A 68920-nucleotide genomic window follows, 5' to 3' on the forward strand; every position below is an offset into this window, starting at 1 on the left:
AGCTGGGTTTGTACCTCTTAACCACCTTCCTCGAGTTCCCCTCTCCCCTCCTTCCGCCTCTTTTCTAAGACTTCAGTGTTTTGTTTTCTTTTGTTTTAGATCCCACACATAAATGAGCTTATACAGCATTTGTCTTTCTCTGACTGATTCACTTACATGATATCCTCAAGGTCCATCCATGTTGTTGGAAACGACAGGCGTGCCTCGCTTTTATGGCTGAGTAATACTCCACTGGATATCTGTACTACATTTCCCTTATTCATTTATCTATCAACAGATACTTCAGTTGTTTCTCTATCTTAGCTATTGAAAATAATGCTTCAATGAACATATATCTTTTCAAAGTAGCATTTCCATTCTCTTAGGATAAATACTTAGGTGTAGGCTGTTGGCTCATGCAACCGTTCTAGTTTTCCTTTTTTGAGGAGCCGTCACTGTTTCCACGGTGGTTGTACCAGTTTACATCCCACCAACACTTGTTAGCTGTCTTGTTGGTAACAGCCCACTCTGACGGTGTGAGGTAACAGCTCACTGTCATTTTGATGTGCACTTCCCTGATGATTCGTGATGCTGAGCACCTTTTCATATACCTGTTGGTCGTTCATATACCTTCTTTGGGACAATCTCTACTCAGGTCCCTTGGCCATTTTTTAAATTGCATTATTTGTTTTTTTGCTATTGAGTTGTATGAGCTCTTTCTATATTTTGGATATTAACTCCCTATCAAATACATGGTTTACAAGTATTTTCTCCCAATTCCATACATTTTCTTTCCACTTTGGTAATAGTTTTCTTTTTAAATTAAACCAAATTATTAACATAAATTTGCTAACATCTAGAATTAACTTGACTTTTACATTTTACATCCCCAAAGAGTAGTTTTCATTACTTAATCAGTCTGTAACATTTGCAAAATAGGCCCCTAGGGATGAAACCAGCCAGCACCACCTCGCCCACACAGCACAGGGAGCCTTTGGGCAAAGAATCTGACGTGCTCTCCCTACAAGGGCCAGGACAGCCTTTTCTCCCCTCTGATGCAAGGACAATACCCAGAGAATCTACTCACTAGACAACATCAACTATTAACAATGAGGGCTTACTTCTCTGAACTACAGGCTAGGTTTCCAAGTCAAAATGGAAATTCATTTAATCCAAGGGGGAAAAGTCTCGTGAGCAAAGTCTCATCTGTGTGACTCAGCTCTAAATCTTATAGGTGACTAGCTGTATTTTCAGCAGTAAAGCTACAGTTTAGGGAATGTAGCCACTAACGACAGTCATCTACATGAGAAGTTTAGAAGGTACCTTAGCTTTCGGTAAGGACATGGGTCCTAGCCAGCTCACAGGTCACTGCCCTGTAAACACCCAGACGCCAGGCAGGAAATAAACTCGTCAACATTAATCTGTTTGCTACAAATCTCTTCGCCTCCTTTAGAGCCCCACAACCCACTTCCAGCCTCCACCGAGAAGACAGAAGCTGCCATTTCCAAGCTCGCGAAGCTTGGCCCCTTAGTACAGACACCTGGCACCCCTGCAGCTGGTATCTGCTGCTAGGAGGACTTCAGCCTGCAAGTAGCTCAGTAAGAACAGAGTCTATGGACGGGGCTGGGGGGAGCACAGACTGCTTCCTTAGCTTAAAACCAACAACCCAAACATGGACTTCAGCCCCACTTGCAAACACTTGGAAACCAAGTAGCCTTTGCCTGTTTAGGAGCTTTTATAAATGAGGTTTAACAAATACCAACTTACAGGTGTCAGTAGAGCAAGTCACTAGCATGGTGTGCAGCTGCAGTGACACCAAGGCTGCAGTAGCTTCTGTGGCCTCGAGTCTCCAAGGACATTTACATCTTAAAATCACAGAATATTCCTTTCCTGTCTGCATTTTTGTTTTTTTTCAAGTTATTTTTACAGAACCCTCTTCGCTGAAAGCCCAACCCTCAAAAGCAGCCCTGGATAAACAAAGAAATAGTGCCAAGCCTGCCTCAGGGAGGGCGAGAAAAGGCCAGAGGGCACCAGCCGCCTGAGCCCCTGCCCACCCCGGCCCCACTTCTGTGCTGCTGCGCAGCCATCATCACTGCAGTTAGTTCGGAAGCAATGATGAAGACAAGCTCTCTCCCTCCAGGGAGCAGCAGCTGTCAGCCGGCAGAGGTGAGATGTTCTACTGTCATGGAGGGGTGGTGACATGGGGACCTGGCAGAGCAGGGAGAGCGTGAGTGAGAATGAACACAAAGCCAAGCACCTCGCAGCTGAGCAGCCCCAAACGTCCACTTCTGCATCTATGATGAGACTGTGAGCAATTCAGGGCCCTGCCAGAAACAGTACAGCCTACAGAGACCATCCCCCGCTGAAGGCCAGCAGCCAGACGCCCTGAGTGTCACTGCTGCCCCGCCCACGGTCAGACCAAAGGACGAAGTCCTTGTGACACGGCACATGACCAGTGTGCTGTGACAGAGCAGGACAGAAGCTCTGTTCTGATGGCGTGAAGCCAACCAACCGCGCCTACTCTCACGCAAGCAGGCCCCCACGCAGCCTCAAAGCACACGAGCTCCAAGCAGAACACTGAGGCTCTCCTGCCAGGTGCCACTCCTTTCGCAGCCGAGAGCCTTTTAACATTGATCTTCTGGGCAAACACTGGCTAAGCATCTAATCCTATGTGCATAACATATGCGCAGAACTATGAGAGACACAAAGCAGACAGCATCCAAGAGAAGCCTAAGATAGGGCGGTCTTTCTCCTCTGGATACATCCACCACCTCCACCGCAGGCTGCTTCTCCAGCTCCTACTACTCAGAGCTACTCTGAGGACCCAGAGCTACTCTGCTGGGCCTGCAGTTGAATGTATGGGACAAAAGAGGTGTTTGAGCCAATCGCAGGCTCCTGGGGAGTGGCCCACTCCTCCCTGCAGTGGGGCAAGCACCAGAGACGGGGCACCTGGGTCTGTCACAGCTCCACAGGCAGGGCACCTTCCATAAAACTGGTCATCCCTCTCAATCGACCCTCAAGTATGTACAACAACACTTGTCAGGAAACACCATCCTGCCCACACAGCCCACTTTCAAGATTCCCTGGACGCTCTGAGGACCGCTTTATGATGGGAGGCCCTCCCTGTCCCCTGAGTGGCCTCTGGCCAGGATCCAGCAAACATATTTCATTCCTCGGTCACTTTCCCAGGACAGCATCTCTGCCATGTATGTGAACTCAGGCATCATTCCTACAGCAAAATCTCAACCCTGTCATCTATCTCTTTCTGGTCGTCATCATATACTTTTCCCCATAAAATGGTGTTCCCACTTTCCCTAACAGTGTCTCTTCCACTGAGACCTTTTTAAACCTGATATTCATCCCAAAGCAAAGGACAACAGGGGGACAAGAACAGCCAGAACATGAGGCAGGGCCTCTCATGAGCAGTGGCCACCTGGCCACTCTCCCTCCGCCCGAGCCCTAGATGCTGCCTTCTCCCGGCCCCAGATCCAGGCGCCGGGCGCTCGCTGCCAAGCCTTCCTGCCCACCATGCACTGGCGTTCCTCTAGCCTCTCTGACACCACCCACTCCATGTGTGGTCTCCGCCTCCCCATCCCCATCAGCAGGGCCCTCATCCCCAGAACACACACTCAGACCGCGCTCTGCTTTCCTGGCTTCGGCTGCTACCGGCTCCTGCATGGGCTCCAGGCCGTCCTCACGTTACCACCCGTCCTGCCTGCCTTTGTCCAGAGGCTTCTGACTCTGCTGCTGCCCCTGCTCTGCGCACCAGAGCGCCTCCTCCAGCACACCTCCCAGAGCTCGCAGTGCCCTGGCCCCCACGGGCAGCTCCGGCCCCACATCCTCCTTCCTCTCCCTGCATCCACCATGCAGTCCTGCACACAGTGAGCAGCCAATGAACATCTGACTACATCAGTGGAACGTGGGGAAAGCTGTCTATCCAGTCTCAGAGGCCCCTCCCTAAGACGTGTACTCACCCCAGTTCCCAACTATCCTCCCAATACACAGCAGGCCACATTCAGAAAAACCAGAAGTCAGCTACACAACTGCCGATACACAGTGGCTTTACACAGTGCCAAACGGGTGAATGGTCACAACGACAGAAAAAACAAAGACGGTGCTCTTCACAACTGCCGAGGTCATGAAAAACAGGGAAAGCCTGGGAAACTGTTACAGACGGGAGGAGACTAAGAAGACAGGCAACTAAATGCCATGTGGGATCCTGGAGAAGGAAAAGGACATGAGTGGGAAGTGAGTGAAATCTAAATGCATCAGGGGTTGAACTAACAGCATAACGTATCAATGCTAATTTCTCAGCTTTGCCAACCTTAACATTGCTATGTAAGATATTAATAATAGAGGACCTGAATAAAGAATATAATGCAACTGTCTATTATTTTTGCAACTTTTCTGTATATCTAAAATTATTCCAAAAAAGAAAGTTTATTTAAAACAAAACCTTGAGACTTCCCAACAGTCCAGTGGTTAAGACCACGCTTTCACTGCAAGGGGGCACACATTCCCTGGTCAGGAAACTAAAATACTGCATGCCAAGTGATGCAGCCAAAAAAATAAGACGACATTTAATTTTTTAAATGAAATTAAAATTTTTAAATAAAATTTTAAAATAAAACAGTGTGCACATACAAAATGTGCATTTCACCATACCCTGTCAATGCCAAACTACACTAGCTGATGGATGATACTGCGTCCTCCAGGAATCAAGAGAGCTCTGACGAACCGAGGCCGAGTGCCAGCGCCTACTGCACACTGACCTGACCCAACTTCACCTGTAAGGACAGCATCTAAGGACGCCGAGCCTAGTGCGGTCAGCAGAGTAACTCCCCCAGAGAGGTCCACATCCTGATCCCTGGCACCTCTAGACATCTCAGGCTAGTAATCAGCAGACAGGGGACTGACTACCATGGATGATTCTGGTGAGCCCAACATAATCACAGGGGTCTTTAAAAGTCGAAGACGGAGGCAGAAGAGAGACAAAGGAGGACGTGACTTTGGAATAAGGTCAGAGAGATGCAAGGTTGCCAGCTTTAAAGACGGAGGAAGGGTCCATGTGAAGAGCCTCCAAAAGATGAAGAGGCAAGGAAATTAAGTCTCCCTGGAACTGGCAGAAGGAACCAGCCCTGGTCATTTGTTACACAGTCACAGAAAATAAGCAGTGACAGCATTGAAACGGAAAACTCACAAGCCCTTCTCCAAACCCTTAGACCATGTTTCCCCACCCTGCACAGCCGCCTGAGTCAGCCCCCACCCCTCCACCTCCCTTCCGGGTCCCACCTCCCTCCACCCAACAGACTTGGAGGCTTAGAAGAAAAACATCAAGGAAAAGGAGGTGTGATGGGTTAAATTCTAAGAGATTTTTCTCCCCAACTTTTTAAAATTTCACTATGCCATTAAATAACTTTTTTTTAAAGATTAGTTACTGCTTAAACATAATCTTTAAAAAGTCAGTCATCTGATGAGAACCCAGATTCAGCAGAATCAGATCTAATCACTTTACCAAAGAAAAACAAAGTTCACATGTACCTCATTAAGGTCACAGCTGCTGAAATCACTCAGGATATGAGTGAAAGCACATGTTACTTTTCTAAGTTTCATACTAAATGATAAGACACTTCAAAGATCACCTTTCCCAAGTATTAGGGAAAAAATCTCCCCATAAGAAAACATTCTGAGTTTAAGCATATTTCATATATTAACCTCTAAACTCAAAAACTTCAAATTCTAGATGGACTCTTTTAAAGATAATGGAAATATCTATGTAGGCAAGCTAAAGTTAAATATATTAGGAGCCAATCATACAACTCTGGCAAAGAAAGAATTCACAAAGTCTAGAAATTCCTTGAAAACATAATCACCTTGAGGGCTACAATTTCCAACCCCTAAGGCTGGCCGTTCTCCTCTGTAAGCATCCAAAAGGATAGGATTTCTTTTAAAATGTTCTGCACATCCTTTAATTAGTCAGGCGTTTTAGTAATTTTTTTTTTTTAGTTAATTCCTTCAAGAGCGGTGTCTTGGGGTTTTGTTGAGTTTTTATTTTTACTTCCTGTTTTACAGGATGTAAAACCACATTTAGAAACACACTAGCAAGGCTTAATTTCTTAAGAGTAATAAGGTTCTCCACTGCATTTCTCATGCTCTCTGTTTTAGGTAAGTTTACACAATATAGCCATAATATCTTCAAGTCTACTTTTTCACCCTGAATTAAATGAAAGTTTTACTTTGCTGGATATGAATGAAGTAAAAAAGAAAAAACAAAAACACTGTAACTTTAGCCCAAACCTTATGAACCAAGCACCTTCCCGCAATGTCCTCATTATTTAGAAATGTTCATTATTCCAGCACATTCACATTCTGGGTCTGAAGACGACCACTGGAAGGGGAAGAGGACGGGACACTCTCTACTGACGAGCTGAGGACAATCTACTTGCTGCATTTTAGATGAAAAATAATCTCTGATATCAGAAAGTTATTAGGCATTTACAAATTAAATTTCAATCCCAGCCCTTCTTAAAGGTCACCTTTTTTAGTTGAACAAGTGGCTGGAGAAGGAAGGATTTTATGAATTTTAGTTAACCTTGACCAAAAAAACACTTCTTTTTCAATCTAAGTGATCAAAAATGTTTTTAGTTAAGAAAAGGCCAATGTTATGTCATGATGAGGTGCACACTGGTTTTTTTACAAGTGGAAAAAGAACACCTACAGATTTTCAGGATAATAACTAATTCACTGCACAGATGCCAAGGGCAGGACTGGACATGCGGGTCTCGCCCAGCCAGCAGGCACTCTGTAACTCAGACAGCACTGCTCACCTCGATCCTGGCTGGGGTGGGCTTCCCGGAAGCCGTACCCCTGCAACAGGACTTTCAGTCATTTCAGCCCTTGAAATATCTGAGCTATATTAATAAGCCAGACTTCTTGTATTTTTACACCGAAAACCCCCTTAACTGTTTATTCAAAGGATCATAGTTGGAACGGATCGTTTTCTCAAGTTCTAGAATGATGTCTTTAGTTTCAAAAACAACCAATCCCCCTCACCTAAAATGTTAAAACCACACAAACCTAAACCTACTGTTATCTAAACCAAGAACTCAAGTCTTTATCACCCAAATTATGTCCACAATTCGGGTTTTCAATAACAACCTTTTCCCAAGAACATAACAGGTTCATTTTTTAAACTTTAGAAAACATAAACCACACACAACCCTATTTTCGTGAATTTCTCCCCAAAGAGATTTTTTTTTTCCATTAAAATACCAAAACTGAGCAGGGGGATAAGGGATAACATAAAGGGGGCTGCCTCCATTCTGGAGAATGTATATTGCTTTGGCCTTTTTTATTACAACTGCTCGGGAAGTTAAAAACTAAATCAAAGAACGCTAAACCTTTCAAGGGACTCCACTATGACACTAACCCACTGTTGACACGACACACGACCAGCACCAGCAGCAAAGTACACCTGGCCAGCCTGACTGTGGCCCCAACACAGCAGTCCTACCAAAACTCCTTTCACAGAGAACATTCTTCTTCTTCCACAAAGAGAACCCGCCTTCAATTACGGACATTTTCTTTTGTCTCTTGTTTTGTGCCAACTGTAAAAGCCATGCTCCAACCATCCTCTAAACTGTAAAGGTAAACTTGTAATGATAACAAATGGGAAAACAGCTAAAATGTACATAGCATAATTTTTAGTCAGTCAAATAAATGTTCATAATCCTAAGTTTATCCTTTCAAAATTACTCAAATACTTCCATACACAGTCTTTGAACAGTTCAACAAATACTTCTTGAGGCAATTCTATGACCATGGTCCTTCCTAGCCTGCAACTCTGATAACAAAGAGACCATGCCTACCTTTATTAAGCTTACAGCCCTGCTATCACGGGGCACATACAAACCAATCACATCTGATCAACTGTCAAGTTCTACATGGCTATTACAAGGTGGGGTTATAAGAAGACTCTATGAGGAAGCATATTTAACTGAGACCCAAAGGCTGAGCAGGAGTTATCTTAGAGGTTTTGGGGTGGGGGCAAGTAGGGAAGACTTGCAAAGGAGACAATAATGGATACTCAGCAAGACCCTAGTCCAGGCAGAGGGTCATCTAGGAAATGAAAGGCCAATGGAGCCAAAGCATCAGGAGTTGAAAAGACCTGAGTGAAGGGGGGGGGGGGGGGGTGGGCGGTCACACAATCAGGGTTAGACTGATTAATAACCATCTGGGACACTTTTCTTAAAAATGCTTGTAGTTCTAGCATATACATAAAACACTAAATAAATAACACACTATTGTGGTAAAAAATCAGCCTGCCAATGCAGGAGACATGTCACCCCTGGTCCAGAGAGATCCCAAGAGCCAAGGAGCAACAAAGCCCCTGCACCACAACTACTGAGCCCACACGCCGCAACTACTGAAGCCTGGGCACCTAAAGTCAGGGCCCCACAACAAGAGAAGCCAATGCAATGGAAAGTGCTTGACCTGCAACTGGAGAAAAAGTCCACATAGCAATGAAGACCCAGCACAGTCATATATTAAAAAAAAAAAACCTATTTGGTCCAAAGGTGAATTTGAAGAAAATTTTAAATGTGGAGAGGGAAGAATGGGAGTTAAGAAAAGCACAGAAGAATGCTAACAAAAACATGTATTTATGTACACAGCTGAGCCTGACTCTGGCTTAAAAGATATCAAGAATTACATCCACCAAACAACAACAACAAAACCACTTGGAATAGAAACATCTCTATCAGAATTAACAAAGTAGATGTTAAAGTGGATCCTTCCCTAAGCCTTTTTAAAAAGGCTTTCTAACTGCCTGCATTCCAGGTGCCGGGGATTGACCTCTTTTTTTTTCTGTATAGCTTTAAGATAAAACTGGAAAAGTTGAACTGCAAAGAAATTCCATTTGAAATTCAAATTAAGAGAACACATATGAAAACATTTCAAGACAGTTTAACTTTCAGTTATTTGTGTTCACTTATTTTTTGCGTTAGGTTTACCAACTGGCCGAGCTCGATCCCCACAGAGCACTGACTGAATAACAATAGTGAACTGACCTGGTGCGCGGTCAGACGAGCAGTGCAGCTTCAGTCTCACCTATTAACTCGCGAGTATCTTGCTATTAAAGGAAGTTCATCCATTACACTTTCATTTGAGACATGAAGGGACTTACACAGGATAATGGACAGATCAAAACACTTATTTTGGCAACAAATGACGATTATGCCCTGAACCGGCATTTACTGACACTCTCTAATTATGTTATTTAATTGATGATGGGCTCAGTGCCACCCTATGCAAAGTAACTCCTCTCTCATACTGGATGAAATGGAACCTTACTATGTCAAATGTACTTAAAAACTCAAGGATCACAAAGCATCTTGACAAATACTCTTCAATACAAATACCATAGTTTCTTTAAGTCTATGTGTAGAAAGTTCTACTTGCCACTGTATCAACACTGTAATTAGAGCTGAGATGACAGCCACTGGTCCCAAGCAGCCCATCTGGTTTGGAGAGATGAAAGGCCTGCTGTGCGGTGTGATTATCACGGCCAGGCCCGCAGCACACCCAGAGAAAAACATCCAAGAGTGGCAACCCAGCAGCACAACTGCAAAGGAGGAATTCACGATTACGTGACACCTTTAAAAACAAACTTCTGGTAAATCCTGTTATGCACATTTTCCCACAATTAAAAAAAAAAAAAAACAACTTAGAAGAAAAAGACCTTTTCCAAGTTCCAAATCTGGGGCAAATTTGGCACTATCTTTGGGCAGCTTTTTAACTAACTCAGGAGGCACGCACAAAGAACAGAGGAATATGTCACAGCAACTTGGTCTTTGTTTCCTCTGTCCAGAGAGCCAGCCTATCAAAGGCGAGCCTGCTCCTGAGCGTGACACCACAGAGGGCGGACAACAGCTGAATGGAGGGCGGGGGACCAAGGGTCACAATCTAGGTTGAGCAAGATGTGTTCCGTTTTTCTTCTCCAACGACAGTTTCAAAGTAATACCAGAGTACTTGTGCAATCATCCTCAAAAGACACAAACAGAACTCAGGTCCTCCAGGATGGCAACACTGAGGAAGAGCAATCAAGGTCCTCCAGAGAGCAAATGCAGTCTCAGGGTCTCTGATTTAGAACTATCCAAGTTATGCCATTGACTGGGTCTGCAGGAACCAAAAATAGTAACTGTTTCAATGGCACTTTTTCCACAAGCAGAATCATCTTACATCTTTTGGCTAAGAGCATTTCATCACCACCCCCCACCACCACCAAAGGATCAGAAGTCTTAAGTTTTGCAATTCAACAACTGCATACACTCTCACTCCTCAGTGGAGAAGGAATGTGAAGGATATTGCGCAAGTCACTTCAGAAGACCCTCTCACCATAAGAAAGTCTGAAATTTGACTATGGAGAAATTCTTGCAAAGGAATATAAAGCTTCTCAAAGCCTACAGAAACCATGAAACCTAAGCCTGTTGCATCTGAACTGCTAGAAAGAAAATGGTTCTGAGAGCACGGAGCCCTCTTAGGCCAGCTTAATCTTCCAAAAGCCTCTTCCAAAACTCTTCGGAAGTTGGGATAGGAAACACAACAGAAGCAGAAAAGCTTGACAGGACACCAGGAAAAGAGCAGCCCCCAAGAAAAATTAAGACTCCCCGCAAAACGCCAGCGATACAAGACTCAACACAATCCCTCTTTGAGAGGGGACTGAAACCATGTGGCAGGGCCAACCTTACATACACACTCACACATACACACTCACACATACACATACACACACACACACTCACAGCTACCGCCCTGCCAGGGGATGATGAAATGAGGAACGGAAATTAACATTTCAGGCAACGTCTCACATTGTTCCTTGAGGCCAAGGGCTGCTGCTGGTGCAGCCGCCGCCGCCGCTTCCCTCCCACCCGCCCCCAGTCCCGCCTACCCTCCCCCCGAAACACCCCCGCGCCGCTGCCCCGCATTCCTGCCCCTCCGCGGGCCCACGCGCCTCCCGCGGCCCCAGCGCCCCCTCTCCCTCCAGGGCCCCGGCTCTCCCGCCCCCTCCGGCTTGGAGCCCGAAGCCGCCTGCTCCCATTTCAAAACAGCGATAATAATAGGGACGCTGGGAATAACAACTACAGCCCACACCGCAAATGCGCCCCTCCCGCGGGTCAGAGGTCGGCGCCCCGCTCTCCAGGTGCCCAGGGCCCTCCGCAGCTCTGGGCCGGCCTTTCAAGGTTGCCTGGTCCCCCAGGCCCGCCTGGAACGCCCAACGGCCCCCCATCTGCCCCTCGCGCTGCCCCGAGACCCCCAGGTCCCCAGGCCCAGCCGAAGCGCCCCGTCGGTCCCTCGGGCTTCGCAAGCTCACCCAGAGCCCACCCTCAGCCGCCTACGGCCCCCCCTCAGGCCTGCCCCGAACCCCTGTCTGCTCCTCAGAACCCCTGAAGACCCCCGTCGGCCCCTGCCCGCCCACAGTCCATCCTCTACCCCTCAAGGCTGCCCAGGACTCCTGTAGCCGCCCCCCACCAAGGCTCCAGGCCCGCCAAGAGCCCCTCGTCGGCCCTCTGGGCCCTCCAGGCCCACCCCGAGACCACCCTAGCCCTCGCCTGCCCCTCAGGTCAGCATGGAGCGCCTCGTCGGCCCCCGACCCCCAAGTCCGCCCGAAGACCACCGTCGACCCGCCGGCTGCCCCCCACAGGCCCACCTGAATCCCCGCACAAGTCCGCCCGGAGACCCAGAGCGCCGTCACCACTGCCCCGGACACCCTGGACCCCAGGCCCGCAGGAGCCCGCCGCTCTGCTCCGCCCGGCGCGCAAGGCCTGCAGGCCGCGAGGCCGCCCCACGCCCGTCCCGATCCCTGCGCGGCCGCGGCTCTCACCGGCTCCGGCTCCGACTCCGGCTCTGGCCCGCGGCTCAGCGGCGGCGCGCGGGCGAGGCCATGCAGCCCCGGCCCGTCACCGGCCCGCGGCCCGAGCGGGAAGGCGGCGCGGGCTCCGAGCGCCGGAGAGGCGGGCGCAGACGAGCCCGCCCTCGGGCGGCGCCGCGGCAGTCTGGCTCTCACTGAGGGGGCGTCGGGCCGCGCGCTCGGCGGCGCCTCCCCGCTTGGGGCCCTCGCTCCATCGCGCTCCGGCTCGGGCGGCCTCTGGCTCCGGGACCCGGCGGCGGCTGCGGCGGCGCCGGCAGCATGAGACGTTACCTCCCATTGGCCCGCCGTATCCGCCACCACCATTGGTCCGCCGAGTTCGGGCACAGGGCTGCTTACGTCACGGCGTCGGAGAGGAAGTGCGCATGGGACCAAGGGAGACGGCGAGATTGACAGTTTGTAGGACGGGCTGGGGCGGGACCAGAAGGACGTCCGGGGTTGGATTGGACAAGGTCGTGCGTCCAGGCGCAAGAGTCTCCGAGGTAGCGAGAAGCTGGATTGGCTACGTGTTTCGCAAAGGGGGCGGGTCTTTTGGCCTCGAACATGACGATTGGCCTTTCCAAGTGCCGGAAGCGGCGAAGGGAACGGTCGGGAGCGGATCTGGGCGGAAGGCGGTAGAAGGCGCGGTGTCGCGGAACGCACACTGGTAGGGAGGCGAGCCCGCGAGTTCAGGGCCGGGTAGGGGCAGTTGGTGCTCTGTCAGCTCACATCCAGACCATTCTGCTCTGGTTGCACCTGCCGCTCGCACAGGGACGCTTGACCACCGTCCACCGACCGAGTCGCCTCTCACATCTGCTTTTTTAAAGGGAACGGAGATCCTTCCAGCCGCGCGGCGGGGCCGAAGAGAAAAACACTGACTTCAACCAAATACGGAATTAAAATTAGGAAATATGAATAAGGAGGCAGTTTGCCTAGAAGTAATCTGAGAACATACTAAAGCAAAAACAAAGTGAAGTTCCACAGAAGCAGAAGCTATGGATAAAAATATACAGTAGCGAAAAGAAGTGCAGAGAAAAGCAAAGAATGAAACCTTTGAACATATTAATTCACAAATGTTTACTGAGTGTCTTTTACCAGCCAGGCACTAAATCAGGCACTGGAAACGAACTGGAACAGCAACTCTATCTACCAGCATGTGGTTTCTCACCATGGAGGGAAGACACACCTTCGTTGAATACAAGTACCTAATTACAGGCTGTGATAAGTGCTTTGGAAGAAAAGTATAGGGAGTTATGAAGGAATACTGAGTGAAAATCAGGTCTAGTCTGAGCAGTGGCTTGACACTTAAGGTGCTGCCAGAAGGCTGAAGAGGAAGTAGGAGTAAGACGTGGTGGAGAATATCCAGTAAGGTGGCTTCTAGCCACATGTGACAAGCACTAGAAATGTGGCAAGTCCAGGTTGACATGTGCTGTGAATATAAAATATCGGGTTTCGAAGGTGTGGTGTGAAGAAAAGAATGTAAAATGTAAAAAAGTAAATCTTTGTATTTTTTACATGTGTGTGTGCTTAGTCACTCCCCCTTTGCAACCCTATGGACTGTAGCCCACCAGGCTCCTCAATCCATGGGATTCTGCAGGCAAGAATACTGCGATGAGTTGCCATGCCATGCGCTGCTCCAAAGGATCTTCCCAACCTAGGGATAGAACCCACATCTCCTGCATTCCAGGCAGATTCTTTGAACAACCAGGGAAGTCCTACTACATGTGAAAATGATAGTGTTTGGGACAATTGCATTAAAATATAGTGTTAAAATTAATGAAATCTTCTTTTTTCTTTTTAATTGTAGCCACTTAGGAATTTTAAATGACATCTCCTGGCTGCATTCCGCTTCTGTTGGACCGCCCTGGGCAAAGGGGCGGCCTAACCCATCTCCTTTAGATAGAGAGAGGCCTGGTGGCTCAAGGGACAGCACTCATTTATTCAAAGCACACTGAGGGCTTTTGAGTGCCTACTATGTGCCTGGAACAATTCTAAAAGTGAAAAAATGAATGTTAGTCCCTCAGTTGTGTCCAACTCTTTGTGACCCCATGGACTATATAGCCCACCAGGGTCCTCTGTCCATGGGATTCTCCAGGCAAGAATAATGGAGTGGGTTGCCTTACCCTTCTCCAAGAGATCTTCCCGACACAGGGATTAAACCTGTGTTTGCCTTCATTGCAGATAGGTTCTTTACCTTATGAGCCACGAGGGAAGACCAGCACAATTCTAAGGCCTGTATTAAATATGGGGTAGTGAGGGGCTCAGATTAGATCACCTTTGAGCTGAATCACAAAGGAAGCAAGGCATGTGGATTGGGGAAGAGCACCCCAGGACTCACAGGAAGGAGCCTCAGCAACCACAGAGCAAAGATGGAGCAAATGAGATGAGGCAAGTGGCTGGTAAGAGTCTCGATTCAGAGTTGAAATTTCACTCTGAATGAACACTAAACCACAGAGAGTCTCAGGAAGGTGAGAGGCCCCACTGTTGAAAGGGTCACTCTGGAGATGATGGAAGCATGGAGGAGGTGGCAGTGATGTCCAGACTGGTGAGACAGTGGCATCTGGAGTGTGTTTTGAAGATAGAGTAGGCATGATTTTGTGAGCTGTGAGAGAAAGAGGCAGGTCTGGGATGCAGTCAACATTGGCTGGAAAGAAGGGGAGGAATAGGTCTGGGTCACAAAACTGGGAATTTAATTTTATACAGTTAAGTCTGAGATGCTTGGGCCTCCTCATGGAATACTAGGGGGACAGCAGCAGACCCCTGGAGGCCTCCAGGCACAGGGCTGGATCTCAGCCTGCAAGTAGCACCTGCAGTGAAGGGTCAGAGGCAGCAACTGCCAAAACAGTGCGAACTTGACAGAGGGCTAGCAGGAAAGCTGTCGCAATAGTTCCAGAGAAAAGACATGGGAGGAGTGATGGGGACCTAGAGAAGGTGGACAGTGGCAGGGTGGTGGGACAGGGGTCAGGAGCCAACCGCCTGCTGGGCTAGGGGGTTGGAAGGGGCCTGCCAGAGCCAGCATTGCCACATCTTCTAGTTTTTTATTGGAAAATAAATTTTGATTGGACGTTTCAAGAAGAGGGCATTTCAATAAGAGTTCAACAATTTGTCAAACATTGTGCAGCCAAGCAAACAGATCTACAAATTCCTGACCTTGATCCCTAAAGGGCAGTTCTCCAGCCCTTGCCTGTGAAGTCTGCTTTCCTTCAGCAGTTGCCTGGGCTCACCTCAAGGTTCTGGCCCAGAAGCTCTGGGAGAAGCCCAGAGCATCCCCAAGCCCATTCAGGAAGGCCTGGCCCCAGCAGCATCTGTGGTTGGCCATCTGGCATACTGCCGTCTGAGTATATGCACCAGAGCCCATACCTCCCTGTCCACCCCCCAACCCAAAGCTTCTAGGTTCACCTTGCAAACACTTATTCAGGCCTTTGTTTGCCAGGAACTGACCTGGGAACTGTGTACTGAGCCACGAACAAAACCAGGTTCCTGCCAAAGGCACTCATGTTCCAGTGTGTCTGTGTCTCTGGAACCCAGTGGAGCTCATAGTTGACCAGACACAAGCTAGTCCATGGCTCCCCCAGTGATGCCGGGTGCCCTCCCAGAGAAGAAATGATGCGTCCTACCTGGCTCTTCCCTGAGTGAAGGCACCAATCACCTTTCCACACTCACCAGCCACCCACACCCCGTGCCATGTGTGGCCTGGGAGACTGGCGGGCTGCTGTGCCCAGTGGAACTCCTCCCTCCATTGCAGAGTGGTCAGAGCAGGCCCACAGCCTGGCCCGTCTCTTCTTCTTTTTCCCTGGGGCCCTGTGTTAAGAACTGGCATCTGGGTTTGGGCCCAACTGGCCCAGCCTCAGCCCTGTGCTCGACCCCAGCTTGCTAGCATTCTCAGCATTAGAATCTGGAACCCAGGTTCATTTCACAGTAAATTATTACACGTTTCACTTTCCAGTTACCATAGCTCTGTGTTGCTCAGTTGTGTCCAACCATGGGATTTTCCAGGCAAGTGTACTGGAGTGGGTTGCCATTTCGTTCTCCGAGCTTTGTGTTGTATTGTCCCCCAGACCTCAAGAGGAGGGAGGAACTGTGGCAGAAAGCAGGATTCAGATATTCCTGTGGCCCCTGAACTTGGGGCCATCAGAACACCCCCCAATTTTTAAAACTCTCCACCCAATACTTTTCCTGTAGTCCTACAACTTTTGATGTCAAGAGTCAAAATATGATGATGTAATTTTTTCTTTAGTCAATTCATCACAAATGCAATTATAAGCCTGAGAGTAAAAATAAGTCTTCCTAAGACATTCCCTAATCACACCGTCCTACACTTGCACAATGAATTTCCGCCTGCAGAAGGCGAGGGCCTTGTTCAGTTGGGAGACGGACACATGCTCATTCAGCAAATGATTGGATGCTGGATATGTGTGCTGGACAACATTACAGCCTCAAAAACACACACACACACACACACAAAAATGTGTTGACACTTTCACAGTCAGATAGTCAGGACTTGACACACCATCTTGTGATAATGTAACTGGAGAAGGGTGTGCCAGAAGCTTTCTCAGGCAGCCACATTCAGTCAGTGGCATGATACCCACCTGCAGCCCCCTCCTTGGACTTCTGAGAAAGCCACAGACATCTCTGTGCTCCTCGCCATCCATAGAAAGCTGCCCCTGGGGACACAACTGAGCTCTGCTGCTGACAGTGGTTGGGACAGCAGTCCTCTGGCTGGTGCCAGTTATTCAACTAACTACGATGCTTTTTTTCCAGAGTGGTAAATTCAGACCGTTTTACTAATGCTGAATTCAGTAAAGACTTTATACGAAAAACAAATTCCCCAAATTGTCCCTTGGTACTTAGCTGGAGAGGGGTCCAAAGGAGCAATGTTTTTTAATGGTCTTTTTTTTTTTTCAATTGAAGTATAATTTATAATGTTTTGTTAGTTTCAAATGTACAGCAAAGTTATTCAAATATACATATATATGCATGTTCTTTTTCAGATTCTTTTCCATTATAAGTTATTACAAGGTATTTTATACAGTAGTGTGTATATGTTAATCCCAAACTCCTAATTTGTCTCACCCTCCCCCCAAACCCTTTGGTAACCATAAGTCTGTTTCTCTATGTCTGTGAGTCTATTTCTGTTTTATAAATAAGTTCATTTCTGTCATATTTTACATTCCACATGTAAGTGGTATCATATATTTTTCTGTCTCTGACTTCACTTCATGAGATAGTCTCTACGTCCATCCAAAGAATAATCTCGAATCCAAGTTCCCTTCTTAAATGTATGATGCTCATAGATGTGTTTGGTGGAAAATAATTCTAGTTACATCAGAATTGCCATGTTTGGCTTAGACCACTAGCTTGCAAGTGAGGTTCCAGAGAGTCCTGGGGGAGGTGCACAAGACCCTCTGTGGGTGTTGGCAAAGTTCAGCTCTCTTCCTGATGGTACCATAGGTTGTGTCTCTGTTTCGCTCTCCTCCTGAGCGCACGTCCATGACGCAGGACAACCATGTTCCTCTGACACTGACTAGTGTACTTTCTTGGATTTCTCAGTTCTGATAAGAATATGGTAAATATCTGTAGACACAACCCATGTAAACAAAAACTCTTCGGATGTGCTTCCCCAGTGGTCCAGTGGTTAAGAATCCACCTGCCAATGCCGGGGACGCAGGTTCGATCCCTGGTCTGGGGAGACTCCACATGCCTCACAGCAACTAAGCCTGTGTGCCACAACTACTGAAGCCCTCTTGCCTAGAGTGTGTGCTCTGCAACAAGAGGAGCCACTGCAATGAGAAGCCCATGCAACTCAACTAGAGATTAGACTCTACTCAACACAACTAGAGAAAGCCCTTGCACAGCCACAAAGACCCAGCATGGTGAAAAATAAAAATAAAGTATTGAGCTATTCCATAGAATCTACAAGGGCTTCCTAGGTGGCTCAGTGGGTAAAGAATCCTCCTGCCAATGCAGGAGACTTGGGTTTGATCCCTGGGTTGGGAAGATCCCTGGAGAAGGAAATGGCAACCCACTCCAGTATTCTTGCCTGGGAAATCCTACGGGCAGAGGAACCTGACGGGCTGCAGTTCAGGGGGTTGCAAGAGTTGGACATGACTAAGTGATAAACAGCAACATAGAATCTACATATTTAAGGGCTTGCTGCTGCTGCTGCTAAGTCGCTTCAGTCGTGTCTGACTCTGTGCGACCCCATAGACGGCAGCCCACCAGGCTCCCCCGTCCCTGGGATTCTCCAGGCAAGAACACTGGAGTGGGTTGCCATTTCCTTCTCCAATGCATGAAAGTGAAAGGTGAAAGTGAAGTCACTCAGTCGTGTCCGACTCTTAGCGACCCCATGGACTGCAGCCTACCAGGCTCCTCCATCCATGGGATTTTCCAGGCAAGAGTACTGGAGTGGGGTGCCATTGCCTTCTCCATTTAAGGGCTTAGCTGGAGACAAAGGTGATGCAGCTGTGAGCATACCAGACCTTCACCGACCAAGCACTAATCATGCCAAGGTCAAGTCCCAAAGGACACAGAGACATTTTAAAATAGTGCCTGTGAAAGTTGCTCGGTCGTGTCCAACTCTGCGACAGTCCATGGACTTCTCTAGGCCAGAATACTGGAGTGGGAGGCCTTTCCCTTCTCTAGGGGATCTTGTCAACCCAGGGATTAAACCGGGTGTTTCCTGCATTGCAGGCAGATTCCTTACCAGCTGAGCCATCAGGGAAGCCCAAAGTAGTGCATGATGTGCATACAATACGTAAACAGTAAGATTGTGACTGCGGACCCTAGAGTGGGCTTGTGCTCAGTGTTTTGCAGACCAGTCTCCACACATCCTCTCCCACAGCAGTCATCAGGAAGGGCACGGGTTCTGGGACCAGTCTGCGTGGGTTCAGACCCCAAAACCGCCCCTACTAACTGTGATCCAGAGCAGCGGATTCACTCAGGGTCTTGGTTCCCCACCTACAGTGGGGGATGTGAGCACCTACCCAGTGTGCCCAACACAGCAGAAACCTGTTGACTGTGACTGCAAACCTAAGGGAATGCCCACATTAGACCTGTGGGTGTCCTTCTGTATCTGATTTCCGGAGGTCCCCTGCCATCTTGCTCCAGTTCTGAATGCCCGTGGGAGCAAGCCCGGGGCACGCACAGGCCTCTGTGACAACAGATGTTCCGTAGCCTGGGGACTGAGGCTGGGCTGCAAGGGTGGGTGTTCTGGAAGAAGGAGCTGAGGGGTCACCGGACAGGGTGGGTGCACAGCGAGGAAGGAGAGAGAGCCAGCCCTGGGGGTTGCGGAAGATGCTGGGGGCAGTGTGTAAAGGTGGGGCTGGGCTGGTCCTCAGCATCTCCTGAGCTTGCACATGGCTCCGGGGCTGCCCCTTCTCACTCACACACCTGCTGACAGATTTGCTGTGGGGGACGTGACCTGACCAGGCCAGCTCTTGCCCTGAGAACTGGCCCTGCACCTGCTTCCACGAAGTCCTGGGTGGGGTTCCAAGCCTGCACCTACTCCCATGCCACAGTCATCTGATGCCAGCAACAGAGTAGGCGCTCAGTGTTGTAGGACTTAGTAGTTTGTCATTGCAACCCAGCTTTACTGTACAACTTTCAAACGTATCCAGAAACTAAAAGGACAGGTGTCACAGGAGTTAATGTAGAAACACTCTGGCTGGCCTGCACTTCAGTGTCCAGGGCTGTGATCCGTTTTGTGCCCTCAGGGTCCAGCCAGGCCAGGTGCTCCCCATCCACCCTCACAAGGGCTTCAGTTTTTCCCTCTGCCATAGACAGATTATAAACACAGTCTATGGGATTTGCTTTATTTTGTTTATTATGTTTACAAAGCTGTAATCTCGTATAGGATCACCTTAAGACCCAAGTTCCAAATAAACTGTCAAAGGAAATAAAACATAAAGCAGCAGGGTGGCGATGGCAAAGCCTAAACTGCATACTGCGATCTGAGAGTCTATGAAACCCAAGCACCCTCTGGTCTCCAAGTAATCTCCAAATTAACCTGATCAACTTTCCACTACCCCCAACCAGGGCTGGCTGTGAATTCCAAAGACACAGGACCCCGTGGCAGAAGCTGCTGGGAGATGCTGGCGCCCACCGCCTGTGCCCTGTGTTTTTTCCCCAACAATCCAGGGGGAGGGGGACTTAAGTGAGCATGGTTCAAATTCTCTGTGGAAGCAGCCACCTCTTCCTCTGTCAAACCAATGACAGAGAAAAGGAGACAGTGTCCCATTCCCCTTAGACCTGGGCCTCTGCCGCCGCAGCCTGTTCTGGAGGGAGGCCTGCCTGGGACTTACTGAGACTTCCCTGGGGCTGCGGGGCAAGCCCAGTGGCCCGCCACTGGGGTAAAGTGGAAGCTCCCCAGGTTTCCACTGCCCCCAGGAGACCAGCCCCTCTCACCCCACCTCCCCTTCCCCCATACAGGGTCTTCCTGTCCTCCCGTTCCCCACGGCATTCTGTCTAGAGTCTGTTCTCCAGGAAACAGTCCAAGTCATGCTTCTAAAACACACCAACTGGTCCTAGGCTCAGAATCCTTCAGTCCCTCCAACATAGAGGCAGGGTCCTGAGTAAGGCACATTCTACCACAATTTTTAAAATGTTCCCTTCTGTGTGCCCTTCTCTGTGTTTTGTCTGTCTCCAGGGAAAGCACTTTCCATGTGCTTTGTGGGCTCAGTTTACTGTTGTTTCTCCCTGGTCAGAAGAGGGGGAGCCACAGAGGCCAGGCATCACTTTGTTCGTGGCTGTGTCCTCCACACCCAGAACACAGCCATGCAGTGGACATCTGTCAAAGGCAATTCCAGTTTGTCCCACAAAAATCTCCTTTGCCCCCCAGTTCCTTCCTTCCCTGTTTCAAGGGCCTCTCACCAATCCCTCCGAAACTCGTCACAGAAGCGCCAGCCTCCTTCCCCATCTCCCCATCAGCTATGCTCTGGGTGCCTTCTCCATGCCCTGCCTTGTTTGTCCTTTCTCCTTCTATTCTGCATTACAGCACATCGAGAATGGGCCAGCCATCTCTGAGTTTGAGGGAATAGGGCAGGAGGCTGGAGGAAGGCAGGCTGTCCTTAGTGGACTGGAGGAAAGCACTTGCCTGTCACTGTCTTTCCCCATTATGCCTGGGGCTGTCTGCCTTGGGTACAATCTCAAAAATGACAGGATGATCTCTGTTCATTTACATGGCAAACCATTCTATATCACAGTAATCCAAGTCTATGCCCCAACCACTAATGCCAAAGAAGCTGAAGTTGAACGGTTCTATAAAGACCTAAAAGACCTTCTAGAACTAACACCCAGAAAAGATGTCCTTTTCATCACAGGGGGCTGGAATGCAAAAGTAGGAAGTCAAGAGATACATGGAGTAGCAGGAAAATTTGGCCTTGGAGTACAAAATCAAGTAGGGCAAAGGCTAACAGAGTTTTGCCAAGAGAACGCACTGGTCATAGCAAACACCCTCTTCCAACAACACAAGAGAAGACTCTACACATGGACATCACCAGATTGTCAACACTGAAATCAGATTTATCATATTCTTTGCAGCCAAAGATGGAGAAGTTCTATACAGTCAGCAAAAAAAAAGACTGGGAGCTGACTGTGGCTCAGATCATGAACTCATCATTATTATTCAGACTTAACTTGAAGTACAAAGGGAAAACCACTGGACCATTCAGATATGACCTAAATCAAATCCCTTATGATTATACAGTGGAAGTGACGGATAGATCTAAGGGATTGGATCTGATAGAGTGCTGGAAGAACCGTGGACAGAGGTTTGTAACATTGTACAGGAGGCGATAATTAAAACCATTCTCAAGAAGAAGAAATGTAAAAAGGCAAAATGGTTGTCTGAGGAGGCCTTACAAATAGCTGAAAAAAGAAGAGAAGCGAAAGGCAAAGGAGAAAAGGAAAGATATATCCATGTGAATGCAGAGTTCCAAAGAATAGCAAGGAGAGATAAGAAAGCCTTCCTCAGTGATCAATGCAAAGAAATAGAGAAAAACAATAGAATGGGAAAGACTAGAGATCCCTTCAAGAAAATTAGAGATACCAAGGGAACATTTCATGCAAAGATGGGCTCAATAAAGGACAGAAACGGTATGGACCTAACAGAAGTATAAAATATCAAGAAGAGGTGGCAAGACTACACTGCAGAACTATATAAAAAAGACCTCAATGACCCAGATAACCATGATGCTGTGATTACTTATATAGATCCAGATATCCTGGAGTGCAAAGTCAAGTGGACTTTAGGAGGCATCACTGCAAACAAAGCTAATGGAGGTGATGGAATTCCAGTTGAGCTATTTTAAATCCTAAAAGATGATGCTGTGAAAGTGCTGCACTCAATATACCAGCATATTTGGAAAACTCAGCAATGGCCACAGGACTGGAAAAGGTCAGTTTTCATTGCAATCGCAAAGAAAGGCAATGCCAAATAATGTTCAAACTACCACATAATTGCACTCATCTCACACGCTAGCAAAGTAATGCTCAAAATTCTCCAAGCTAGGCTTCAACAGTTCGTGAACCGAGAACTCCCACATGTTCAAGCTGGATTTAGAAAAGGCAGAGGAACCAGAGATTAAATTGCCAACATCCGTTGGATCATAGAAAAAGCAAGAGAATTTCAGAAAAACGTCTGCTTCATTGATTACACTAAAGCCTTTGACTGTGTGGATCACAACAAACTGGAAAATTCTTCAAGAGACGGGAACATCAGACCTCCTTACCTGTCTCCTAAGAAATCTGTATGCAAGTCAAGAAGCAACAATTAGAGCTGGACATGGAACAATGGACTAGTTCCAAATTGGGAAAGAAGTATGTCAAGGCTGTATATTGTCACCCTGCTTATTTAACTTATGTTCAGAGTACATCGTGTGAAATGCTGGGCGGGGATGAAGCACAAGTTGGAATCAAGATTGCCGGGAGAAATATCAATAACCTCAGATATGCAGATGACACCACCCTTATAGCAGAAAGTGAAGAAGAACTGAAGAGCCTCTTATGAAAGTGAAAGAGGAGGGTGAAAAAGTTGGTTTAAAACTCAACATTCAAAAAACCAAGATCATGGAATCCAGTCCCATCACTTCATGGCAAAGAGATGGGGAAACAATGGAAACGGTGACAGACTTTATTTTCTTGGGCTCCAAAATCACTGCAGATGGTGACTGCAGCTATGAAATTAAAAGACACTTGCTCCTTGGAAGAAAAACTATGATCAACCTAGACAGCATTTTAAAAAGCAAAGAGATTACTTTGCCAACAAAGGTCCATTGAGTCAAAGCTATGGTTTTTCCAGTAGTCATGAATGGATGTGAGAGTTAGACTATAAAGAAAGTTAAGTGCTGAAGAATTGATACTTTTGAACTGTGGTGTTGGAGAAGACTCTTGAGAGTCCCTTGGACTGCAAGGAGATCCAACCAGTCATTCCTAAAGGAAATCAGTCCTGAATATTCACTGGAAGGACTGAAGCTGAAGCTCCAATACTTGGGCCACCTAATGCAAAGAACTGACTCATTGGAAAAGACCCTGATGCTGGGCAAGACTGAAGGCAGGAGAAGAAGGGAATGACAGAGGATGAGATGGTTAGATGGTACCACTGACTCGATGGACATGAGTTGGAGCAAGTTCTGATGGTGTGGCAAAGAGTTGGACGCAGCTGAGTGACTGAACTGAACTGTCCACCTTCAGCATGGTTTGTGGAACACCTACAGAGGCAAGCCCACTACTGATGTGTTGAAAAGTCATAATGGCCACAGACCTCTGGGATCCAGAACCAGGCAAGGAACACTCTGTCTTAGTACAGAAGGGCTAGAGGCCTAGGACCATCCTCCTTCAGGGTGATAGTGTGCTCTGTGCAGGGGATGAATCAGAGGGGTGAAATGGAACTGCTGCTGCTGCTGCTAAGTCACTTCAGTCGTGTCCAACTCTGTGTGACCCCATAGACGGCAGCCCACCAGGCTCCCCCGTCCCTGGGATTCTCCAGGCAAGAACACTGGAGTGAGTTGCCATTTCCTTCTCCAATGCATGGAAGTGAAAAGTGAAAGTGAAGTTGCTCAGTCATGTCTGACTCTTAGCGACCCCATGGACTGCAGCCTACCAGGCTCCTCCATCCATGGGATTTTCCAGGCAAGAGTACTGGAGTGGGGTGCCACTGCCTTCTCTTAGCTGGGTGTTATGAGCACACAATCTGATCAGTGGCTATAGGATCCTAGAGCAATCTGTTGGCTACAGGGCATGTCCAACAGGAGCTCCTGGGAGACCAAACCCAGAGCAGCAAAGCCTTCTGTCTTCCCTTGTCTTATCATCTCCTTAACAAGTAACCCATGGGACCAGAGGGATATCAAGCCAGTGACTTTCAAGATACAGGCTATAAACTGCACTTCTAAACAAGGTCCCTCTCTCCTGGTAACTGGACACAGACAGTGCTTTGCAATGGCGCCGGGGCACAGAGGTGAACCTCACTTGTCGGGCTATGTCTCCCCAGTGGCTAAAGGACTGGACAGACAAACTCCAACTTGGACAGATGGAAAATCCACTGCAAACTCACACTGTAGAAAAAGGGTTGGCTTGTAACAAGGGAATGCCCACTCCAACCACAGCTGGGAGAGTGCTGGCAGCCCTGTCAACATACACGTCTCCTCCATGACCCAAAGGCAAGGGCTGCTCCTCATCTTCACATACAAGTCCTGGGACTTGCCCGTGGTTAGAACTCAGCACTCTCACTGCTAGGGCACCGGTTCAGTCCCTGATCAGGGAACTAAGATCCCACAAGCCATGTGTCTCAGCCAAAAAAAAGGTTACAAGTCCTAAGGAAGGACGTGGGGAATGTCCATGAACTAACCAGTGTGGTGACTAGTGTGACAAAGGGCTAGGGCCACCAATGGGGGCAGTGAGGAACCCAGCGGTCAGGCTTTGCAAGCAGGTATGAACAGCAGGCATCTCCAGTCATTACTGCGGGCAGCAGCCTCCAAGCTGGCCCTCAGTGACCGTTGCCCCCTGGACTTCACACCCTTGGGTTGACCAGGCCACATGGCACCATGTCACCTGAGAAGCCCGTGGAGAGTCACATGGTGAGCAGCTTCCACCGGCCGGCCAGGAGCCAGGCAAGGGCATCCCCTTGGCAGCTTGGCAAGTTTCAAATGACTGCTTCTCTGGGTGTGATGTACACTGCGTCTTGGTGAGACACCTGAGCCAGAGCCAGCCAAACACTCAGGAGTGGTGAGGCCTTGAATACTGGTTGCTCTAACTTGCTGAGTTTAGAGTAACCTGTTACATAGCAATAGGTAGCTAATACAATCAACAGAGCAAGTGGTTACTTTAATGAATTTGGCATGTGCTGTTGACCTCTGAGAGGTAACGCAGACCTGCCCTTTCCAGGCCCTCCTACATACACATACTGAGAACCACTGAGGGACACATAGCTACCTAGTCATGTGCAAACTCCTGGACAGGTTTTCTGCTGGTAATAATGGAGTCTTCCCCTTTCTTGCAATAAATATTTATTTGGCTGCTCCAGGTCTTACTTGCAGTGGCACGCAGATTGTTTGATCTTTGTTGTGACATGTGGAATCCTTTTTTTTTTTTGTAGGTGCATCATGCAGAATCTTTAGTTGCAGATGCCAACTTCTAGTTTCATCAGGATCTAGGATCTTGGATTGAACCCAGGCCCTCTGCATGGGAAGAATGGAGTCTTAGCCACTGGACCACCAGGGAAGTCCCAAGGACTTTTCCCCTTTCAAGAACAAATCGAACATTACAAAATCTTGTTGTACATGTGATATATAAAACCCAATAATGAGCCTTATGAAAAAGAATTGTTTCCTAAGAAAGATGTTCAGAACCAAAATTTACCAAAATTCAGAGAGATGACAATTTTATTCAAACATTCCACAGGGAAGTCTATTTTGTAAATGACACCCTAACATTGGCCAAAAACTCAGGTGTAGGCCAGGTCATTCAAAGCAGCAAGACAGCCTCAGCCAGAAGCTTGCCACTGTGGGCACAGGTACAGCCATGAGCTTGTGTGACAACCTACGGGCTCCAAGGTCAGGCCAAGTGTGGAGTCACTAGGCCTTTTTCTAAACATTTTGATTGAAATGTAATTGATTTATAATGTATTAGTTGCAAGTGTAGAGCAAACTGATTCAGCTATACATACATAGATATATGCATTCTTTTTCAGATTCTTTTCCACTGTAAGTTATTATAAGATACTGAGCAGAGTTCCCTGTGCTGTACAGTAGATCCCTGTCAGACCTGTGATTTTTTTAAAAAAAGTTTAGCACTTTGCTTCAGTTGCTGCCAAGCTGCCTAAATTGGGAAGAAGCAAATAATTATTTGCTCTGATATTAATAACGAAGTTAGATATTAATGCCAAAAAATGGCCCCAAAGATCAACTTCTGTCCCCAGACTGCAAAACTATTATCTCTATTTTACAGACAAGGCAACAGAGTGACACCCTGAGAGCTTGCCTGAAGCCCCCAGGAATCCAGCAAGCACGGAGAGGTGGAGTGCCCTGCCTGCTCCCTTGCCCTTCCTGCCACCACCACTCCCCAACCCCCCACCTCCCACCCCCAGCCAGGCCCTGCTTTGTGTGAGGTGTCTGGGAGGTGATACAGCAACCTCAACATGCCCTGGTCAGAACCAGCTCACCATGAGATCACCTCTCACACAATTAAGGGGAGCAGAGCCCAAAGGTCCTGATGTGTACAGGGTTCAGAGGGCTGAGGAAGTCGAAATGAGTAAACAGAAGTCACAAGGTACAGAAAGAACAGAGAGCAGGTGAAGAACAGGAAGGGCTCAGGAAAATGATCAGGAGTTGGGCCTGTGAGGAGCCAGATCAGCTGAGGCCACCCCCACCCCCACCTCTTCCGGAGTCCAGGCCACAGGGCATCTGAGTCCTCTAACTAAACATCCGTCCCCAAGGCCACTGCAGAGGTGGGACTGAGCAGGACAGGGTTCAGAGTCAAGGTCCACCTCCTACCTGAGGCTGGGTCACAGCCAGCTCTCAAAGCACAGTTGTTCAGTAAATGTGTTTAGACGAGTGAATTAATATTTCCCAGCAACTCATTTCCCATGACAACCTGGATGCTTTCACTTCTGTTGCATTTTATCTTTACAACAAACTTGAGGGACACCCAATATCAGCCTGGCTCTGCAGATAATTTTACCTCCATTTTACTAATGAGAAAATTGAGGCGCAGAAGGGCAAAAGCCAGCACGCTTTCTCCAGAGCTCAACTCCTGCAGTCACCCTGCACTGCTTTCAGATGAATCTCCTGAAAAGAGCTTAGATTCCAATAACGCTTTTTATTTCAAGCAATGTTAATGAGACTGCATCTTACACTATCCCCAAACACGTTCAAATTTGTTAGAGGCTCTGAGTCACACATTCTCTGGTCGGGGCGAGGAGGGAACCGGGGGAGGGTGGGGCTGGGTCACTTCCTGTCAGGGCGGCATTGCATAAGCTTCAATAGGGTGCAAGGGTGCAAGAAACCACTCTCGGAAGCCTGGTCATGATCATGGTCACGCGACTGGTCTAGGGGGAGTGGACGGCAGAATGTGGGCGGGACAATTTAACCAGAGAAAGAAAAACAATGAAGGAGAAAACCAGGGAGGATGGATGGACTGTGAAAAGAGAAAGTGAGAAAGGCAAGCAGTCCAGATGTGCGGGTCAGGGGCAGTCCCTCTCCACACACAAGAACCTGGCTGCTGGAGCCGAGGACCAATAATCAAGACTCTGCATTTAAAACAATGTTCCTAAATCTTCTGAGCTTCAGGACTTTTACATTATACATGTTACTGCTGTAACATACAAAGCCATAGGGCGGAGAGCACAGGCCTTGAAACGAGTCAGACCAGCTCTGAAACTCTGTGCATCAGTTCTTAGCTGTGACCTCGGAGAAATTACTTTAAAGTGTCCTGAGTCTGTTTCCTTATCTGTAAAACAGATGTAAAACTATCTACGTCTCACATTTGTGAGGATTAAAAGTATGCCTGCTACAGAGCCAAGCCCTAGCTAGCACTCAGTAAGAATGGTTATTGCCTAATGACCTTAGGAATTTGGGGAATACAGAAAAACACAGAAACAAACTTAAAGTCACCATACAGTCAGCAGTCTCAGGGCTAAGCACTCCAGCACCAGACCGCAGGGAGCCTGGGGTCCAAAATCCCAGGGATAAAACCACAGACTCTCCCCCTTCTCCCAGAGATGGAGTGGACTACAGTCTCCTAGGCCATGATCCAGAGCTAGGCATGACTTCTAGAGGGAGTCGGCCTGTCTTCAGGAGAAAAGAATAGTGGAGGAGACGGTTACCTCTTCAAAATTAAGCATCTGTAGGACAAGACTGCCGGCTGCTCGCGCCCGGGAGCTGGCTCAGCTACCCTGAAGTCCCTGCTCTTACCCTAAGCCCTTTCCTTTTCCTCTCCGTACACAGGGCCTTTGGGGCACCAGCCGGGCAGGCTCTGCGGCCAGAGCCCGGAAGAGCGAAACTTTCCCCTCCGCAGCATCCTCCTCGCGCCAAGACTGCGGCGGGGTAGGAGTCAGGGGCCCGGGTCTAGGTGGGAGTCGGACTCAGAGTCTGGATCCGAGGCGGGAGTCGGGGGTCAGGGTTTGGGCCCGAAGTCGGGATCAGGGCCTCAGGCGGGCCCCGCCATCTGCGCACGTCCGCTCCCTTCCGGCTCCCGGGCTCACTCCGCAGCCCCTGGACCCACTGAGCCAAGTCCTCCGGGGATCCGCGACCTGGAGCGGCGTCTGATGCCCTCACTCGGGGCGCGCCAGGCTGCAGTTCTACGCGCAGCGCTTGTACTCGCAGTACAAAGTGGCAGTTCAAACCCGCTAAAGAATCCCAGTTGGATTAGAGTTGCAACGGATCGCTCGGTCACGGAACCCGATCGCGGGGTACCGAGGATTGACCAACAGGCCTGACTTGAAGAGGCCCGACCGCGCAGGCGCCGGGAGGACGCCCGACCGCGCAGGCGCCCCGCGGAGACACCACCTCTCCCCCACCCCCCGCCCACCGCACCCCCAATAGCGCAGGCGCAGCTTTCGGGTCAACATGGCGGCCGCGTGGCTGCTGCTGCGCGCTTTCCGCCCGGGTCCGGGACCGGGTCCGGGGAGGCTGCGGTGCCCCTACTCGGGCTGGAGCCCAGGCTGCACTTCCGGAGCCAAGTGGAGGTGGCCGAATGACGTCCACAGGCCTCCAATGGGCCCCATCGGGCCTGGAGGCCGAGCCCTGCAGGTAACGTACGGGCCTCCGGCAGCGACGTTTGAGATGGTAATTTGGAATATGCTCTCCGCCGCTTCGGCTTCGTCTTCCGAGAGGCATCTCCTGCCTGCAACTGGAGGAGAGGCGGGAGGCGAGGCCGGCGGGCAGCCCAAGGGAGAAATCAGGGGCGAAGCCGCACAGTTGGACTTTTCAAGCCCTTGTTCGGGCTTCCCTGGTGACTCAGTGGTAAAGAACCAGCCTGCCAATGCAGGATGGTACCCTGCGTGGGTAAAATCTCTGGAGAAGGAACTGGCAAACCACTGTAGTATTCTTGCCTGGGAAATCCCATGGACGGAAGAGCCTAACGGGCTACAGTCCATGGGGTCGCAAAGAGTCACACAGGATTTAGCGACTAAACAACAGGGCTTGTTTCGTATATTGATATTTTTTGCGCATCTTCCTGGCGTTTTGAAATCGAATCGAGTAAGAGTTTCACGAATATCTAGCAGAGGATTATTTGCATTCATATAGATCAGATCACTCCAGGATGAATTCTAGCGCCTTCCAATTGCTCTGAGCTGTTTTTCGTGTGAGCATTGTAAGTGTATTTTACTCTTATCGTGTAGCTTGCCATGTTATGGACACACATTCATTGACCCTCTGTGTCAAGGCTGTGTTCCAGGCCCTGTTAATGTTAACATTTCACTCTGGAAACAGACCCTAAGTGCTTTTTTCACTGATTTTTTTAGCCCTCTCTTAGGACCCCAACCCTCACATTTTAGGTTGTAATGTATTATTGTATTTTACCATAAGTTGAGGACCAATTTCATACAATAATCCTATTCTACACCCTTTCTGAGTCTGTGAACAACTATAGATCATGGCATCCGGTCCCACCACTTCATGGCAGTAGATGGGGAAACAGTGGCAGACTTCACTTTTGGGGGGCTTCAAAATCACTGCAGATGATGACTGCAGCCATGAAATTAAAAGACACTTACTCCTTGGAAGAAAAGTTATGACCAACCTAGACAGCATATTAAAAAGCAGAGACATTACTTTGCCAACAAAGGTCTGTCTCATCAAGGCTATGGTTTTTCCAGTAGTGATGTTTGGATGTGAGATTTGGACTATAAAGAAAGCTGAGTGTGGAAGAATTGATGCTTTTGAACTGTGGTGTTGGAGAAAACTCTTGAGAGTCTCTTGGACTGCAAGAAGATCCAACCAGTCCATCCTAAAATAAATCAGTCCTGAATATTCATTGGAAGGACTGATGCTGAAGCTGAAACTCCAATACTCTGGCCACCTGATACAAAGAACTGACTCATTGGAAAAGACCCTGATGCTGGGCAAGACTGAAGACAGGAGGAGAAGGGGACGACAAAGGATGAAATGGTTGGATAGCATCACTGACTCAGTGGACATGAGTTTGAGTAAACTTTGGGAGTTGGTGATGGACAGGGAGGCCTGGCGTGCTGCAGTCCATGGTGTGGCAAAGAGTCGGACACGACTGAGTGACTGAACTGAACTGAACTGAATGGATATATTACACTTGTTTTTGTTTTTGATTCTATTGAGAAGGAAAATCATAATTCATTAATTTTAGTCAGACTTGATTATTCTGTGAAAATAAGCAAGGACTGAAGTAGGCAATTCACACGTACTTGTGGATACTTAACAGATTACCTCACTAACAACTAGAACAGTAATAACATAATCTGGTTTAAACAAACAGCGTTTAGGGTTGACTTTGAAGAATGACTTTTGTGTGTGCTGTGCCTGACACACTGTTCCTCGTTTATGGTGCCCAGTCCACCTCTCTGTGGTTCTCCCTTACATGCCTCCTGGCCATCACTGAACCAAGTATAGTAGTATTAATTAAACTGGATAATAATTGTATGTACTAGGAATTTTTAACCTGTTGCTAACAGGAAATTATATGTAGCATTCTCCTTTGGTAAGGAGTTACTTTTCTTCATAATAGCAGCCGACCAGGGATGAACTAAGGGAAAGAATTTAAAATAAATGTATGTATGTTAAGTGTGTTAGTCACTCAGTCTTTGGGAACTCCTAGACTATGGTCTGCTAGACTCCTCTGCCCCTGGAATTCTCCAGGCAAGAATACTGGAATGGATAGCCATTCCCTTTTCCTGGAAATCTTCCCAACCCAGCAATCGAACCCTGGTCTCCTGAATTGCAGCCAGACTCTTTGCCATCTGAGCCACCACGGAAGCCCTTAAAATAAATAAGTCAATGGAGAAATTGCTACCACTGAGATAGAAAAAGTTAAGTTGGACCATTGACCATATTCAAGTGGGAAACTGGACTTCCTGGGAATGTTCCACAAGGCACGGTTGTCTGGAGATGTTGGGAGCAAAAGGTCTGGACAACCAGTGAAGCCTTTACTGCTTGTGCCCTGAAGGAGCCCTGGGGCACACAACAGCAGCCAGTGTTCCGCACCTCCATTTCAGCGTTTCTTTGACTTGCTTGCTTGCTGTTGACATTTGGAACTTTTTTTTCTTTTGATGTTATGGTAAAACTTTGAAATAATGCTCAGATTATTGGTTCATATTTCAGGGCAGTGGAAATATTACATAAATGAATCTTGGCGCTTTCAGGAAAAATTTTGTATCGGGGGTGAGTTTGCACTGCCAGCTGTGCGGTGGCGTCCGTGTAATTGAGGCTCTGTGACCTTCTTTTCTCTTCAGAGTTTCCAGTTGCGACTGCTAACCCCTACCTTTGAAGGAATCAGCAGATTGTTGGTGAAACAGCACATTGTACAGAATCCAGTTGGACTCTGGAAACTTCTAGGTTTGTATCTTTGAAAAGACAGAAGTGACAGGCAGAACATGTGGCATTTGTGAATAAATTCAGAGGACTGCTTGTTTGACATTGTCAGAAAAAATGAAATCACTAAGCGGCCCTTCGACTGCTACCCAGTGTGAGCCCTCAGATGGCTCTGAAGTGAAGTTTTTGAGAAGGAAAAACTTAGACAAAAATTGTCTAAGGTCAGAACAGGCCATTTTTGCTTATTTTGACTTGTCTCTTCTTTTTTTAAAAATTCTGGCCATGATTAGGCTGCTTGTCAAAGGTTTTTCATGTTCTGTAGCCAGCTCCAGTAATGCTTACTAAGGAGCTACAAGCTTAGTAAGGGCTGCTTGACAAAGGTTTTTCATGTTCCCTGGTGGCTCAGATAGTAAAGAATCTGCCTGCAATTCAGGAGAATATGGGTTCCATCCCTAGGTTGGGAAGATCCCCTGAAGAAGGGAATGGCTACCCACTCCAGCATTCTTGCCTGGAGATTCCATCGGCAGAGGAGCCTGGCGGGCTCCAGTCCATGGGGTCACAAAGAGTCGGACGTGACTGAGCAACTGACATTTTCATGTTCAGTAGTGAGCTCCAGCAATGGTACGAAGCTACAAACTGTGTCTGGTTTATGTGCAGAAATTAAGTAAACATAACTTAATTTTACACTGGAGTTGCACTGTTTTCATGACATCTTGTGATATCCTGCTGTCTCTCTTGCTCTCTTTCTAAAAACTTTTGGCTGCACCCTGTAGCATATGGGAGCTTAGTTCCTAGACCAGGGATGGAACCTGCGCCCTTGCACTGAAAGGGGGAATCTTAACCACTGGACCACAGAAGAAGCCCCCTGCTGTCTCCTTAACTTAAGTCAAAGGCCTGTAAGGGTTGACACCTATGTTTTTACTCCCCGCTTTATTCATTTGGAACAGGAAAACAGTAGAATCTTCCACTGCTGCAGACAAGCAGCCTTGTGCCTACCCAGTCCCAGCAGCCCACACGTGCCCCCAGCGGCAAGCCCTCACCCTCCCAACAGCCCTGTGTCTGGTGGACACAGAGGCGGTTTTATTTGTGATTTTGTTAGTATCTGTGAAGGAAGGTGCAGCCCAGTGACTTTCTGAGGCGCTCTCCCCCGTTCTAAGTGCTGATGGGGACAAGCGAGAGCCTCAGTGCGTGGAGCAGGCGCTGCTGTGCCACAGCTGCTTGTGCTGCTCGTTTGTTTAATTCACTGCAGGCGACTGTGTGTGTGGCAAGGGTGGTTCTCCCACAGACCCATGACACTTTCTCAAGTTTATGGTCATAACTTTTATTCCATCATGTTGGCTATTTTAAGTTATAAAAACACTTAACCTTCAGTTGAAGTGGTTTATCGTTTATAGTGAGTAAAGATTGTACCAAGAACGATCATCCAAATTTCTAAATCCTGTGCAGGTAGGTTCTCAATAGTTTATGTTCTGTTGGTTGTCTGGAAGCGTCCTCTTCTCCTGAGTGTGTGTGTTAGTGCTCAGTCATGTCCACCTCTTTGCAACCCCATGGACTGTAGCTCGCCAGGCTCCTCTGTCCATGAAATTGCCCAGTCAAGAATACTGCAGTGGGTTGCCATTCCTTTCTGGTCTCCACTGTGGCTCACATGGTAAAGAATTCTGCCTGCAATGCAGGAGGTCCAGGTATGATCCCTGGGTCGGGAAGATCCCCTGGAGAAGGGAATGACAACCCATTCCAGTATTCTTGCCTGGAAATCCCATGTACAGAAGAGCCTGACGGGTTCCAAGGGGGAAAGTTAAGTCCATGGGGTCACAAAGAGTTGGACATGACTGAGTGGCTAAACACTTTTGCTCTCATTCCCGTCTCCAGAGGATCTTTTCAACCCAGGGTTTGAACCCAGGTCTCCTGCATTGCAAGCAGATTATTTACCGTTTGAGCCACCAGGGAAGCCCTTTGTCCTGAATGTCTCCCTGTAATTGCAGGTCTGGTTGCTGTTAAGCACTTTCCCCATTTCTTGTAGGAGGCACTTACTATTTTAACACTTCGAGGAGAAAGCAGAAGACCAAGGACAATGATAAAGCCAAGGGGAGGAGCCCTGAGGATGACGAAGGTATATCAGTCTAATTTTTTGGGCAGAGGGGCTGCTTCCCCTGGGGACCTGTGGGATGGAACCCGTGCCTCCTGCATTGGAAGGGCAGTCTTAGCCACAGGACTGCCAGGGAAGTACCCCGGGGAGGTTTTTTACTTTAAAAATGGTTTCATGTTATCTAAGCAGATGGGACCTCAGTGAACAGGAATGTTCGTGACCTTGAACAGCTTGTAATTAGGCACTTTGTTGTAATATTGGCCAAGTGTAGACTGAGCAACTAAGCACAGAGGGTGCAGAGCCCTCCTGCGGGTGTAGGGTGGGGGTGGGGAGGGCCGCGGAGGCGGAGCGCGGGGCCTGGGCGTTGAGCTCCGCCCTCCTCTCACGCCTGCTCCCCACCTGCAGAGGAGCGCAGGCGCAGGGAGCGCGAGGACCAGATGTACCGAGAGCGGCTGCGCACCCTGTTCGTCATCGCAGTGATCATGAGTCTGCTCAATGCGCTGGGCTCCAGTGGAGGCAACATCTCCTGGAATGACTTCGTGCACGAGATGCTGGCCAAGGGCGAGGTGCAGCGGGTGCAAGTGGTGCCCGAGAGCGACGTCGTGGAGGTGTACCTGCACCCCGGTGCCGTGGTGTTTGGGCGGCCTGTGAGTGCCGCGCCAGCGGGGGTTGCTTAGAGCGAGCCGTGAGTGTCTTGATTTAAGGAGGAGCCTGGAGGCTTTGAGAAGGGGGCAAGGCCATGTGGCTCTCGGGAAGAGCCGGGAGGGTGGCAGCGAATGTCCAGGGTCCACATGGCATGTGAGCAGCAGGAGGGAGGTGGTGGGGCTGTCGAGGTGGAAACCCCTCGGGCTGGGACAGGTCGCAGACAGGTTGGCAAGGACTGGCCCTTGGAAGGAGCAGGAAAGAAAGGGGGCAGAGGAGAGGGACCCTGCTCCTCCCCACCATAGGTGGCCCCCTGCTGTGCGGGCAGGGGAGAGGCAGAAGGGTCTGTGGGCTTCACCCCAGTAGCGGATCTGGCATTGGGGAGTGGAAAGGTAACCTGTGACAGCGCTGGAACCTGGCTGGGTGGACCCTGCTGTGAGGACCTGGCCTTTTAACCTCTGAAGTGGAGCCTGACCACTTATAATGATGGTCGTCTTGCTAGACTTTGAAGAGACTTCAGAACAGAGGGAGATCTGGTTGCTCTGTTTAAGTTCCAAGAGATCTTAGAATCAGAGAGGACAGTTTCCTCTGGAAAGCGTGGCTTCTGGAAAGATGATTGATGTGGGCTGGGGTGGCAATGATGAGACCTTCACACTAGAGAGCTTAGAATCAAGAGTGGACAATTTCCTCTGGAAAGCATGGCTGCTGGAAAGATGATTGATGTGGGCCGGGGTGGCAGTGATGAGATCTTCCCTCTAGCCTCCAGGAAGTGCCACCCACTTCCTCTTCCTTAGCCTCTTGTCTCCCTGAGGACCGAGGAGCTGCCTCGGTTGACTGTCAGGTCCAGCCGACAGGCAAACAGTGAACTTTTGGAGGGTGACTGCGGGTCTGGATCCCACACTTCAGGCTCCTTGCCAGGGTCTGCTTTGCCCTCCAGCAGAGTGCCAGCCTGGGGCTGAGTTTCAGTCGCATGTGCTGCCCTGCATTTGCTCAAAACCTTCTGTTAGTGAACATTTCACTGTAATTGTGTTTGAGGAAACAATAGCTTTCTAGATGTGGAGGAGGTTGCTGAGCAGCAGGCATCTGCTTCTGAAGCCCTGTAGCTGTCCGCAGTGTGGCGGGGGCACCGTTCTCTGTCCTCAGGGTCAGCCGTCTGGCCTGTTTGTCACTCTCACGTGCCTCTGCTCTCTGCCCCCAGCGGCTGGCACTGATGTACCGAATGCAGGTGGCAAACATCGACAAATTTGAAGAGAAGCTTCGAGCAGCTGAGGATGAGCTGAATATCGAAGGCAAGGACAGGATTCCAGTTTCCTACAAGCGGACAGGATTCTTTGGAAAGTAGGTTGGTCGTTTCTGGGGGCCTCTGAATTAAACCAGGCTTCACTTTGTGACGTGAGAGACAAAAAGTCCAAACAGAGTCTCACACTGGCTGTGCCCACAGTGAACTGAGCCCCTGGTGGAGGCAGGCCTGGAGTGGGTGGCGTGGGGCGGGAAGCCTGGAGTTCCTTGGTCACTGCTCCAGTGGTCTGTGGTGCTTCTTGTTTAGCGCAGGGTGGGTTTGCTGCCATCTGCAAACAGGAAAGTGGGGCGGGGAAGGGAGAAGCAGATGTTCCTGGGAACCTATTGGTTCCGTGCAGGGCCTACGGGTGGTGGGATCTGCACCCTTCTGAGGGGGAGCCAGTTACTCGATAGGCCTGGGCGTGTAGCTGGGCGCTGGGACCATGGTGTGCATAGGGCTGTGTCCCCTCATGGGGACTGGCGGCATCTGGGAAGTGCCGCGTGTCTGTCACAGCTCCAGCTCCTCAGGGGGCAGGGCCCCCAGGCAGCACCTCTGCTTGTTCTAGGGCGTGGGGGCACACCCCTCTTCATCTGGGGGTGAGGCCCCAGGGTTTGCTCTTTGTACTGTTAGGCTGATTTCGCTTAGTGACCCAAAGCAGTGGCCTACTTTTGAAAGCAAAATGCATGGATGGTGAAGAGCTGCTGTTGGTGGGCGTGAGCTGTCCAGGGCTCTGGACAGTGGGTGGTGGTTCTGGCTTCACGCCTGGTGCACCGCGGTACCCAGACCTGGGCAACATATGAAGGAAGGGAGGTGGTGAGAACTGGATGAGATGCATTTTCAGTGCTGGCTCCACAGGTTGGTCTCAGAGCGAAGGAGTCCTTTTCCTTCTGGGAGGTCTGGGCCCAGCCTGGGTGAGGCGTCTGGGGGCTGCCCGGAGCCGCGCCTGAGCCTCTGCCCGCCTGTCTCTCCCGCCAGTGCCCTCTACGCCCTGGGGATGACGGCCGTGGGCCTGGCCATCCTGTGGTATGTTTTCCGTCTGGCTGGGATGACAGGACGGGAAGGCGGATTCAGTGCTTTTGTAAGTTGTGCACATTGTTCCCCTGAACTTGTGCCATTGGGATTTTGTCTGTGTTTGGGCTGAACCCTCTCCTGTAAACGGCAGGATGGGTGCATGGTGGATACTAGCCTGTCAAAGGCCCATCTGGATGTCGTCTGGCAGCTCCTCTTTCCTTCTGTTTGACTGACACGGGGGCTTGGCTCCCCAGCTCTAGCCAAGGCCCCTTTGGTGACGTGGGAGGGGCTGAACCCAAGGGGGTCCATACTACAGTGTGCTCTGCACCTCCCTCTCAGCCGGGCTTGCCTTTTGGGGGGTTCCTGTACTAGCTGAGACATCTTTGAAGGTTGTCTTCAAAAGAACAACCTTAATACACTCCACAAGTATCCTCCTGTTCCAGTGCATTCGGCGCAGTGTGCCCTCCCTGTCAAGTCGTACCTGGCTCATCAGGCACGTCAGCCACAGGCCACAGAGGAGGCCCTCCTGGGAACCGGGGTTGTGGGGGTAGAGTGCCCCTGTCTCTCCCTGAATGGGCCCTTGGGAGCTCTGGATTTGCATCCACACTGGGCAGCGTGGTGTCTCCTGGGGTGCAGTATACCTGGCTCAACCAATGTGATAATTCTTGCACATTCTGGACTGTTTTTTTGTTGTACTTAAATAATGCTGTGACGAATTCTACACACTGCCTCTTTTGAGAGCTGAAGGAGATTCTGGCTGAGGTGAGCTGCTCACTGAGAGCTTATCTGTCCAGCCAGATTGCTTGCCAAAAATTGACGAGGTGACATTTTTACTAACACTTGCAGAATTGAGTGTCTTTAGGTAACTTTTAAGAGAAGGCAATGGCACCCCACTCCAGTACTCTTGCCTGGAAAACCCCACGGACGGAGGAGCCTGGTGGGCTGCAGTCCATGGGGTCGCTAAGAGTCAGACACGACTGAGCGACTTCACTTTCACTTTTTACTTTCATGCATTGGAGAAGGAAATGGTAACCCACTCCAGTGTTCTTGCCTGGAGAATCCCAGGGACGGGGGAGCCTGGTGGGCTGCCGTCTATGGGGTCACGCAAAGTCAGACACAATTGAAGCGACTTAGCAGTAGCATTAGCAGGTAACTTTTATATAAATCAGTAAAAGAAGTCAGAGACTAATGGGGAAAGTCACATAGAGAAATAAGAACACTCCCACACGGACTCTGTTAAATCACTGGGTTAACGTGGGAAGCTTTTTCCTTTAGGGCAGATTGCTCAGTGCCAGGCAGCCTCTGTCACCGCCTTCATGTGTCTGGACTGTGCCCTTCCCTGCCATCTGAGCGAGTGGAGGGGTGGGAGGACGTGCGGGTGAACCGGCCCCCCGGCTCCTTCGCCCTGCCCCGCTGGGCTGCATAGGGCTCCACCCTCTATCTTTCTGCCCAGAATCAGCTGAAAATGGCTCGTTTCACGATTGTGGATGGCAAGATGGGGAAAGGAGTCAGCTTCAAAGATGTGGCAGGAATGCATGAAGCCAAACTGGAGGTCAAGGAGTTCGTGGATTATCTGAAGGTAAGCACACAGGGCATGGTGGGCGGGGGGATTGCCTGGCCTGATGCTGCGCTCCCGGTGCGTCCCCTGCTCAGCCCAGACCAATGGTGCCCTGCGCGGCCCGTCACTGTCACGGCGGAGCACTCTGTTCTCCCTGAGCCGTATGGACGGGACCAGTTCAGGACCCAAGCCTTCCAAGGGTCGTGTCTGGATGATTCTCTGGAGCCCAGAGATCAGCCTGCATTCTGCTGCTCTCCTAGAGCCCGGAGCGCTTCCTTCAGCTTGGCGCCAAGGTCCCGAAGGGCGCACTGCTGCTCGGCCCCCCCGGCTGCGGGAAGACGCTGCTGGCCAAGGCAGTGGCCACGGAGGCCCAGGTGCCCTTCCTGGCAATGGCTGGCCCAGAGTTCGTGGAGGTCATTGGAGGTGGGCCCACCTGGCTGCGTATTGGGGACTTTGAGGGTGAAGGTGGAAACATGAGACCCGTGTCTGGGAGTCATGGGCATGGAAGGAGCAGGTGCTGACATCCTGGGGAGTCCAGGAGGGAACAGGCCAGCCCATGTGTGCCAGAGGCCACCTACTGGGCTTTCCCTGAGAGCAGGGCTCGTGCCATGACCTGTCCACTTCCCCGTCCTCTGTGTCCTCAGGCCTCGGTGCGGCCCGTGTGCGGAGCCTCTTCAAGGAAGCCCGGGCCCGGGCCCCCTGCATCGTGTATATCGACGAGATCGACGCCGTGGGCAAGAAGCGTTCCACCGCCGTGTCCGGCTTCTCCAACACAGAGGAGGAGCAGACGCTCAACCAGCTGCTGGTGGAGATGGACGGTGAGTACCGTGGGGCTGGGATCGGCAGGGATGTTCGTGGACAGTGAGGGTGTGTCAGCACCAGGAGCTCTTCTCCAGCAGGAGGTAACCAAAAACATAGCTTTCAATTTCCCAAAGTCAGGGCAGTAGTGAAACAAGAAAGGAAAGCTGAGAATATCAAGTGGGGTCAGGTCATGACAGTGGTCGTCAGTCTCAGAGGGGACCAGGGGTCATGCTGACAGGAGTCTCTGTGCCCAGCGTGGGTACAGTGGGTGCCTCAGGTACACTGCCAGGGCCTCTGTGTCAGCTGTCCTTGAGATGACCTCTGGAACTGGCTGCCACACAGTTTTTTAATGGAGTTGTTTTTCTTTTTGAGCTACTCCTGTAAGATCCTCTTTGGTGGGGTGTGTGTGTAAATATTATGTGTTTGTGTTGTTTATAGTAAAATATACAAACCATAAAATTAAGCCATTTTCACCATTTTTAAGTGCAGAGTTTAATGGCTGAAAGTACGTTCCCAGTGTTGTATAACCATCACCACAGTCCGTCTCCAGAACTTTCTTATCTTCCCAAACACAAACTGTCCCCATTAAATATCAGCTCCACATTCTCCCCTCCCCATGCTCCAGCTGTGCAGGACCCATCTGTAAGTTTTCTTTAATCACAATTCTAGTTCTGTTCTAGGTCTTGTAGATGAGAAAGATGCTTTTTTCTCAAAGTAGTTTTGGTCCTAAGAGAACCATTTATTGGTGTATTTATTTTCCTCTTTAAAGTGTTCTTAGTGTTTGGGATGGTGGATCTGGTGACCAGTGTGTGGGGCAATGGATTATGGTTGTATGTGGCTAAAGGTGAAACTTTTTTTAGCCTCTTATTTTCAAAGTCTCAGACTTACAAAAGCACCGCAGCCTGAAGGCCTACATGGAAGAGGCATGACGTGGGTGTTGGGCAGATGTGCGCTTCTGCAGGGCCCAGGGCAGGCTCGTGTTGCCTCAGTGTCTTGTCTCCTTAGTCTTCTCCAGCCTGGGCCTGACTCCCCCTCCTTGCCTTTGTGGCTGTGACACTTCCTCCAGGTCAGGCCTGGGAAAGGACGTCCTTAGAGCGAGGTCCAGCCCGGGTGTTGGCAAGAGCCATGCAGCTGGCCTTGGCGCCCACGCCCCCTGACCCTGGTGGGCAGGTCAGGGGCTGATACACGGGAGTGTTTCATCATGTGAAAGCCCCGCAGGTTCAAAATCAAAGTGATTTCTCACAGGGCGAGGAAAGGGCGGCCTCGTCAGGGCCTGAGGACCGTTTGCATCTGGGGGTGCCCCTGCAGACCCCCATCCCTCTCTGCATCTGGGTGTGTCAGTCAGAACAGCTCAGGGTCTCTGCCCCATGGTCAAGGTCTGAGGGGCCGTCTTCCTGGGGAGGACGTGCCCAAGAACTGTGGACCTGAGACATGGCTGTATGAGATGCTCCTTGGGGATGGGGTCCCCAGTGGGGTCTGCCTCCCACCCCACCCCCGGCTCTGACCAGCCCCTCCCTGTGTGCTGGGCTGTGAGCGGCTGGATCCTGAGTGTGCCGTCTGTTCGTGTGCAAGTTAGACTCCTGCTCCCCAGATATCCCATTGTAAGATGTGATGAGTCTGCTGTCAGAAGTGCAGACAGGACTGTGACCTCTGGCTGTCTTTAGAAAGATGGGCAACGTGGTGCTCCTATGGGACATGGGCAGAGCATCTTGAAGCCACTCTCGTGGGGGCGGTGCAGGGACATGGTGGGGTGCCCCTCTCCTCTCGGAGCAGGGGTTTCCTGACATGTCATCAGGCTAAAGCACAGCCCTGCGCCTAGTCGTGACCTTGTGCAGGTGATGGGGGGACTCCCTTGTGGCCCTAGGGCAACAATCCCCCCACCCCTGCTCCTGTTGTTGTTTGCACTTGAAGCCAGAGACCAACCCTCCAGGCGACGTGCACCCCCAGGAAGCATTCCCAGCTGGCACCTTCTCTGCTCCTCTGTGCTGCTGGCAGGGGGGTGACTTCTTCCAGCTCTGCTGCAGCCGTGAGAGTCCCTGCTCCCTCCTCGGACACCCCCCAGAAGCCCTGGCAAGGCTGGGCTGCTGCGAAGGGGACTTTGTGCACAGAGACAGCTGAGCCTCTTCCGCCTGCAGGGGCAACTGAGGAGCCTTTGTCACCCCTCGGGGAGGAGTGGGCGCTGGCCGTGGGAAGCCAGCGCTAGAGGAAGCCCACCACACAGGCGGAGGCCGGGCACCTGCCACCCCTCTCACAGCCTGATGGGCAGAGAGAGGCCTTCGAGCACAATGCCCCACGGTGGACATTTCTGTCCACACCCCCGTGGACTTGATTCTGCCCAAGTTCATGGAAAAGCCCAGTATCTAACCAGCAAGGACCTATAGTCAGTGCCTCGTAATGACGTGTGATGGAGGAAAACCTGTGAGAACGTACATCAGTACATACGTATGTGCGAACATAGTGGGGCCACTGTTGTGTACGTGAGCACTGTAAATAACATACACTTCAATAAAAATAGAAAGGAAGCAAAGGGAGCCACAGGTGGCCCTCCCACGGCCTAATGTGGAAAAACATTAGCCTGTGACCCGTGTTGGCTGAATCTGCAGGAGGCATGCCGCTTGGTCCTGGCTCAGTGTGTGTGGATGCCGGCGGCTCCAGCACGTTTTGCTGAAGCACCGTCCTCCCGCGCTGAGCCGTCACCTCCTCGCGAGCGCAGCCAGTGCCTCTGCAGAGCCTGTTCTCAGCTCTCTAGTGCTGGGCCGTGACTCCGTCCTCAAACACGCATCACTTGTCATTTAGCTGTGCACTCAGTCTTTGATCAAGGTAGTGGCAACAGCAGACGTGGTGAGGATGAGGAGACTGGATCCCAGACCCCATTGTGAACCCGGGCCCTCAAGTGAGTGAAGCACCTGTGAAAAGGAGTCCGTGAAGCAAACCTGACCCCCTGCAGCGGGGGTGGACAGCATGCTGCCTCTCGGGCTGGCTCTGAACAGACTGAGCACGCCCAATCTGCACGCTGATCCGGTGTCCACAGAACACGGTACTCCAGTGTTCCCTTGCTGAACACCCTGGAAAGAGCCTGTGCGACCTTCAGTGGGTGCCTGGCTGAGCTGTGTGTGCTTACCTGGCCACAGTGCAGACACCAGGTGTTGTTATGCAAGCCTGCCTGACTGGACCTCAGGATTTATGCCAAATGAGAGGGTCACCTCAGAGAGTATAAATCATCTGATCCAATCATCTGAGATTGTACAAATGACAGAATTCTAGAGAACAGACGGATGAGTAGTTGTGAGGGGCTGGCACAGTGAGGTTTTCATGGTGATGGTAGTGGAGGGGCACGTGCCCAGCCACTGGGGGCAGCATACGGCCTGTGCCTGCAGCGTGGGCCCTGCATAGGAGTCAGCACTCAGCCGTGGGGACGTCTGTACGGTGTCACCCTCTCGTGTGTCCACAACTGTGAGTCCCTAAACCAGCCCTGTGGCGGGTTGCTGACAGAGGCCGTTCTGCGGGAGCGCCCTCCTGGAGCCCCTGGCATGGCTGTTGTTTTCTCCTGTATCCTTTGTTTCTGCCGTTTTTCAGTGTCTTTTCACTGTTACATAATCTCACGGTCTGTGTTCATAGCCCTGGCCTGTGGCAAGCAGGCATTTGGGGAACCCTAAGGGGCAGCCCAGGCAGGAGGCTGAGACAAGCTATGGGGGTGCCCCTCTGTCCCCAGGTGGCCCAGGGAGTAGAGTCCGGTCTGTCCAGGGCCCTGGCCTCCAGCAAGCCTCTCGTTTCCGTGGGAGACTTTGGCTTTTCCGGCAGTGCAGCTGTGCCTCTTGCACATTGGGTGGTCCTCATTTTTTCTGGTGGTGTTGCTATCGGTGGCGGTCTGGGGAAGCTGCCCGGTTGGGGTCCGCACCTTCACGGCCACTGTCTGTCCCTCCAGGAATGGGTACCACCGACCACGTCATCGTCCTGGCGGCCACCAACCGAGCTGACATTTTGGACAACGCTCTGCTAAGGCCGGGCCGACTGGACAGGCACGTTTTCATCGACCTTCCCACGCTGCAGGTCAGTGCGACCCTGCTGGTCCATCCGGCCTCCCTGCCCTTCTTCTGGTTTTGACTCTCACTGACCTTTATGATGAGACGTTTGGGCTGAGTTCCTTGGATAGCATTTGCAGAGCCTCACGCCAATGTGCTGGTGGCTTTGGAGAGTGAGCTGCACAGTGGCCCTGACGGGGTGGATGGCTGTGAGCCCTGGGACCTCTTGGCCCTGCTGCCTCAGGCCTCAACTTGGACACCCACCTCTGAGGTGTTGGGCCTTCCTGGTGGCTCCCAAGGGAGCAGGAGACCCCACAGGAGCAGGGAAGGGTCTGGAGGGTGAGTGTAGCAGGTGGCTGGCAGGTTAGTATTTCCGTGGAGACACGCGTGGAGGTATCGTTTGCAGCTCTTGAGTTGGTTTCTGAGAGTAGAAGCTGACCTCACAGCCAGCGGCTCCTGATCAGCAGGCAGGGAGCCGGCACTGTGGCCTTTGTCCCGTGGCCTTTGACCTGTGGCCTTTGCCCTCTGTCCTTTAGGAAAGGAAGGAGATCTTTGAGCAGCACCTGAAGAGCCTGAAGCTGACGCGGGCCAGCAGCTTTTACTCCCAGCGGCTGGCGGAGCTGACACCTGGCTTCAGTGGTAGGGCCGTAGGGGCGCTGGTCCTAGTCTGGGGTCAATGGGAGCGGACCTCCCCAGGAACTCTCCAGCCCTGCTCTGGGCTCCTCGCCAGCACAGCTGGGGTGGGAGCGGTGTGCGCCCAGCAGGCAGGGGTAGAGGGACTCCTCCCCAAGGTTCTGTCCCGTGCCCCAGGGTGGTCCCAGCCTTGCTCCCTCCCACTGCTCCCCACCAGAGGCGACCCTGCGAGGCCGTGTCCCTCCCCGCCACCTTCTCCATGTTATCACAAGTCTAGATTTTTCTGTACGGTTCTCATTTCACAGGGGGATGTAAATAAAAACCCCTGTTAGCGTGGTGTAAATCCTTGTTATCATGGTGTAAGTTTCTTCCCTTTGGACCTTTAACACCCTGAACTAGAACCTCATGGGTGTCAAGAACCTTTCTCATTCCTCAGTGTGTGTCTGAAACAGTGGGTGGAAGGAAAGAGGGGGTCCAGAGAGGCTGCTTGCTGAGCACAGCTGTGGGGCAGCTCGAGGGGGACAGGGTGGCTCTCCTGCCACCCCCATACCTCTGCGTCTACTAACACCCCCCACCCCCGTGCTGACAGGCGCTGACATTGCCAACATCTGTAACGAGGCCGCGTTGCACGCGGCGCGGGAGGGGCACACGGCTGTGCACACATCCAACCTGGACTACGCCGTGGAGCGTGTCGTGGCCGGTACGCGGACTCGTCTTTACGGGGCTGGAGGGGGCAGGCCTAGACATTGTGTGATGGCATTATTGCCCCAGAGGGAACACAGGCCACCTGTTCCTGCTTCTCTGTCAGGTGTGACTTGTTCTCCTTAGTTTGAGATACTCTCTGTTGACCAGGAGCAGGCGTGCTCTTGAAACAGAAATATAGAAGGATCTTGCAAACTCAGCATCCTCGGCCCACCAGCTGATGGGCAGTGCCGGACAGCTGCTGTCCACATGGGCAGGAGTTGGAGCCGCTGCTCCTGAGGTCGAGGAGGAGGCCTTTTATGCCAGGGTCTCCGTGCCCTGTCGGGGGGAAGGGGAGGGCGGTGTCTGGGCGGTGTTTTCCACTGCTGTTGGATGTGGAATGCATGGACTTCTGTGAGGAGAGCAGGCCAGGGCTCCTGTGGCCCCTGTGGTAACACCAGACATGGTGTGTCTTATCCTTAAACGGAATTCCACCCAAGGCACCAAGCGGGATGCCGAGGAAGCCACGCCTCGCTCAGATGGCCGTCCCCCTCAGTCTTTCAGACCTAGGACAGACCCTCCGCAGTGGGGACAGCGAGTACTCGAGGACAGAAGGGCTCGCCTCGAGGTTCCTCACTAGATCAGAGTTTACATAAGCCAGTTGTTTTGCATGAAAAGTGATATGCTTGCAGCAAGTGTGTTCTAAGTGGGAAAGACTAGAGAAGAGTGCCCAGAATCCTGCCCGAGCGTGCAGCGCCTTGAGCAGGGTACTCCCGCGCGGCAGCCGCCAGGGCCCGGGGACAGCCCGACTGCCACAGCCAGCACGTAGGACGTGTCCTCTCGAAGCTGGCGGCGTAGGTAGTCCTGGTTGCATTCCTGAACCCAGGGCTTACTCAGGGGTAACGACGAGTGGACAGTGGGTGAGGCCTCAGCAGTGACCTGAGCAGGGGATGTAATGAAAGGTTATGAGGTGAAGGGTCAGTGATTCAGGTAAGAGGACTGGACAGTCGCAGGCTGCAGCTGCCCTGCTAGGTCATGCCGTCGGCCCCGCATCCCAGCGAGGGCCATGTTGAAGGGGCTGCAGTCCACGGAGTTTTGAGTGGTGGGGTCAGTGGGCTGAGCGAGGCTCCTGCGGCATCCTCACAGTCTGAGCAGCCGGGGAGAGGATGGGTGGCTGGGCTGGGGACACAGAAGCTGAGAGTCCGGTGGCGACTTTGCGTTGGCACCTCAGGAATGTGCCTGCCATGTACTTGGGATGCCTGAGCTCACTTTTCTGATCTTCTTTCAGGGACTGCCAAGAAGAGCAAAGTCCTTTCCAAGGAAGAGCAGAAGGTGGTTGCGTTCCATGAGTCGGGCCACGCCCTGGTGGGCTGGCTGCTGGAGCACACGGAGGCTGTGATGAAGGTGTGTGTGGGCAGCCCTGGCCTGGCTGCCCAGTTGGGCTCACTTTGGAAGGCCCACGTTTTGTGCCTGGAGGGGTGGGGGTGGGTGACCGTGGGAAGGCCACATGATGACCTGCAGTCTCTCTCCCCATCTGCATGGTAGGTTGTGGAAATAAGAACTGCCGGGCGAACCATCAGCTCTGAGATGTGCTGACTTAGAAAGGAGGTCAGCACACGTTATGTACGTGGCAGGGCTAATGCCATGACGCCACCCCTGGTGGTAACATTCTGACCGGGGGTCCCTGAGTGACCACCAGGGACAATGCCCGTGTTGGGGACATGGGTGCCCCGTGTTGAGGGTTGTAACTGCCCGCCACTTGGACCTGTCCCCCCTCACTGCTTGTTCCCTGACCTCCAGACAGAGGGCTGTGCTGGCAGCTGCAACCTGGGTACAGGTGTCTCCCAGGGGCGTCGGCTACAGCTGAGCGTTGCTGTCAGGCTGCCTTGGATGGTGCCCCGCTACTCAGGCTGGTCCGTCATGTCCTCTACAGAGGGCTGTGACTGAGACCCGTGTACGTGTGAGAAGACCCAGTAATTAAGATCAGTGTCTTCATGCAGTATCTCAAGAAAATGAATGTAGGACATTCATTTGGTGCCTAAGGGCCAGGTAGACGAGTTGTGCTGAGAAGGTCCTCTCGCTCGCACCCAGTCCCTGCCAGCCAGCGTGGTGACGTGCACTCCTCGGAGCCTCGGGGTGGCCTCTTACGGCTGTGACCCTCAGACCTGTGCCTGTTCGGGGCCGGCCTCATCACGTGGGCTCATCTCTCATCGTCACCGTTCTTTCCTTCATGGACACGTGGTCATGTGTGGGGTCCTCACGCCCTTCTCTGCAAATGCTGTTAGAAATATGGGGGCCTCGGATTGACTTCCTTGCTTTGAACCCTCTGAGCAAAGACTATCTTGTGCCCCCTCGTCTCTGAAGCCTGGGTCCTGCCGGCTAACAGACCACCTCACTGTGCAGGTGTCCATCACTCCTCGGACCAATGCAGCCCTGGGCTTCGCTCAGATGCTCCCGAGAGACCAGCACCTCTTCACCAGGGAGCAGCTATTTGAGCGCATGTGCATGGCCCTGGGCGGCCGTGCATCCGAGTCCATCTCTTTCAACAGGGTCACTTCCGGTGAGCAGCAGCTCCTGCGCTGCTTCGGTGCCCTCAGCCCTTCCTCGAGGGAGAGGGAATCTGTGGAGGGGTCTAAGTAGTGGGATGCACATGCCATCTTGAATTTCATTAAGGGTTGTGTTTGGCTGCACTGGTCTTGGTTGCGGCGTGCAGGCTTTTCATTGTGGTGGCTTTTCTTGTTACTGAGCGTGGGCCCTGGGGGGCACTTGGGCTTCGGTAGTTGTGGCCCATGGGCTTAGCTACTCCTCAGCATGTGGGATCTTCGTGGACCTGGGATTGAACCCATGCCTCCAACATTGGCAGCTGGATTCCCAATCACTGGACCACCAGGGAAACCCCGAGTTGTTTTTTCACAGAAAAGAAAAATGTTTTAAGTTTAAAGGACCAGCAACAGGGCACAGTTGTTCCCTGGGTTCCCACCTCTGCTGTCAGGGTACAGTGGTCCCTGGGTACTGCCTCTGCTGTCAGGGCTGGTGGGGTCCCTGACCTGCAGTTGCAGGGAACCACCTCCTTTTCTGATCCCACACTCCAGGGGCACAGGACGACTTGCGGAAGGTCACCCGCATCGCCTACTCCATGGTGAAGCAGTTTGGGATGGCACCCAGCATCGGGCCTGTCTCCTTCCCCGAGGCCCAGGAGGGCGTCACGGGCATCGGACGGCGTCCATTCAGCCAGGGCCTCCAGCAGATGATGGACCACGTTAGTCCCTCCCAGCCCGAGCCATGTGTGTGGGGAGGGGGTTTGGTGTGCTGGCCCCGTGCCCACAGGAGCTGAGGTTCTGGGTAAGGACCCACTGGCTCCTGATGGAACTGTGGGTGCTACAGGGCCATCAGGGACAGCGAATAAATGCCTCCGGGGACAGAGCCAGTGCCTGTGATCTCTGCAGCCTGAGGAGACGGCCAGGCAGTGTCACCACCCTCAGACAGCTCTGGCAGCCTGGTGCACTGGCACGTAGGCAGCCTTGGGTGTGGAGGATGAAATGGGGTCCCAGGCTCCAGGAGCTGGCGGCCCCTTGCACAGGGGGTTCCCGGGGTGGGGGTGAGGGCAGGAGACTCTTGGCCGCCGTGCTCTCCTGTCCCCTGTAAGACGCAAAAGGCCGTGTTCTGAACTCGTGCCTTAGTTTCTTCCACGTGCCTTAGTGCTGGGGCCAGGCCACAGGGGACTCCGTGCGCAGCAGCAGCCATCCTGACCATCACACATCTTCTCCCTTCGCAGGAAGCGAGGCTGCTGGTGGCCACTGCCTATAGGCACACGGAACAGGTGCTTCGGGACAACCTGGACAAGCTCCACGCGGTGAGCCTCTGCTGTCCCCAGCCCCACGCCTGCCAGGAGCTGGGCCCACTGTCACTTCACACTGATGCAGCCACTCACCCTTCCCAGAAAACCACATGACCAACAGACCCCATCCAGCTCAGCTGGATCCAGCATCTTCCCTGCCTTGCTTAGCCTCATGTCACGCACCTGCCAGGCCAGGGCCAGTTTCTTCAGGGCAGACAGGAGGATGCTGCCAGCCCTCGGGCCCATTACCAGCTTCAGTGTGCAGTGGGTCTGGTTGATGTGGCTTAAGCCCTTTCCAATTCAAAGTTCTGGAAATTTTACACTAAACATTAAAGCTCAGAAGAGTTTCAGATGCACAGGGAGCTGCAAACATGGCACAGAGCCCTCAGCCCATGAACAGTCCCCCCCATCAGTCAGGCTTGTTTTCCGCAACCCAGTGACCACCACGCCCACACTTCACCCAGGTCACCTTCTGTTCTCGGTGCTCACGTCTGCCAGGCCCTCTTGGCTGGGATAGTCCCCCTCCTATTACAGACAGCAGAGCATGAGGGCTGGTCTAGTGTGTGGGGAGCAACCCCGGTTGGGCTGTGTGTGATGTCCTCACAGTGATGCTGGGTGTTGGGTCTGGAGTGACCCCAGAGGCAGTGTTCTGCACCTAGTGAAGGGGCGGCTCCTGGTGGATGGTCAGCTGTTTCTTCAAGGCAACGTTGTGGGGACTGTGGTGTCACGTTCTCAAGACCAGCAACACCTGCCTGCGTGGAGCCATGGGCAGTGCAGAACCTGCCAGGACCCTGTCATGGGAGCCGAGTCTGTGCTGCTGCTGTGACCTGCCCGCACCGTCCTGGAGTTCCAGGACTGAGTGCCACACAACTTACCCTGGGCGCCGCCTTCAGGTCGGCCCTCCCTGCCCACAATTCTGCGTCTGCGGCTTGTAGGTCCCCAGTCCTGCAGTCAGGTTCATTGAAGAAAATCCTGAGTGCGAGCAGAGCCTTGCAGTTCAAGCCCGTGTTGTCCAAGGGCCAGCTGTCAGAGCAGTCAGTGTGGGGGTGACGGGAACCCGTCACTGGGGGCTATATCCTGCACATCACCTCCACTGCCCCTCCATGCTGACACTCACATGCATTTGCAGAAGAAATCCAAGTTGCCCAAAATAAACAGATTAGGAAGGGAAGTAGAAAAGTTAACGAGGCTGGCAGCTGGGCTTGTCTCTAAGGTGGAGACAGGGAGCGATTCTTTGCATGGGCTGCCCGCCTGTGCTGCATCCCTGGGAAGTGGCAGGTCTGGGAGGCCGGGCCCTCCCCCTTCCGCGCTCTGCTCTCAAAGGGCTCTTGTCTGGGCCCCCATCTGCCGCTCACACTGCCCTCTTGTTCCTCCAGCTGGCGAGTGCCCTGCTGGAAAAGGAAGTGATCAACTACGAGGACATCGAGGCCCTCATCGGCCCTCCGCCCCACGGGCCCAAGAAAAAGATCGCGCCGCAGAAGTGGAGCGATGCCCAGAGGGAGAAGCAGGACTCGGGGGAGGAGGAGGGGGCCTAGCAGCTGCCCCTGCTTGGGGAGGAGGCATCTTGGCCCCAGTAGTGCCCCCACCACCACCCCTGTTCTGGTGCTGGCCAGGGGGCCGGGCATGCAGTCCTCACCTCTCAGCCCTAGCTGGTCAAGACCCCCCAAGATCTATTTATTGACTTCCTTGCCTGGAGGAATAAAAGGCTCTGCCGAGATGGGTGGTTCATCTATGTTTATGGGTTGTCCTCGTGTGGAAAGGTCACCTGTGCTCATCACAGGTGCGCATGGAGTGGCCCCATCTCAGGAGGGAGCTGAACAGTTTCACAGTTTGAGGCTCCTCGTGGCCCCTGAAACCTGGTCAGAATATCTCCAGCTCTGCACAGGAAGGACCTCTGAGCCCCTTGCTGCCTATCCTCTGTGGGGCCCTGTCCTGGGCTCGCTGGCCCACGGTCAGAGCCAGGGGCAGGCGCTGGGGCTGGAGGAGTAAGGCATGGCCACCTCCTGCAGTGTGGACGTGGGCCCCTGGCGGATGTCTAGAGGATGGGGAGGGAAGCCTGTGCTCCTGCGTGGTCAGCTCTGCCCTGATGGTGTCCTGGATCAGGGATCCCGTGTCTGCAGGGTGAGAGGTCAGCTGTGCAGGAACCAGCTTCCTTTTCTAGGACTCAGCAGCGGCAGGGGGCACAGACGGACGAGGTGCACTCAGGGCCCCAGTCCCCTGTGACACGACCTGCTGCTTGTTACTTCCCCTTCTGTGCCAGCGCCTGGAGCCGCCCCCACGCCCAGTGCCCCAAAGAAGCACAGGGACAGGGCAGGTGCAGGTGCCCACCCAAGGAGGGGCCCTGAGGGGACACCTTGCCTCTGCCCTATCCTGTTTAATTCCTGAAGACAGCCTGGAGTTAGGAGGGTGGGGCCCTTCTGTGACCTCACTGGGACATGGCCAAGCTCACCCCCTTGTACTTTACATTAAAACAGCCAGTGTCTGGTGACACTTAGCCAGGAATAGGCTGTTAAGTGGGGTGAAGAGGGGCACCTCATTGTAGTGGAGGAAGTGCAGCCTGCCTTCCCAGGGCTTGCCAGGGAGTGGGCTCATGGGAGCCCAGCAAGGGGAGGCCGATGGGACAGTGCTCTGATGTACAGAAATGAGTTGTCACAGGTGACGTCACCTCCTGGTTCTTAAGACACAGGAGAGCCCTGGGAGTGGGGCCTCAGCCGTCCCTGCTACTCCTCACACCTCCCTAAGGGGCTCCTGGGGGTGGAGGTTCTCCCACAGCAGCTTATGGCCGCCAGAGCAGCCAGACCACTGGGCAACCTACTCTGCCCAGCAGAGTGGATACGGCATGGCCTGACAGCAGTTTCTGGAACTGTCTCAGAGTCAGGTGTGTGAGGGCTCCTTGCTGAGACAGACATTAAGTGAACATACATTTAACACATCAGAGCCCAGAAGACAAGTAAAGAATATTGGAAGAATTAAAAGAGTTCTCACATCATAATGCAAGTTGTTTTCCAATCTGATCTATGCTCAAATAAACACAATTTTTTTTTGTTACACTTCTTGTTTTTAAAATTTTTTGTTGAAGTCTGTTGTATTAATGCCAGATGTACAAGACAGTGGTTCATATTTGTATGTACTGGGAGATGATCACAATTAACATTTGTCACCATACACAGAGAAGATTTTCTTGTGATGACTACTTTCAAGATCCACTCTCTCAGCAACTTTCATATAAGACATCTGTGTTACAGTAACACACTGCCAGGTGGTCACTGACGTGAGGTGTTCCTCATGTAACAGCAATCGCCCAGCCTCTTATCAGGTTTACATATTGGCTCTGACGGATGTGAGAGCTGGACCATAAAGAAAGCTGAGCACCAAAGAATTGATGCTTTTGAACTGTGGTGGTGAAGACTCTTGAGAGTCCCTTAGACTGCAAGGAGATCAAACCAGTCAATCCTAGAGGAAATCAACACTAAGTATTCATCGAAAGGACTGATGCTGAAGCTGAAGCTCCAGTATTTTGGCCACCTGATATGAAGAGCTGACTCATTGGAAAAGACCCTGATGCTGGGAAAGATTGAAGGCAGGAGGAGAAGGGGATGACAGATGATGAGATGGCTGGATGGCATCACCGACTGAATGGATAGAGTTTGAGTAAGCTCTGGGAGATGGACAGGGAAGCCTGGGATGCTGCAATCCATGGAGTGGCAGGGTCAGACACGACTGAGCAACTGAACTGACTGGAGATTTGAGAGGCCGAATGGTTGAGTTCTGTGGTGAAGCACTAACATCAACCTGTCCCTACTGAGTTAGTAGGTTCCGCTTTTCCTAATTCAACCAATGGTTCATATTGAGGACACTGTTAGTGTGCTAGTTTCTGCAAAGTGCTATAGGAACATGCCTTTTTTTGTGTGTCAAAACAATAAAAACACATTGCTGCTTTGAGATTAATGTTTTAAATTAATTATCATTATTATCGGGCTCCCCAGAATTGGGCTCCCCAGATGGCACTAGTGGTAAAGAATATGCCTGCCAATTCAGGAGACATGGGTTTGATTCCTGGGTTGGGAAGATCCCCTGGAGGAGGATAGAGCAACTCACTCCAGTATTCTTGGCTGGAGAATCCCATGGACAGGTGAGCCTGGTGGACTACAGTCCACAAGGTCGCAAAGAGTCAGACATGACTGAGTGACTTGGCACACACACATCGTTATTATTTTGGCCACACTGCACAGCTTGTGGGATCTTAATACCCCAACTAGGGACTGAACCCGGCCAGGGGTGAAAGCACAGCATCCTAATCACGAAAGCCCAGGGAATTTCTTGAGATTAACTTTTAAAATCAAGACCGTGGGACCTTCCTGGTGGCCCCGTGATTAGGAATCCACCTGCCAATGCAGGGGACACAGGTTTGATCCCTGATCCAGGACGACACCACATGCCACAGAGCAGCTATGCACGTGTGCCACAACTGAGCCTGTGCTTGAGCCCAGGAGCCACAACTGCTGAGCCCGCACACCCCAGAGTCGGCGCTCCACAAGGGAAGCCTCTGCAAGGCAAAGCCTGCGCACGGCAATGAAGAGCAGGCCCTGCTCACTGCATCTAGAGAAAGCCTGCATGCAGCAGTGAAGACCCAGTGCAGCCAAAAGTAAATAAAAAACTTAAATCAAGACTGTGTGTCAAAGGGCTTCAGGAGGTAGTGCTGACTGTCTTTGAGGTCGACTCTGAAGCACCAGCTGGAGGGGGGCCAGTCAGGTGAAGGTGTGGGGCAAGCAGACCCCTCTGTGAGTAACTGGAGCACAATGACAAGGAAATTCTGGGAAGCCCTGTGTACCCCACCCCTCCAGGGGCTCCTCCAGAAACTTTGTGCCCAGTGAGCACTGAGTCCAGTGCCACTGGCCAGTCCTTTCAGTGGCCCTTGCAGGCCCCAGACTGGGAAAAAGCCCCTTGGCAGAGTTGTGCTGTGGAGTTCTGTGCCAAGCGGGGAGGGGCTTGTCCTGTAGCTGAAGACTTTTACAACCTTGAGCAAACAAGTGTTTGCATCAGAAGGACTCCTGCTCACTTCTTCAGTCTTCCCAACTGGGAAGCTCAGCAGGCTCTCAGCACTCACATGGGAGCCTCGGGACTTGCTTTTCTGCGTGTTCCCTAAGGACGCAAGTGTGAACTATTCAGGTGTTGAAAAAATGTGTTGGGTTGCTGGGCTGTGTGCAGCAGACTGAGGTCCTCAAGCTACAGCTTCACCTTCTCACCATTAACTCCAGACTTCAAATCTTCCCCTGGTACCCCAGCAGCACCCTGACTATGAGCAGATGAGCTGCACGAGTCTGTGGGTCTGTCCAGAAGGAGAAGAGGATGGGGACTGTGTTCTCAATGAGAAGGATCCATGGCAGGATCACTGAAGTGTCTCAAAGACATGGGGTACTGCCTGATGCTCCAGAGGTTAAGAATCCACCTGCCAACACAGGGGACATTGGTTTGATCCCTGGGCACCTAGAGTTGGAGCACTGCAACTAGAGAAAGACTTTGTGCAGCCACAAAGACCTAGTACAGTCAAAAATAAAGTAAAATAATAAATAAATCTTTAGTTTAAAAAAAAAAAGACATGGAAGGTGAGGGCTAACATTGGATTGTGTCTGAAGAAATAAACCCCAGGCCAACGCAAGCGTTTCTTCAGCAAACATCTCCTACACAAACCCTCTGCTGCCAGAATGGAGTGTGGGTTCAGCTTCAACGGACAAAGTAACTTGTGAGGTGGATAATCCCTTGCTCTCTCCCTTCCTTCTCTCCTGCACTGCCTTCCCCACCCTGGCTCCTACCCTGTCACCTGGAAGCAAAGTGGTGTGACCTTAACTTACCAAGAGCTGGGCACTGAGCTTTGTTCTGAGGCCTAACAGGGCTCCCAGCAGCTTCTCCCATTTCACACCAATCACATGCCCAAAGTCTCTAGTACAAAAATTCTACTAGTATACTAGCTAACTCCACAGACACTTTCCTCTGGATCGTTGACCTTTCAGTTTAGCTGTCTGTGTCTATGTAAGTAAGGCTAGAGATTTTAAACATGACCCTATCTTCAGAGATAAGCACCACTTCCAAGTTTACTGAGAAGAGCTTTCTTGCATTTGCTAACAACTGTCATCAAAGCAAGGCTGGTACTGCCCTTGCTTCACAGCTGTTGCTGTTGTTCAGTCGCTCAGTTGCCTCCAACTCTTTGCCACCCCATGGCCTGCAGCACACCAGGCTTCCCTGTCTTTCACTACCTCCCAGAGTTTGCTCGAACTCATGTCCATTGAATCGGTGATGCCATCCAGCCATCTGATCCTCTGTTGCCCCCTTCTCCTCCTGCCCTCAATCTTTCCCAGCATCAGGGTCTTTTCCAATGAGTCGGCTTTTCACATCAGGTGGTCAAAGTATTGAAGTTTCAGCTTCAGCATCAGTCCTTTCAATGAATATTCCGGGTTGATTTGCTTCAGAGCTGAGCACACACCTACTAGGTATCAGGGCTCCAACCTTCCCCACAGCCAGCCTTGGCACTTGTGTTACACGCCTCCTCTGCCCTCAACATGTTCTGTCTACCCTACCGTAACCTTGTAATTCCTCACTGAGCCCCAACCTGATTTTTCTAGTACCCAAGGGTGTCTCAAGAGGGCACAAAGCTATCAGCATCAATATCAGCTGCCTGTTTACTCAGTGCAGGATACAGGCCTCCGAATTTCTCATTTTCCGTTATGAAACTCTTAACGGTGATCAGGTTTCGCGAGAGGAATCTTGGCGATTGCCGTGAGGGTATGAAAGGAAGGCGGTTGCTGGGCGAAAAGGCTTACACATGGCAGATGTGCTGGCGTCGTCCCAGGCTGACCCGGGAACAGGAAGGCGCCAGGGTCCAGGGGGCGGACGCCTGCCTGACTACTTGGTGTTTTTATGACGCTCATCTGCGTGGAAGGCAGTGTGCACAGCGGAGCGCCGGCCACCCGCGGCCGGCCACGGTTCCTAGTTCCACACTGCGGGCTACTCGCCACCAGCGGCCGGACCACAGACCTCTGTGCGCCCAGGCTCCGGGCGACACGCTCGGGGCGCTCTGGACGCTCCTAAGTGCGCGCTCCGCCCACAAGGAGGGTGAGCGGACTCCACGCGGCGTCCGGCATTACAGCTTGGGACGCGGAGGGCGAGGCCTCCAGTGGCGTACTAGCAGGCTGGCAGGCCAGAGATTCGCCAGACCCAGACAACCGCTGTTCCCACAGCATGAACCACAAGAACGCCGGCAACGAACCGCCATATCTGCCCGCGCCGCGAAGACTGCCGGGAAGGCATGGACGTCACTCTGTGGCCCTGGCTCTGATTGGTCACAAAGCTCTGACGCTTCTGATTGGCCGGGCCCACTACCATCCCAGGGTGCTCTGGGGCACTTCCTTCTTTCCCGGCCGTGAGCCCTCGGAGGAGGTGAGTATACGGGAGCTGGGCGCCATCGCTGTTATCCGATCCCATCTGGCTCCATCCGCCGTCCCCGGGGTATACCTGTCGCCAGCGGCGTCGGGCCTTGGCCCGTGCTCTGTGCGCGCGCCGACGGGACTCTGCTTCCAGACCTAACTCGCTCCCCGTCTTACCCGCTCGCCAGGCCTTTCGGCCGCAGCCATGGCGCCCAGCCGGAATGGCATGATCCTGAAGCCCCACTTCCACAAGGACTGGCAGCGGCGCGTGGCCACGTGGTTCAACCAGCCGGCTCGCAAGATCCGTAGGTGAGTGTCCGGGAGCGAGCGCGCCCTTCCCGTCCTCCGCGCGCCGGGCACGCTGCGGGAGGGCGGACAGTGACCCCCGCTCGGCTTCTCTCTGCGCAGACGCAAGGCCCGGCAGGCCAAGGCGCGCCGCATTGCCCCACGCCCCGCGTCCGGTCCTCTCCGGCCGGTGGTGAGATGCCCGACGGTCAGGTACCACACGAAGGTTCGTGCCGGCAGGGGCTTCAGCCTGGAGGAGCTAAGGGTGAGTGTCGACAGCCCGTGTTCTGAGACCCACTGGTTGTTCCTCGTGGCACATAGCCAAGTGATGACATTCTCCGGAATCGCTGCACTGCCATGATGAAAGTGCATTTGAACCCTTTTCCATCTGACGGCTGGGCCCTCCTGGTGTAGGGGTGGGGGTCAGGGAGTTTTCGGGGCTTTAGCTGTTTCTGTCGGGGCAGGTGGCCGGCATCCACAAGAAGGTGGCCCGGACCATTGGGATCTCGGTGGACCCGAGGCGGCGGAACAAGTGCACGGAGTCCCTGCAGGCCAACGTGCAGCGGCTCAAGGAGTACCGCTCCAAGCTTATCCTGTTCCCCAGGAAGCCCTCGGCCCCCAAGAAGGGAGACAGCTCTGTGAGTAACCGGCTCCCACAGCGCCCAGCGGGATGAGGGTGTGGAGGTCTCACTGCGGGTCTAGCTGGGCTGCAAGGACAAAGTACCTGTCTGCAGCTTCCTATCTAGAGCAGGGTTGCCACGCAGAGGAGTAGAGAGAAGATAAATAATGTGGGAGAAAGCCTCTGAGGAGCCTCAAACTAATTGCCTGAAATGTCGGGATTCACTAAGGGCAGGAGTTGGAGCCAGCTTTGTTAAAATTGAAAGTGTACTGCGTGTTTGTAATCTTTGTATGAGATCAGCAGTGCCCATCTATATGGGTTTCTGGCAGTCATTCTCCCTGCATCCCTGGTTGATGCGTGGGTGTCTCATCTGACCCTGCCTACCTTTACTCGATATCGGGCAGGAATCCACAGGCCCTCAGGGGTGACAAGTTTGGGGCTCCTTGGGAGATGAGCTAAACTCACCTGACTCCCTTCTCATTGACAAACAGGCTGAAGAGCTTAAACTGGCCACTCAGCTGACCGGACCTGTTATGCCCATACGGAACGTAAGTGGGCATGTTGGGAGAACCATGGATCTGGGGTTGGATTGGAGGGATTCTGTGTGGCAGCCGGGGCCCATGTTGAGATTTACTGGTTTGTGAAAGACCTACCTGCCCTGAGGAGAGTCAGCTGCATCCAGACAGATGGGCTCCTTGAGGAAAGCTTAGTCGTCCTCAGTTGTTTCCCTCTATGTAGAGTCCTTTCCACTCCCTGATGTTTGGGAAGCCCAGGCTGGAGGCAGCTCTCCATGCATGTTTGGTGATCCTGTAGCCTGACCAGCAATTGACAAGGCCCTTGAGGCTCCTGGGAGTGGGAGGTGGGGTGGGCCTGAGCCCCTACACCCACCTTGTGTCCAAGCCCCACCCACCCTTCACATGATTTGGGCACTAGGTTCTGAGTTGGGGGTTACTTTCAACCAAGGAGGTACTGTCCTACTCTCTTGGTGGCCTCCAGTTAGCTTTACTCTGGGCGGATTCCCCTCCAAGGCCTCTCAGTTTGCTGACAGTTCGCTGGGCTCCCTTCTAGGTCTATAAGAAGGAGAAAGCCAGAGTCATCACAGAGGAGGAGAAGAACTTTAAGGCATTTGCCAGTCTCCGTATGGCCCGCGCCAATGCCCGGCTCTTTGGCATCCGGGCGAAAAGGGCCAAGGAAGCCGCAGAACAGGATGTTGAAAAGAAAAAATAAAGTGCTGTTGGCAACTTGTGATAAACCTGCAGTGTCCATGTGACCTTCGTTGTGTAAGGAGCCAGGGCCTGGGGGGGCCTCCTCGAGGGGGACCTGAGGTGTGTCTGACCTTTGTTGCAACAGAGCTGTGGGGGAAGCAGCTTTGGTACGTGGGAGGCTTGTGCTTAGTAAGTGTTCTTGTCTGGATCCGCCAGCCCAGGAGGTGCTGTGTGTTCCTGTTACTATTAAAATACTATTTTCACATCTAAAGCTGACAGTTTATAAGGCGTTATTTTAACGTGTACACTCTGTATTGAAAATTCACGACCTGTCAAGGGTCAGCTGGTGTGGAGGCCTGGGGATTGGAGCCTGCCTCGTGATCCATCCATGAAAGAGGGCTCGTGGGGCGCTACCTCTGGATGGCCCAAGCCGTGGTTCCATTTGCTTTGTGTTGGGATCCTGGTGAGAGGTTGGGAAGGTGACTGCCTTCCTGTTGGAGCCCTGGCTACAGTGCTCACAGAGTGGAGGGTGCAGAGGCCTCCAGGTGTGCAGGGCCAGGGGCTGCTATGGTTAGTGTCCACTTGGGCAGAACTGTGGGTTTTAGGGACGGATAACCATAGTGGGTGCACTGGTGACATTGCCTGTATCTGTAAGGGGTGCTCCAGTGATTATAAATTGTAGGAGGCTAGCACTGATTTCGGAGAAGGCAATGGCACCCCACTGCAGTACTCTTGCCTGGAAAATCCCATGGGCGGAGGAGCCTGGTAGGCTGCAGTCCATGGGGTTGCACAGAGTCGGACATGCCTGAAGCGACTTAACAGCAGCAGCAGCAGCATTGGTTTGGTGGTGGTTATAAAGTTTGTTTTGTTTTTCCCCTGATTATTTTAAGTTACAGGCTATTTTAAAAGATTTGAAATTTATTCTAATTTCTAGTTGATTCAAATTGTTTTCAGAGAAACTATAGTCATTTTAGATTAGGCTTTTGGTTTTTTGTACCCCTTTAAGTTGTTAGTCGCTCAATCATGTCCAACTCGTTGCGACCGCATGGGCTGTAGCCCGCCAGACTCCTCTGTCCATGGGATTCTCCAGGCAAGAATACTGGGATGGGTAGCCATTCCCTTTTCCAGGGGATCTTCCTGATCTAGGGTCTCCTTCTTTGCAGGTGGACTCTTTACTGCCTGAGCCACCAGGGATGTTCAAGCCAAAGAGCAGAGTAAGGGACACGGTGTAAAAGAGCTGATGGTCCTCTTTATTTAGGTCTCATATAGGTGGTTGCACTTGCTATTTTTCTTGTGTGCTTTCAGGGTGTTACAGAGGAAAAATAAGGTCTTTGTTTCCTAAAAGATCCAGATGTAAAGGGAATCCGTGAGAAGCTCTGACCTCCCTTATCCAATCTCCACCTCAATCGACAGTGGTTTGTGCCTAGTTCTAGGAATTTACCAGTGTCAGTATTCTTTTTTGCTGCCTCACAGCTTAGAACCAGACCAGAGGACAAAGAGTGAGCTGCCTAACACAGGGCCAGCCTGGCATTGACCATCTTGGGGACCGTAGAAGCTGATGACAAGCAGGTGCTGGGTGGAGAAGTTAGAAAGTGAAAATGCAGGGAGTTTTCAGGATGGAGAACAGGCACTCAGGCGTTGAGCACCCACTGTGTCCCAGGAACACAGCAGTAACCAAAACAACCCTAGCTCCACAAAGTCTTATCGCAAAACTTACTGGCGTTTTCTTTCTGAAAGTCCTTTGGCTGGCTCGCCAGTGTGTGGGCACATGTCAGCCTTGGGTTGCAGTGGTGACTGGCTACAGTCACCAAGGTACAGGAGGGCTGGGGAAGGGCCTGCTGCAGGCCATCAAGGGAGGGGCTGGCCTTCCAGATTCTTTGGGCCCACCGTCCTGGGGAAGGCTCAGGGCTTTCTTGGGCGTCGCCTTTGGGGCAGTGGGAGGCTGTGTTAGACCTTGGTCCTGTCACCCTCCAGCTCTGGTGCCTCAGCTGGGCTCCCCTCCTTTTTAAGTCCTACTTGCAAGTGTATGAAACATGGTGTATGGTTAGTTATTGCTTCTTTGAAAATTTCACCAGGAAGGATGGTGCTTCCTGGGGAAGAGGAGGCAAAACTGGGTCACTGTTGAAAGGGACTGAGGGCAGAGGGGCTGTGAGCACCATCCAGGCAGCTTCACCAAGAATATCCTCAAAGCCTTCACGTGAGTCAGGTATAAAACCAGGTCTTTGTCACCTGGAAGTGCCACCCCATGGACACTGCTGCTGCCTGTCTCCTTGGCCCATGCTGCCCTCATCGATGGGACTGGAAGCACAAGGTGACCTCCTGACCTAGCCACTGGTTCACCGCCATGTGTCTGTCCTGTCCCTTCAGTGTGGGCTGGACCCGGCAGCTTGCTTCTTAACAAGCAAAGTAGCACGCTGAGATTGGGTTAAAAGGTGCAGAGATCTCACTCACCCAGTGAAGCAGGTCACCATCCCAGAAGCAGCAGTGTCAGTATCAGGTGCCCAGGGTAAGGCCTTCACAGCGGGACTCCTGGTTAGGGGAGCCGAGAAGCAGGGCAGCTCGTCCTGGACAGTGTCATGTGTTCCAGCTGGCCCTGCGCAGGTTCACAGGGGCTGCAGGACCGAGCTAACGGCAGAGGGGCTCAGACGGCCCAGCTAACCGCAGGCACTCCATGCCCTATGGTCCTCTGTGCCCTGGAGACACATGAGCCTGGAGGGTCAAGGGAGGTGAGAGAACTGGGTTCTGGGTAGGGAGTGGGGTCTGGGTAGAGTCCCACTGCTGTGTGACCTCACAAAGGCCATCCCCCTCTCTGAGCCTTGTCAGTGACACTAAATGTTCAGACCAGCTGTTTGCAGAGTGGGCAGCAAACCCCTGGGGGGAGGAGTGGGGGCTGGGGGCTGATTGTTCGAAAGTACCAAAATGACAGACAAGTGTTTGGAGGAGGGTTGAGAAAACAATGGGAGGGGGAGTTCCCTGCTTCACTCGGCCCCCCAGTGCTGCCTCTGGTGGAATGCCTGTGTCTCAGCACACTCAATTGTGACTGCGTGTATGCTTGTGTCTCACTGTATCTGTGTCCGTTTGATGTGAGTATGTGTGTGGTGGGTGGGTGCGTGGGACAAAACATGTTTGCTGTGTGTGATAATGTGCACACGTGTGTACATATGTATGGCATACTCTGCTCTTCTGGGACAGCAGCGCTCTGGGCTCACCTGTCTCATTTTTAAAAGTGAGACTTCCCTGTGGTCCAGTGGCTGAGACTCCACACTCCCAGTGCAAGGGTCCATCCCTGGTTGGGGAACTCTGCCACATGCTGCAACTACAGATCCCACGGGCTACAGTTAAGACTTGGTGCAGTCATTAATAAGTGTAAGAAATGCTGTAGAGTCAAAGCGATGGTTTTTCCAGTAATGTATGGACGTGGGAGTTGGACCATAAAGAAGGCTGAGCGCCAAAGAATCGATGCTTTTGAACTGTGGTGCTGGAGACTTGAGAGTCCCTTGGACTGCAAGGAGATCCAACCAGTCAATCCTAAAGGAAATCAATCCTGAGTATTCATTGGAAGGACTGATGCTGAAGCTCCAATACTTTGGCCACTTAATGCGAAGAGCCGACCGTGATGCTGGGAAAGCTTGAAGGCAGAAGGGGAACAACAGAGAACAAGATGGTTGGATGGCATCACCAAGACAATGGACGTGAGTGAGCAAGTTCCGGGAGATGGTAAAGGACAGGGAAGCCTGGCATGCTCCAGTCCATGGGGTGGTAAAGAGTCAGACACGACTGAGCAATTGAACAACAACAAGAGAAATGCCAAATCCTGTAGGAAAACAGTTCTGACAGCAGGGTTCTGAGATAAAGTGACCTTTCTAGGTTAGTCAAGGAAGCACCCAGCCCACAGGTGTAAGCTTTTGAAAGCCTTGTCAGCCCCACCACCTCCTATTCTTGAAACTTAGACAGTTTCAGCGTGCCTTCCAGAGCCTCTGGAACAAGCCCACTGGGCCCTGGGAAGGACAAGGTGGAGGGTATGGTGATGGCCTTGCCTGAGCAGTGCGTCACTTGGACACAGCCTGGACATAGCTCTGCTCCCCTCCCAAGGGGCTGAGCTTTCTGGCTCTTGCTCAAGGCAACCCATTTGATGCTGAGGGGGAGAATTCCCAGAAGCTCAGAGCCAGTGCTGGGGGTGGAGCATGTTCAGCCAGGCTTCAAAGGCTGAGTAGGAGCTGGCTGGTGGTGGGGAGCCAGTGTAAGCAGGGTTCTGTGGCTTGAGAAGCAAGTTGTCTAAAACAAGGATGCTTTATTGTTGCTCCAAAAACTAGTGATGTGGAAGCATTTAAAGAGATAGAGATTGTTATTGTTCAGTTGCTAAGTCGTGTCCACCTCTTTGCGACCCCATGGATTGGAGCATGCCAGGCTTCCCAGTCCTTCACTATCTCCTGGAGTTTGTGCAAACTCATGTCCATTGACTTGGTGATGCCATCCAACCATCTCGTCCTCTGTCGCCCCCTTCTGCTGCCCTCAATCTTTCCTAGCATCACAGTCTTTTCCAATGAGTCAGCTCTTTGCACCAGGTGGCCAAAGTATTGGAGCTTCAGCTTCAGCATGGGGTTAGTTAAATACATGAGGAAGGGTCGCTTCTACCCCGCTGGCCCCCTCAGATATCCAAGCACCCAGGGTGGGCGGATAGGGAGATGCACGCGGCAGACCGTTTGCTAAAGGACCAGATGGTGAGCATTTCAGGCTTTCCAGGCCACAGAGTATCCCTCTGCTCTTGCAGGGTGAAGCTGGCTTCAGACCGTCCGTGAACACACAGGATGGCCATGCTCCAGTAAAACTCTAGTGGCAACTCGGTGGCTTCTAGACTTAGCCTCAGGGGTTGAAGTGCCCCATCCCCCTGCTGTTGGCCTCAGCTTATCGAGGTAGAATGTCCCTTCAGGCTGCCAGCACAGAAACACCATAGACTGGGGACTGGGGGTGGGCGGGGGTGGGGGGGAGCAGGAGGGTTATAAACACCAAATACTGAGTTCTCACAGCTCTGGAGGCTGACTCCAAGATCAATCAAGGTGCCAGCAGATTTGGTATCTGGTTCACACATGGCAGAGGGTTGAGGGAGTGCTCTAGGGTCCCAGTTACAAATGCAGTGGGGCTCCACCCTCGTGACCTAAGCACCTCCCAAGACCCACCTCCTAGTGCCACCACATTGCGGGTCAGGATTTCAACATAAAAGTTTTGGGGTAACACTGTCGATGGCATGAAAGACGGCAATACAATGTAAAGAAAAGCAGTTACTAAAAAACTGCACACAGGAACATTTATTGAGTACCTCCTTGAACCTCTTTGAACATTTATTGAGTGCCTACTGTGTGCTGGGCACAGTGCTAGGCCCAGGAACTCGGCTGTCAGGTGGGGCAGAGAGTCCCCATGCCTGTGATCTGAGGAGCCAGATGTAGGAAGGGCCCTAAGGGTGGGAAGCAGCTTGTAAAAACTAATACAAACAGATTTGTGTGGAAAAAAAAGCTGGAGGGATAAACATGAAAGTGTTAACAGTGTTTCTGCCTGGGTGCTAGAATTTCCTTTTTTTTTTTAATTGCTTATCTACATTTTTTAACTTTTCAACAAGGAACATGTGTTATTATTTCCTGTACAGCAGTAACAACAGAATATCTGAAGGTGGGGATCTCACTTCCTGCGTCTGGCAGCTTGAGCTCTCGCCCCCCGCCCCCCCCCCCCCACCTTCCGGGCCCTCCCCTGTCCTGAGGCCTTTGTGGGCTGCTGGGTGAGGAAGGGCAGGTGGATCCTGCAGCCCAGTGGCCTCTCTTGGGCTCTGGAGAATCTTTCCGTTAGTGCTGCATGGAGCTGCCCTGCCGGCCTCCTCTCCAGGTCAGCTCTGGAGCTGAGCCCAGGGCCACCCTGCAAGGCAGGGAGGGGCCTGTTGCTGTGAGGCTGGGCAGAGACCCCAGTTGTTTATTGCTAAGTCATTTTCGACTCTTTTGTAACCCCATGGACTGTAGCCCACCAGACTCTTCTGTCCATGGGATTTTCCAGGCAAGAATACTGGAGTGGGTTGCCATTTCCTTCTCCAGAGGGTCTTCCCAACTCAGGGATTGAACCCATGTCTCCTGCTTGGCAGGTGGATTCTTTACCATTGAGCCACCAGGGAAGCAGAGACCCCAGGTCCATTAAAATCTCTGGACCTCAGAGACTTGAATCCCCAAACTCTGAATTCTCTTTTCCCTCTCCCCCGGGGATGGCAATACGAAGTTACTGTGGTGCTGTGTGTGATGATTAAGAGTTGAACTGTGGCGGGGTGTAAGCTCTATTCTCCTATTGGTGGGCTGGGCGGCCCCTCCTCGTCTGTGAAATGGGGCTGCAGTGGGTTAGTAGCTACCACATCACAGTTAGCATGAACACATGCATTGGAAAGGGCTGTCCTCAGGGCTGGCAGGGGAGGGGTCCCAGGGAAGTTCCCAAAGCTGACTCTGAGCCTCTGGGCATGCCAATGTGGGGCTGGGTGCCCATCTGAGCCTCCACTCTCCTGGGGTTTTGTATTAATCCCATAAAACTCAGAGAGGCCAGAAGCCTTGGCCAGGGTGCAAGTGGAACTTGGGCCCCTGCAAGCCAGTGAGTCCCCATGAGCCCAAGAGCACAGCTGATGGGCTACAAACACAGATTCTGGGAAGCCAGGCCAAGAAAGATGCGGGAGCTGGAAGGCCCAGAGTGGCTCCAGGCTGGTAACTGTCTACAGAGAGAAGCCAGCCCTCCCAACGGCTGGTTTCTGAAGCTGTTGGGACCTGGGCCAGCTTCTAGGATGGGGGACATGGAGGCTTGAGGCAGCAGAAGGAGGCACCAGATTGGCCTGCAAAGAATTCCCCTTCTTGCAAATTGGGCACAAGGTCTTTGCCTTGCAGGCACCCTTGGGGTATGAGCCTGTATCCCACCGCTAAGGATGCTGTCCTCGGCATCGCACCTGTGGAGAACCCTCCTCTGAGCCTGGGGTGCAACCTTCCACTTTCCACCTCCGCCTGGGCAGCATCTTTGTCCTGTTGTTGGTGGGGCTTCCAACCCCAGGAACTTTTGGAGTCCTGGTGACCAAGGCTCAGCCCGAGCTCACAAGAGCCCAGTGTGCCCGAGACCTGGTTTCTGTTCCCCTGGCCCTTGGATCCCCTTTCACCTTAAACCCCCTTCCTGTCTCCCACCATGGCTTTTGGCCAGGTCTGTGCCCTATTTTTAGGCAGAAACTGGCAAAGAGAATGGACTGGGAGGTGGCTTCTGCCTCCACCAAACACCTCCTCTTCCACACAGCTTCGCTGCAAGCACAGGGTGGTCCAAGGTGAGGGTGAAGCTCAGGACAAGAGGGGCCCCTCCCAAGGAGCCCAGGCCTGTTCTGATTTGAGTGCAGCAGACACATGTGGAAGGACCCCAGACCCTGACCCTCAGTGTAGACACCCCCAGGACAGCAGGGGTTGTACTGGCTCCCGGACAACAGGCTCTGGGAAGGCAGACCCTGTTCTTCCTGCGTCCAGTCCCAGCCCCAAGGCACCTGGCACACGGGAGGCGCCCAGCGCACAGGGGGTGCCCACCACATGCTTGCTGACTGAATGATGCCTCACTAAATGCAGCAAGGCCTGGGGTTGGGGTCTCAGGGATGGGGAGAGGTGTGGATTTGGTGCTAAACTGGGCCTCTACTGGGCCCTGGCTTTCCAGGGGGGCAGCCTGCAGGGACCTGGGGCCCATGCCTAGGCCAGCAGAGAGCCTCCTGACCTGAGCAGGTTTCCACATGCAGGGGGCCCCGTGGGGCTCTGGTCATCCTGGGAGGGCCCACCCAGTTTGGACCCCAAACCTCTCCCACTGGGGATTTGAACCCGTGGAAACCCGGACATCTCGAAGGGGGATGGGGACGGAGGGGGATGGGGACGAAGGGCGGGCTAAGGCCACCGCTCAGCGCCCACTCCTCCCCACCAGGCTCCAGGGCCCCCTCTCGGCCCGGCCCCGCCTAAGCCCCGCCCCTCCACTGCCCCCTCCTCTGTCCCACCCTCTCTGACACCCCCTCCTGCAGTTCCCGTGCCGTGGCTGCTGCGGGAGCCACGTGTGCCCGCGCCGGGCTGGCGTGCCGGGAGAGAAGCGCGGCCACGCCTGGCCAGGCCATCATTTCCCCGCGCGGCCGCGGCGCCGACTGGCGGACAACCGCCCCTCGGTGGGCCCAGGCGGGTCCCGGAGCGCGGGAGCTGGGAGCATGAGCGCGGGCTCAGAGCGCCGGGCGGCGGCGGCCCCCGGGGTGGTGCCGGCGCCCTGCGCCTCGAAGGTGGAACTGCGGCTGAGCTGCCGGCACCTGCTGGACCGCGACCCGCTCACCAAGTCCGACCCGAGCGTGGTGCTGCTGCTGCAATCGCAGGGCCAGTGGGTGCAGGTAGGGGCGCGGGTAGGCGGGGGGTGGGGGCCTGGAGCCGCGGACGCGGAAGCCGAGAGGCTAGTGGGGTGCAGAGCAGGGTCACGGTGGGGTTACCTGGTCTAAAGATGGGTGCCCTGGAGCTGTGGGGTTGAAGTGTAGGGGCTGGGTTGGAGGCGAAACCACGAGAGGGGCTCCAGGTAGAGGGAGGGAGCCCTGGAGTGGAGGGTGCGACCCCGGGTCCGGGAGGGGGCTCCGGGGCCAAGTGAAACACCCAGACTTGAGGGAGCCGCAGGGGCTCTCCTGTGGGGCACAGAGGGGAGTAGGGGACACGGGGCTTTGACCGAGGTCACGGGTCCACCCCCGGCCCGTGGGGCAGCCGGGAGCACCAGTCCTCCGCCGGGTCCGCATTCGTAGGGCGGAGACAGCGCACCGCGGGTCCCACAGGAGGGTAGCCGGGCGCTCCGGGAGCCAGGACTCCATCTCCGAGACCGGGACGCCCCGCCCTAAGGGCTCCCAGCCTGGCGCCTGGCTCTCTAGTTCGGGAAGAGTCGAAGCGGTCCCGAGCGGCCGCGGGGTGGCCTGGCGAGCGCGGCGCGTGCGGCCGGGGTCGGGGCAGCAGCGGACGGTTCGCAAGCCTCGCGGACCTGGCTCTGGGCGCGTCCCGTCTCTCGGCTACGCGGGCTTCCCGCTAGTCCCGGGAGCGGCCGGGGCGCCTGCGCGGGGGCGGGCGCTTCACCCCAGACCTGCGCTGCCAGAGGGCGGGCCGCGGGACTGCTCAGACCTCTCTGCGCCCCACGAAGCGCTTTTTCCGCCACCATCTCACGTGAGACGCGTGGCCTCACCTCGGAAGGGCAAGAAATCGGGGGCGAACATGTGAAGTCGGGCATTGAGCCCCCGGAGAGCTGGGGGGCCGGAACTCGGACCCGAGTGCGCCCCAGCCTCCAGTGCTCCCCCTGCGACGGGTCTGTCCGCGCACGCGCGTCCCTGGCCTCGGTGGCCGCATACAGCCGGGGCGGAGGTAGGGAGGTTAGGGGCACGTCGGGGGTACAGCCACTGAGGGTTGCGCAGTCCTAGAGATGCGCAGCTCCAGCTCCCTGGACTGCACTGCTCCCTGGCTGTGACCTTGTGCTGTTTTTTGTCATCTCTGGACCACCAGCCTCCTGGCCTGAGAAACCCTCCGGTCATCGACTTCGGGGGCAAAGGATCTGCTGGAGGGGTCCAAGCCCCCATTAGCCTTCATTGCTTGGCCTCAGCGCTCCCTGGGGCATATGTCCCTTGAGGAAGCACATAAACACCCTCATCTGGGGTGTGGGAGTTTGTGGGGCTCTGGAACAGGGCACAGAAACCTACCTCCGCAGCCCAGTTTGCACTTTGATGGGTTGGGGCCCAAGTTGGAGGAAAGAGCTGAACCAAGGGGTTATCTCTGCAATCTGCACCCCCCCACCTTCCCCCCCCCCCCCCCACCCCGCAACTCTGGAGTCTCCATGCCTGCCCAGCTGGGTGCTGGCAAATGATCTCTGCTTTAAGGTTTGCCCAGCCAGGTTCCAATCCAGCTCTGTCCCTGACTTGGGGTGCCCTTGGACACCCCTTCCCTTCTCTGAGCCTGCTTCCCCATCTGTGGTGTGGGGATGGAGGAGGCCATGTGGGCATGAGACGAGAAGCTGTAGCCTGTGGGGACCAGAGAACTGTGCCTTTATCTCAGGGAGGGAGGTGCCCGGGGTTCTGGGGAATGACCCCCCCCCCCCCCAGGGGGCAACCGGAAGCCTTGAAGCAACAGATGGGTCTTCCCACAGCACAACTGGGATGCAAGTCCTCCAGGACCACCTAAGGGCCGGTGGGTGGGACAGGGAACCCTGCAGGCTACAGCAGAGGCAAAGGGTCTCCCGGCAGTGCCCCGGTAGAATCTTGTCCCCCTCCTCCAAGGGTCTGCTCACCCAGGGCCGCTTGCAGGTGGACAGAACCGAGGTGGTCCGGAGCAGCCTGCACCCAGTCTTCTCCAAGGTCTTCACGCTTGACTACTACTTCGAGGAGGTGCAGAAGCTGCGCTTTGAGGTCTACGACACCCATGGGCCCAGCAGCCTGAGCTGCCAGGAGGATGACTTCCTGGGGGGCATGGAATGCACTTTAGGGCAGGTGGGTGCCCCATCCCCATGCCCTCAGAGGAGGAGGGCAGCATGGGCAACTCAGCGGGTGCAGTGGTGGTCTGGGAACTGCAAGATTATGCACCAACTGTGTACCAGGTGTTCTGTCTGACTCCTAGTTCCTTCTCCTTAAAAAAAAGTCTTTTAGTTAATTTAAAAAATGTAATTTGGAACTGGGTAATATAGTCATATGGATCTAAATTCAGAAAATGTAACAGGCATGCTCTGGGTGTCTCCCTCCTGCCCTGCCCCCAGGTTTGTTACATCCTTCTGGAGAGAGGTAGTCTTATCAGAGCAAAGGGACATATAGTTTTTTCTCTATATATACACTTTTAAAAACGCAAATGACATACACTGCTCTGCAGCTTGCTTCTTCACTTCCACAACATAAGGGAGCCCTTCCCTTGCCTGTCTCCATGGCAGTGACTGGTCTG

At 52.5% G+C, this 68920-nt stretch overlaps 3 protein-coding genes and 1 non-coding gene across 7 annotated transcripts in view; all 4 read left to right on the top strand.

Moving 5' to 3' along the window:
• Positions 1–28910: 28910 nt before the first annotated feature.
• SPG7 (SPG7 matrix AAA peptidase subunit, paraplegin) lies at positions 28911–50149 on the top strand. Of its 3 annotated transcripts, none has more exons than XR_009730750.1 (17): positions 28911–29127; positions 31803–31905; positions 33902–33991; positions 34373–34614; positions 35808–35947; positions 36864–36966; positions 38353–38478; positions 38718–38880; positions 39102–39275; positions 43184–43308; positions 43817–43919; positions 44503–44613; positions 45883–45998; positions 46959–47154; positions 47687–47853; positions 48370–49325; positions 49809–49883. XR_009730750.1 is itself a non-coding variant. In XM_061387028.1 (17 exons), exons 1-17 carry the CDS (start codon positions 28945–28947, stop codon positions 49965–49967), a joined length of 2379 nt encoding a protein of 792 aa, XP_061243012.1. In that variant the 5' UTR covers positions 28911–28944; the 3' UTR covers positions 49968–50149. The 3 variants fall into 3 exon arrangements, 2 of the variants coding, with proteins under 2 accessions (XP_061243012.1, XP_061243013.1); XM_061387028.1 differs by having other exon boundaries at positions 48370–48447; positions 49809–50149; XM_061387029.1 differs by having other exon boundaries at positions 28912–29127; positions 46998–47154; positions 48370–48447; positions 49809–50149.
• A 5227-nt stretch (positions 50150–55376) lies between these two features.
• RPL13 (ribosomal protein L13) lies at positions 55377–58009 on the top strand. Its single transcript, XM_061387039.1, has 6 exons — positions 55377–55866; positions 56042–56162; positions 56262–56403; positions 56603–56776; positions 57249–57305; positions 57826–58009. Exons 2-6 carry the CDS (start codon positions 56059–56061, stop codon positions 57982–57984), a joined length of 636 nt encoding a protein of 211 aa, XP_061243023.1. The 5' UTR covers positions 55377–55866; positions 56042–56058; the 3' UTR covers positions 57985–58009.
• LOC133231189 (small nucleolar RNA MBII-202) lies at positions 56465–56548 on the top strand. Its single transcript, XR_009731068.1, has one exon. It is a non-coding gene; the product is annotated as a small nucleolar RNA MBII-202 (small nucleolar RNA).
• A 7893-nt stretch (positions 58010–65902) lies between the features above and the next one.
• CPNE7 (copine 7) overlaps positions 65903–68920 on the top strand; it is a 12410-nt gene continuing 9392 nt past the window's right edge. The window contains exons 1-2 of one of the 2 annotated variants that reach the window (XM_061387038.1): positions 65903–66363; positions 68296–68478. In XM_061387038.1, coding sequence (XP_061243022.1) covers positions 66190–66363; positions 68296–68478 — 357 coding nt within the window. In that variant the 5' untranslated portion in view covers positions 65903–66189. The remainder of the gene's footprint in view (positions 66364–68295; positions 68479–68920) is intronic. The other variant, XM_061387037.1, reaches the window with a different exon arrangement.

The sequence above is a fragment of the Bos javanicus genome, chromosome 18 (genome assembly GCF_032452875.1).
Source record: "Bos javanicus breed banteng chromosome 18, ARS-OSU_banteng_1.0, whole genome shotgun sequence".
Taxonomy (NCBI): Eukaryota; Metazoa; Chordata; class Mammalia; order Artiodactyla; family Bovidae; genus Bos; species Bos javanicus.

Excerpts from the sequence above, each read along its gene's own strand:
- RPL13 (XM_061387039.1), top strand. The coding sequence starts at position 56,059 with ATGGCGCCCAGCCGGAATGGCATGATCCTGAAGCCCCACTTCCACAAG. Across the intron at positions 56,404-56,602 it reads TCAGCCTGGAGGAGCTAAGG|GTGGCCGGCATCCACAAGAA; the intron begins GTGAGTGTCGAC and ends CTGTCGGGGCAG. Across the intron at positions 56,777-57,248 it reads CCAAGAAGGGAGACAGCTCT|GCTGAAGAGCTTAAACTGGC; the intron begins GTGAGTAACCGG and ends ATTGACAAACAG.
- SPG7 (XM_061387028.1), top strand. The coding sequence starts at position 28,945 with ATGGCGGCCGCGTGGCTGCTGCTGCGCGCTTTCCGCCCGGGTCCGGGA. Across the intron at positions 34,615-35,807 it reads CCGTGGTGTTTGGGCGGCCT|CGGCTGGCACTGATGTACCG; the intron begins GTGAGTGCCGCG and ends CTCTGCCCCCAG. Across the intron at positions 47,854-48,369 it reads TCCAGCAGATGATGGACCAC|GAAGCGAGGCTGCTGGTGGC; the intron begins GTTAGTCCCTCC and ends CTCCCTTCGCAG.